This window comes from Kogia breviceps, chromosome 1 (assembly GCF_026419965.1).
Source record: "Kogia breviceps isolate mKogBre1 chromosome 1, mKogBre1 haplotype 1, whole genome shotgun sequence".
Taxonomy (NCBI): Eukaryota; Metazoa; Chordata; class Mammalia; order Artiodactyla; family Physeteridae; genus Kogia; species Kogia breviceps.
In genome coordinates, this window is record NC_081310.1 from 57,695,576 (window position 1) to 57,766,412 (window position 70,837).

Sequence of the window (70,837 nt, forward strand, 5' to 3'; positions counted from 1 at the left end):
GGTCCACCTTATGAAAAGCTTCACGTGGGGCCCTTGGCGTTGGAGAGGAGAGGCCATAAAGAGAACTGGTAAATACAGCCCTGGTTTTTGAGGAACTGACAGTCTGAGGCAGGAGGAGAAGCAAAGAAAGATCCTGAGAAATCATGAAGGAACTTCTGTGCAAATGGGTTTAGGAAGCACAAGGGCACGGGGCGGTGACCGTGGAGAGAGCAGAGGTGCTGCAGCCCTAGGGGGCGGGGGGAAGCAGAGGGGAATTCGCTGTGTCCTCTAGGGAGTTACTTAACCTCTCTAGGCTTTAATTCCCACCCCCATCCCCACATCCCACAGCGAAATCCCACAGCAACTGCCAGCTCAGTTGCTTGGAGGATTAAATGAGAGAATGCATATAAGATGTCTGGAGCAGCACCTGCTGTCAGTGGCATCTGTCACAATTATTATTGTCAATAGGATGGAACCGCGGACCAACCATGATGCTGTCTTTCACATTTAGCCTTCCACTGTGAGGAAGGCCTGCCCTGAGCTCCCTCACTCCCTCAAACCTTGGGTTTTCCTTGGAATCGACAGCACCAGTGAATGGCTGGACAGAGGGCAAAGTGCCATCTGTGGCCACCAAACAGGATAGAAGAGAATGAGGCTGAGAGGTCCACTTGAGGGTAAACGTCAGAAGTGCAACCTCAGGGACAGAGAGCATCACTCACTTTCTACCCCCAGCCAGCTGGCTGGAACGGGTTGGCGGACTGAGAGGTTGCATGATGAGTAGTTACGAGCATAGGGCCAAACCGGGTTCAAATCTCAGCACTGTCACCATTCATATACCCTTGGGAAAGTGACCTTAACCTCGCTGCATCTCTGTTCCTTGATCTGTCAGATGGAAATAATCATAGTGTTGTTGTGAGAATCAGAGAAGTTAACACATTCAAAGGGGTCAGAACAGTGTCTGGCATGGAGTCAACACACTATTCTTTTAAAAAAAATAAAAAATTATTTATTTATTTTGGCTGTACCGCGTCGGTATCTTTGTTGTGGCACGCGGGATCTTTAGTTGCGGCACGTGGACTTTTAGCTGCAGCACGCATGTGGGATCCAGTTCCCCGACCGGGGATCGAACCACGGCCCCCTGCATTGGGAGCGCGGAATCTTACCCACTGGATCACCGGGGAAGTCCCTGCTATTCTTATTTAGCAGAGATCCTTGGGTATGACGTTCTGGGTTTTGTCCCTCTGCGATAATTTTTGGGGAGGTGGCTGGCCTGTGTATGGTAGTGTGAGCGGGGGCTGTGGCGGCAGAGGACTGAAGACACCCAGGTGGGCAGGCAGAGCCCTGCCTTTGCCCTGGTCTGTGGGTTGTCAGGGAAGGGGAGGATAAGGCTGCTTGCCAGGAGGGAGGAGGATGTGCTTGTCCAGGGTCTTAAAGTTCCTTTAAAGGACTCTAACGAATTTTCTAGGAACATCCATGAGGAGCTCGGGGCCCTGCCCAAGGTGTCATCTCCTCTTGCAGGTGGAGAATGGCTGTGTCTACATGACCCTTCTGGGGCACCATGCCCACCAGCTGCAGCCTCTGCTTCCCAACCCGCCAGCAGCCCCTCAGCCCAGGCACTGGTGCCTAAACCTTACCCTGGCAACATCTGACTTTTCCCACCACTACTTTCCCCTCTTTCGTGTTCCTTCTTTACTGAAACAAAACAAACAAACAAACAAGCAAAAAACCCTTGTTGTGTCATATCTAGTCTTGTAAGTCACTTTAGGTTGCTCTTGGAATAGGCAGAGTATAAATAAATAAACTTGTTCCTGGAGTTCTCGTTTACCTTTCTTCAAGTTTTTACAGCAGTGATTTTCAAACATTTTTTTCAGAGAAATCCCCCCTCCTCCGCTTTTTTTTTTTTTTTTTTTTTGATGTGGAACTTTTTCTTAAAGAAGATGTTGGGTGTAGGAGTTTATTAATTTATTTTATTTATTTTTGCTGTGTTGGGTCTTCGTTTCTGTGCGAGGGCTTTCTCTAGTTTGGCAAGCGGGGGCCACTCTTCATCGCGGTGCGCGGTCCTCTCACTATCGCGGCCTCTCCTTTTGCGGAGCACAGGCTCCAGACGCGCAGGCTCAGTAATTGTGGCTCACGGGCCCAGCCGCTCCGCGGCATGCGGGATCCTCCCAGACCGGGGCTCGAACCCGTGTCCCCTGCATTAGCAGGCGATTCTCAACCACTGCGCCATCAGGGAAACCCGATGTGGGCCGTTTTTAAAGTCTTTATTGAATCTGTGACAATATTGCTTCTGCTTTATGTTTTGGTTTTTTGGCCATGACGCACGTGGGATCTTAGCTCCCCCACCAGGGATCAAACCCACACCCCCTGCACTGGAAGGCAAAGTCTTAACCACTGCACTGCCAGGGAAGTTCCGAGAAATCCTTTAGAAAATTTTTTTTTTTTAATTTTTGGCTGCATTGAGTCTTCACTGCTGCTCACAGACTGTCTCTAGTTGCGGCGATCGGGGGCTCCTCTTTGTTGTGGTGCGCAGGCTTCTCATTGTGATGGCTTCTCTTGTTGCGGAGCATGGGTTCTAGGCGTTTGGGCTTCAGAAGTTGTGGCGCACGGGCTTAGCTGCTCCACGGCATGTGGGGTCTTCCTGAACCAGGGCTCGGACCCGTATCCCCTGCATCGGCAGGCGGATTGTTAACCACTGAGCCACCACGGAAACCCCGAGAAATCCTTTTTCAAAAATGAAATATTTCGGGCTTCCCTGGTAGCGCAGTGGTTGAGAGTCCGCCTGCCAATGCAGGGGACACGGGTTCGTGTCCTGGTCCGGGAAGATCCCACATGCCGCGGAGCGGCTGGGCCCGTGAGCCATGGCCGCTGAGCCAGCACGTCCGGAGCCTGTGCTCCGCAACGGGAGAGGCCACGGCAGTGAGAGGCCCGCGTACCGCACACACACACAAAAATAAATAAATTAAAAAAGAAAGAAATATTTCATAGAAGCTCTACATATATTATATATACCTCGGGTATTGTGGGCTCGGTTCCAGATCACCACAATAAGGTGAATATTGCAATAAATCGAGTCTCACAATTTTGGGCGTTCCCCAGTGTATATAAAAGTTATGTTTACACTGTACTGCAGTCTATTAAGCCAAAGTAGTATGTCTAAAAAAATGTATTAAAAATATATAAGGGGCTTCCCTGGTGGTGCAATAGTTAAGAATCTGCCTGCAAATGCAGGGAACACGGGTTCGAGCCCTGGTCCAGGAAGATCCCACATGCCGCTGAGCAACTGAGCCCGTGTGCCACAACAACTGAGCCTGTGCTCTAGAGCCCGCGAGCCACAACTACTGAGTCCACGTGCCACAAGTACTGAAACCCACGCGCCTAGAGTCCGTGCTCTGCAACAAGAGAAGCCACTGCAATGAGAAGCCTGCCCGCCGCAATGAAGAGTAGCCCCTGCTCGCCGCAACTAGAGAAAGCCCGCAAGCAGCAAAGAAGACCCAATGCAGCCATAAGTAAATAAAGAAATTTATTTAAAAATAGAGAGAGAGAGAAAATAAAAATTTATTAAAAATATTTTATCACTAAAAAGTGCCAAAATAATTACAATACTAACATCAAAGATCACTGATCACAGATCACCATAGTGTAATAATAACAAAAAAGTTTGAAATATTACAAGAATTACCAAAATGTGACACAGAGACACGAAGCGAGCAAATGCTACTGGAAAAATGGCACCAATAGACTTGCTTGATGCCAGGTTGCCACAAACCTTCAGTTTGTAAAAACCACAATATCTGTGAAGCGCAATAAAGTGAAGTGCAATAAAAAATAAAATGATATATATATATACGTGTATATATATATATACATATGTATGTATATATACATATATATATCCATATATATGTGTATATATATATCTTGCTCAGTTAAAGCAGGAGAAGGACCCCGAGCACCCAGGCCCTGGCCGTTCCCTTTTTTTGAGGCATCCTTACCAAGCCTTAGCTCTGGGGATCCCTGTTTGTAAACCACCAGTCTGCTCCATGGAAAACATGCTGCAATACTTAGTATGTCATTTTGATGCAAAAAATAAGGAAGTGAGATGGTTTCTTATGACCTTTTGGACAATTTGCTAACTAGTGGTGGAATGCTAAAGAATGAAATGCTAAAGAATTCACTAGTATCTAACAGAAAAGAACTGTGAACGAAAACAAGTCTTGGGGTTTGCCTGGTGGCGCAGTGCTTGAGAATCCCCCTGCCGATGCAGGGGACACGGGTTTGTGCCCCGGTCCCGGAAGAGTCCACATGACGCGGAGCGGCTGGGCTTGTGAGCCATGGCCACTGAACCTGCGCGTCCAGAGCCTGTGCTCCGTGACGGGAGAGGCCACAACAGTGAGAGGCCCGTGTACCAAAAAAAAAGTCTTATTGACTCTTCTATTATAAAAGATAATCATTGTGAGTTTAAGTAACAATTTGGTCTTAAATATTACTGATGGAATGTCACAGTTAAATGTGGGTCCTTCATGTGAAATGTAGAAGAAAAAACTTCAGAAGTCATGATGGAACAGCGTTTTAACTGATAACTGACACAACATCTCTATCAGCTGCCTCTGTCTCCCCCATACCAGTGAATTCCCCATTCCTCAAAATGCCTCCACTTTCCAGTCTCCCTCCTTAAAGAGGGTTTAAGCCTCTTTCTTCTCAACTCCCAACTCCATGAAGCCTCTTGTAACCTACCTAGTCCAAACCTTGTAGCACTATGTCAAGCACAGGCTGCTCTGAGTTAGGATGCGGGCCTGGCTCCCCCAGGGAGGGGATAACGTGGTGTCTGAATCACTTTGCACTTAATGGTCAGCCTACACTAGGGCAGTGGCACCAAATAACTGCCACCGTTATGCTCTAATTCTGCCTGGTACCTAACACAGTGCCAGCTTCTAAAATAATTCAAACTTTTACGGCCGTGTTGGTATAAGTCAAATATATTAATATCATATGTCAAAACATCTTCTTCAGACCTAAAATTAATTTTTTTCTTCTGATTAAAAAAAAATTGCAGCATTTTTTTAAGTCTCCCAAAATTCTGTAGTACTTGGTACTCGGCAGGTATATAAGACTGCTGCTTGCTAGCTATGTGGACTGGGCAATTTACTTAACTTCTCTGGGTTTAGTTTTCTCATTTGTAAAATGAGGATAATAATAGGACCCAATTTGCAAAATTAAACGTTATCTATCACTTGTTTTGCACAGTTAAAAACTGGGAAGCACAAAGGAGAAAATCTTAATTTCTTCTTGTGCTCTGATCCAACCTCAAATCTAGTGTTTCACTGTACTCTTGGCAAAAACAGACTTCCTATTTCAAAGGAAAAGCACCACAAAAAACAAATGAAACCAAACCAAAAGCCCTTTCTGAGACATCCAAGGACTCTTGCCAAGCACCAGCTTGATGAGTTCATAGTAAATGAATCAGAGACACACGCTTTAGATTTCCCTCTCAAAGTCCCAAGAGAGAAACAGGAAGGTGAGGATTTGAGAGAGCTCCTGGCTGTGCCAGCCCCACTCCACCAGCTGAGCGAGAGATCAGAGTGTCCAAGAGCCCCTCAGACATCCTTCCCCTGGGCTCAACTCACATTTCTCATTTGAATGTGTCCTGTCCCAGAGAGTAGATGCCATCGAGGGGCCCTGACAAGAAACCAGATAGTAAACACGGCACCCCAAACCCACTATTTGGTTATTGCTTAATCCTCCACCTCTATTCCGTCCATTTCTAGCTGCAGACAGGTAGGATTTCTAAGAAAGATCTGGGGGGTGGAGGTGGTGGACTGGCTCTCTGTGGGTGATGTTCTCCAGGAAACTCAGCTAGCTTCCTGAAAGATGTCATACACTGGAATGTTCTCAGGGGCTGGCAGGGGAACCCTGGAATGACTCAAGTGAGGACCTGACCCAGGAAAGGGTGGGTTATGGCCTAAAACCACACTCTCCTCTCACTTTGTCAAACTGCGTCCATTTTACTCACAGCTTTATCTCCTACCCCAATAACCAGGAAGACTTCCTAGATGAACTAGAAGCCATTTCCACCCCAGGTCCCGCTCACACCTCCAACACCCTCATTTGCATATGCCGTTAGATTTTATTGACAGCTGAGTGATCTGTGAATAGCTTCAGCAGGGTCCACGAATGGAATGCAATGAGTTGGATCGCAGCTTTTAAAAAGATCTGCTCCACACCCAGTTTGGTTGAGCCCCCCCCCCCAACAGAGCCAATTTGTCAGAAAGTCAGTCAATACACGTGGAGTGATCGTGCACTGCTAGCAAGTCCTTTTGCCAAGCACTGGTTAGTGCAGGACCTAGACAGATGTTAAAGAAAGACCTGACCCTGACTCCTAGAGATGGAGAAGTCAGGAAAAATATAAACGGAAGCCACCAAGAACTCCAGACGCAAACATCTACAACCTGACTTGTTAACCTGTGTGGTCATGCCCAGCAGAGGTAAGTGTTCCCCACTGTCTTAATCTGGCTAAGGGTCTAGAGGCGGCTTCTTCCTCTCTGCCCAAGCAGGCCTTTATATGGAGCACACAGTATCTCCAATCCTAAGTGGAAACAAAACAAGTTTGGCACTACCGCTCACCCGCTCTAGGCATCCCCCGAGCCCCAGGAAGCAGGAGGGGCTTCCTGCCTAGAGGAGAGTAAAAGGCTCTCATCACTCAAAACTGGGCACCACGCATCCCACAGCAGAGAAGGGGAGCACTCAGCAGTTGCATCAGCAGATCTGTGTAAGAACCCACCACCTGGAGAAGACAACATGAATGCAGAATTGTAGCTGGAGGCTGTGGTTTGCGGTGACCACTGTGACCCACTGTAATTATCATGCACCAGGAGAGGGCCTGTGCTGGGCGTTTTGGAGCACAGAGATATATAAGACAGCTCTCTGGCCTTGGGACATCCTATATGAAGAGTCAACCAAAAGCACAAGGCTGTCTGCATTCAATGCCAAATGGCTGATGTGCACAGTGTATCAGAGGAAAAGAAATAATAATGGTAACATTTATTGAGCGCTTCCCATGTGTCAGAGCGCTATTCTAAATGGTTTATATATACTTAATTTTTCCAACAACCCGTAAGGTGGGTACTAGTAGTATTCTCATTTTATTGATGAGAAAAGTGAGGCTCAAGGAGGTTAAAGAATTCACTTGGTGTCACATGATTTTTAATGGTAGATCCAGGATTTGAACTCAAAATTCCACTTCCACAAGCGTGTTTTTCTTAAGAGATGGGAAAGGACTCTGGGAATGAGAGGTAACAGAAGGCACAGGACTCTGACTCTTTTTTTTTTCTTTTTCTTTTTTTCTTTTTTTTTTTCTGTGTGTGTGTCTCTGTGTGTGTGTGTGTGTGTGGTACGCAGGCCTCTCACTGCCGTGGCCTCTCCCGTTGCGGAGCACAGGCTCCGGACGCTCAGGCCCAGCGGCCATGGCTCACGAGCCCAGCCGCTCCGCGGCATGTGGGATCTTCCCGGACCGGGGCACGAACCCGTGTCCCCTGCATCGGCAGGCGGACTCTCAACCACTGCGCCACCAGGGAAGCCCTGACTCCTATTTCTGTTACTTATTTTTGATATAGACAGGGAAATTCAATGGCTGAGTTTTAAAGTAGGAGCATGCCTTAACAGTCGAGAGATCGTTTCTGATGTTTAGTTTTGCAATATTTAAAATCCTCAACTTGTGAGCATGGTTTTAAATTATATATTCAGTATCTTGTAATAATTCTCTCTATATATATGAATCACTTTGCCGTACACCTGAAACAAACACGATATTTAAAATCAACTATATTTCAATTATAAAAAAATTATAAAGTGCGAGAGCAGTGGGCTGGGACTGGCTGGCTGGCTGGGAAGGGGAGGAGCTGAGGGGCAAAGAGGAAGGGAGGGCCGGGAGGGAGAAGCAGCTCTCCTGGGGGCTGCCTGCGTGTCGCTGCGGAGTCCCAGGCTTGCCTCTGCATCCTGCGCTCCCTGATGCGGCCTCCGTGTCACAGGCGGGAAGGAGGACGGAGGGGAGGGGCATCCCGGTCGGGTGGGCGTGGGAGAGCGTCCTCAACAACCTCTTTCTTCCTCCTTGGGGTCGAGTCGTTCGCGAGGCAGCTCTCTTATCCTGGTGGGTCCCGTCCCGCAAGGGTCCCGGGTCCTGACCCTCGGTCCTCGGAGACCGTGTCAGGCAGGACCCAGAGTCTCCTGAACCACAGCGCCATCGTGTGGCCGCTGACAGGTGCCTCTGGGGCTCCTCTGGCTCCGCTCTCCCGCGCTCTACCCACCTGTGCTGGTGGGTTTCAGTTGGCTGTCTTCTGGGGCAGGGAGCCGAGAGGGAAAGTGGGCCTGCCTGCCGAGGCCGGGACCAGATTTGCTTGACTCTGAGAACTGGCTTCTCAGAGCGTAGCATATTGGAAGGAATGATCATTAGAGCTGGGCGGGCCAGAGCCCTGCCCCCTTGCTTAGGAGCTTTTGTCCCCGAGCCTCTTGGGGCCTCAGTTTTCCCATCTGTTAAAGGGGCATAATCATACCTGGTGGAAGATAAATCGCGAAGCCTCTAGAAGCCTCCACCTCCTGCAAGCGGTGGGAGCTCAACGTGTCATTGATGGTGCCATAATCCTCAGTCACCCCAACAGGTCTCAATGCTGCTGAGACTCAGGCTTGGCAGACGGCAGGTGTTCGGGGTGCAAACCACTAGGAATGCCTTCTTAGTGCCAGCTTAATAGTGGGATAGCCCCAGGGCTAAATATTTGCCTATTCTCATAAAAGATAACGGTCCAGTTGGTCTTGCAAACCACATAGGAACAGCTGGCTAATCTGTTCACCAGCCCAGGGGAATGCTCCGTCTTCACCATTTACTTCTGCCTCCCACGTCTGCCCGAGGGAAGCCCTCTGGGAGCAAACACATCCCACTTCTGAGAGGCACTGCAGTTGCAGTGGTGAGGGGGAGGCAATAATGCAGGGGATCCCGCAGACCCAGAGTTCACTTGCCGGGTGAGGACCTGGGGCAAGTCACTAACTTCTCCAAACCCCTGTCTCTCACCTGTGAGTCAGACATCTTAGCTCCCAATTCCTTAGGCTTTGTGGAATTAAATGAGGTATTCATGTGAAACGCTTAGTACACTGGATTTAGTATGTATTAACAACACCAGAGAACTTATTAAAATACTAGTAACCGGGCTCCACCCTGAGTTTCTGAATCAGTATATCTGGGGTGAGGCTCAAGAGTGTGCATTTCTAATTTGCATTTCACGAGATGCTGCTACAGTCTGTCCCAGGACCAAACTTTGAGAAGGACTAATCTCCCATATACTAGACCTGCATTTCATGTTCACGGGGACTCCCCAGCCATCCAAGTACAAATCAAAAGGGAGAATGACAAGATATGGGGGAATGTGAACCCAAACCCTATCAAGCAAAAGCTGCAAGCCCAACATCCAGCTAGTAGTAAGAACAGTTCCATTTAACAAACGTAAATTAAATGTCTTCTCTCCATTGCTTCCATATGCTCCGTTGGACAGTGCTTTGCTCACATGCACCGTCTCATTTGATACTCATCCTAGCCTTCTGAAGTGTGTGACGATCAGGAGGAAGGGGCTCTCGGAGAGGTCCAGTGATTGCTGAGGGCACAGAGCTCTGGAAGGCAGAGCACAGGCAGCTGGAGCCGGCTGACTATGATGGGGGCCCTTTCAAGCTGCCTCTCAGACACCTGAGCATGCTTGGCCGAGGCTGGGTGGGCCCCTGTGAACCTGCCTCGGGCCCTGCCCTCTGACGGCTTCTGTCCCGTCTGAATTCCCATCGCGAGCACACTCTCTTAGCCAGCTGAGTCTGCTCTGGGGTCAAGGGCCGAATCATCTCGCCCTTGCCAGGCTCATTGGCTCTGCCTCTCTTCTCACCCACAGGACACTTTGTCCTTCTAAGAATGTGGCATGTGTCCTCACCTCTGGCTGTTTGCTCTGGGCTCCAAGGCTCCCAGCAAAAGGAGGAGGTCCTCAGGGTTTGGGGTAGAACCAGTAGGCCGTCCCTTGGCAAGCAGCACATACCAGGCCCTGCAGGTCTCAGAGGGAGTCCTCCCTTCCCTATCTTGGGCATCTGAGAGGCTGCAGAGACCCAGCCATAGCAACACCCCAGGAGCGAGCCACCTCGAGAGGCTCAGATGGAGGTGCTGCTCTCCCCCACTCAGCCTGGGTCGGGGAGGGAAGGGGCACTAACTGCACGGACTTCAGGATGCCAGGGTTCCCTCCTCCAGGCCCAAGATCCATTTGTTTTTATGGTTGCTGGAGGGAACAGGGGCTTGAGAGCAAAAGGCCGTCATCTGAACCAACGCTGGGTCTCTGCTACCGAAATAGCTGTGTGGTCTAAGGAAGTCGCAACGTCTTCGCCTGCATTTGTTTCCTCCTTTGCAAAGAGCTGAGGAGGACCCGCCTCCTAGGGCCGCTGGGCGGGCTGAATGACATCGGTGTGTTCCAGCTGCTGGCACCTAATGAGCAGTGAATAACCCCATCTTCCTTCCTTTGGTGAGCCTGTTCCTGAAGGTACACAGGCCGTGAGACAAAGACCCCACCTGCTAGGAGCTTCTACCCCACAGTCTTGCCCAAACAGGGCAATGGCAGGAGGTCTGTGACTGGACCTGGCTGTGGGCATTGGGTTCAGGAGGTTGAGGCTGCTGGTCCAAGGGATGGGCACCCAGTGTGTGAGCTCTGCAGCTGGGTGACTGAAGCCTGCTCCGTGCCAGCTGGGCTTGAATCAGAGCTAATGGCCTGCTAATGGTTTTCAGAGCTTTGCCTTGGAGGTGTGGAGAGCCGTGTGACTCACTGAGAGCCCCGTGTGGCTCACTGCCGTGGCAGCCGGTGCGACTGGAGGCTCTTCCATCCAGCAGCCTCTGCTCTCAGCACCTTTCGTTTCATGTTCCTTCATTTATATTTATTCATTCTGCAAACACTAGTCAGGAACCCAGAATGTGCTTGGCCCTGGGAGCACAGGCCCGGCTGAGGAAGACAGACTTGAAGGGGGGAAGGACTGAAGGTGGGTGACCTCCCACCCATCACCCCCTCTCCTCATCAGGCTCTGAGTGGCGGGGGGTGGATGAGTCAGAGCTTTCCTCCAGGCTCCCGAGGCTCACCCCCTTTCTCATGGGGTCACAGGAAAGGCCTGATGAAGGAGAAGTGTTTGAGGTTAATTGTGCTGAACTTGGCTCCTGAAGGGATGTGGGATGGGGAAGGAGGAAGCATGGAAGATAGTGCCCGGGGGACCAAGAGAAGGTACCACTGACAGCTGCGGCCATAGAACTGCCTTGGAAGGGGAGAAGATCAACTTGGTTTCAGTTTGTTTTCTTGAGTTTCTTTTCTTTTAGAAGATGAAAAGGGAGTCAAGAAGCCCAGTGTGAGGATCCTGGGGGATAAAAGTGAGGACGGAGAAAGGGTAAATGAAATGCTTCCTTGGCCCCAGCTCCCTCAAGCCTTCCTTCCCGGTTTCTCTGTCTCTAGCATCTCCCCTCTTCCTCTGGCCATCCTCTCTACCCTCTTGTCTCTTCAGTGCCTCTCCATCCCAGACTACCTCTGAAGCTCCCGAGGAATAACTGAAAAGTACAGCGACCGCCAAAATTGCTTCCCCGGCCCTGGCTCCACCTCTGCATCTCCTGTCCAGATGTTGCTTCAAAGTTCTGCCCGCCACTCACAACCAGAAAAGAAGTATTGATTAGAAAAGAAAAAGAAGTTGGGAATTTGAGTTGGAAAGTGGAAGGAGCAAGGGATCTCTTTCACATTCAGCTAATGGCACTGTGGCTAGTGAGCTGTAGTGGGACATCAATACCAACTCCAAACCCCACTCACATCCTGCTGAACTGAGGTCTGAGTAAAGGCTAACTGATGGATGGTGACAGTGAAGTGACTTGTCTAAGGGTATTCGATAAAGACTAGTTCTTCTCTCCCTCTCCTCCTCCAAATTTCCTGGAGGTCCCAGGACATTCCTAAGACCCCCCCCCATCATCTCTGTGGCCGTAAACTAGCTTCTAACCTCTTGTCCAATTGCCGGAGCCTAGAGGCGGTTGGGAGCTTTGGAGTAACGAGCCTGGCCTCTTACTAGCTGTGGGAACTTGGGAAGTACTTAACTTCTCAGAGTCTCAGTTTCCTCATCTTAAAAAGGGGGGTAATAATATCTACCCAATGGGATGCTGTGAGGATTCAATGAGATCATGAGTTTGAAGGGCTTAACATGGTACCCAGAAGGGAGTATGTTCTCAATATGTGTCAGTCAATAATAATTCCAATAAAATCTCTACTTGGACGACTTACGAGTACCTTACACTCAGTATTGCTTGCCCACAAACCAGCTCCCTGGCCTCACTTTCTAGTTCCCTTACTGGAGTTAGCATTCCTCCTACATGTCCTCGGTGGTCTGGTCACCTGGATTCTATTCTGTTTTTTCCTCGTGTGAACTTTCTACCATCTCCTCATGCCCAAGTTCAGCCTTTCGTTATGTTTTCCCTGGGCCCCCTGACATCAGCGCTCCTGTTCAATCCCTCTCCACAGAGCCACCAGATTTAGCTTTTGGATTATGTCACTCTCTTCCTCAGGAACCTCCGGTGACTCCCCAGTGACCACTACTAATGTAACTACACACTCCTCACCCTGACGGTTCAGGTCCTCCACACTATGGCCTGATGCACCCCACCCCCCTCCTCCCTGTCCTTTCCCTCTCCCAACTCTTCCCCTCGGATGGGACATCACTGTCCCCACCACCCTCTTGCTCCCCAGGGTATGCTCTGTCAACAGAACAGATTGTAGAGACTATCCTAGGCAAAAAATAAAATAAAATAAAGGAATCTTTTGATGCTACCCTCAACCCACCAATACACTGGTCTACTCAGTCAAGGTTCTCCAGAGGAACAGATTTATATATAGAATGTATGTATATATGCATGAATTGGCTCATGCAATTATGGAAGCTGGCAACTCAGAAATCTGCTGAGCTGGCAGGCTGAAGACCCAGGAGCACCAATGCTGGATCCATTCTGAAGGCCATCTGCTGTAGAATCAGGATAAGCCAATGCTGCAGATGAATTCCAAAGGCCGTCAGTTGGAGAATTCTCTCTTACTTGAGAGAGGCTGGTCTTTTGCTCTATTCAGGCCTTCAACTGATTGGATGAGGCCCACCCACATTATGAAGGGCAATCTGCTTTGCTCAAAGTCTACCAATTAATATGTTCAACTCAGTAAAACAACACCCTCACAGAAACACCGAGAATAATGTTTGATCAGATATCTGGGCATCGTGTGGCTGAGCCAAGTTGACTCATAAAATTAACCATCACCCCACTCATACTCCTCTCAATGTCTGCCCTCTTGAAAGGATCATAAAAAAGTCATCCACCTTGAAGACTTCAATGGGGCATTTTGCGTCCCAGAAATATTTACACTGTATCTCTAATTGTGGAATTTCAGCACTGATTTCCTATGCAAAGGAAATATGATTTTGAGTGGGGTGTAGGGGTCCAGATTCCTGAAGCCTGTGAAGAAATCACAGCACACTGGCATTTCAGCCAGCTGGCTGCTGTCCCTGCCTGACATTCCTGCTAGGCTTGGTTCACTCTTTTGCAGCTTTGCAGACAGTATGTACAAAAGTTAATTTCTAGCCTTTCTTCAAGCTCTCTTTGGTCCCAGCACAGCCGTAAGAAAAATTGTGAAGTAGAGCAAAATACAGGGCATGAAACCAACCAGAAACCACCAAGAGTACTCATCCGTGAGAGGAAGAGGACCTCATTGCCAGGCCAGTGGGGAAACAAGAGACCCCTGGGCTCCAGGAGCTGAGAAGTGGAGCCCAGGGTGAAGGGGTGTGTGTGTGTGTGGTGTGTATGTGAGTGTGTATGTGTGGGTGCCTGTGAGTGTGTGTGTATGGGTGCCTGTGAAAGTTTGTGTGTATGTGTATGCATGGGTGCCTCTGTGTGTGTGTATGCATGGGTGCCTGTGAGTGTATGTCTGTGTGTGTGTGTGTGTGTGTGTATGTGTGTGTATGTATGGGTGCCTGTGAGTGTGTGTGTGCATGGGTGCCTGTGAGTGTGTGTGTGTGAGTGTGTGTGTGTGTATGTGTGTGTGTGTGTGTGTGTGTATGAACCCTGACAGAAAGTGCTGGACACACATCTTGCCCTTCCTCAGGCTCTGGTGTTTCAGGTGTCTCTGGCCACAGCCCTGCTCAAGCTTAGTCCACTCTGCCCTTCTTTTGCGCCCCTTTGCCCATGACTCTCACATGCCAGGATCCAGGCTCTGAGCCCTGGTTCCTCACCATTGCCCTGCCAAGGATGCTCAGTCTCCTCAGGGTGTTGGGGAATCTGCTATGGGGCAAGACCCAGGAGGCCAGGCTTCTCCTTTTGGTTTGTCTCTACATCTGCCTCAGGTTCTTCTATCACAAAGTGACTCAAAGCTAGTTGATCTGCCAGCTTCTCTTCTAGCTCCAACAATGTGTGAGTAATTATTTTGGAAAACAGTGAAATTTAATGAATCAGTATATCAGGATGTTTCAGCTGCAAATAACAAAACACTTGGAATAAAGAACTAAATGACCGGGCTGATTAATCACAGCAAACCTGCAGGTCAGAGACTGGTGATGCCAGGATTGGTGTGGAATCTCTGAGAGATCATCAAGGACTCAGGCCCTTCCACCTTCTCTCTCTGCCTTCTTCACGGCTGCCGCGGTCTTCCCTCATGGCGGCAAGATGGCTGCAGTGGCTCCAAGCTTCCATTCTCATGTAACAGCTTCTCAAGTAGGAAGAAAAGGGGTAAGGGTGAAATCAGTGAGGAAAAGCTTTCTCAGAGCTCTAGTAGCTTCTTTCTGGGTCTCTGGTCAGAACTGGGTCACAGGTCTAATCTTAAACCAATCACTGGACAAAGGGATGGGACGGACCAATCATGATACATCTACCTGGGCCTGATGGATGTACGAACAATTGAAAACTTGGGATTCTGTTAGCAAGAAAGGTTTGGAGCAGCTGTTTGGTGGGTTACACTGTTTCTTTCAGGAGAAAGAAACAGTGTCTGGCTGTTGTAGCCAAAAAGGGAATTTATTGGGAAGAAAATATAGGGTGGGGCCTGGAGGAAATAGGCAGAAAACAGCAGGAGCTTTTGAAATAAAAGCTTTTCAGCCAGAATGGCCTGGTACAGACCCCTCATCACTGGGAAAGAATTCTAGTGCCTCTGTGCCTTGCATCACTTGTTCAAGACAAGTCTTGGCAGAAGTAGCGTATTGAATCAGGCTGGGGTTCAGGTGTATGACTTGGACAGCTGGGTGCAGAGAGGAGCACCTGGCCTGTTTAGTGTCCCAAGTAGCCACCTACCAAGACCTTATCCAATGGGAGATTCTCATCCAATAGGAAAGAGGAGTTGGAAGCTGCACAGACAACACAAAGCCAGACAGCACAGCTAATATCCAGGAATTAGAAAAGCCTCTATGAAGCCTGTGTCTTGGGAGATGCAGTCCTTGGGAAGCAGTGGTTGGCCTTATTTATTTCCACCATAATTAATTACCAGGAAACAAAGTAATGACTATATGCTCCATATCATTTTGCAAATCTTATTAACTGTTGGGTAAGTTCAATTTATTTACAACACTAATATCTGTTTATGTCAGCCAAGTTGGCAGTGTGGTTAGCCGTTGGCAACTTCAAGGAATTAGAATATGGTTAAAACAAACAACAAACATTAGAAGGAACATCGTCTCTGAGGAGGCTGGGCTGGGGAGGAGTTTGATCTCAGGGCCTTAACTGCAGCTGCTTCTCCCTTGGGTCTTTTCTGCAGCTCCGTGCCCCCACCCCCGCCACTGCCCTCCCCCACCCCGCCCAGGTAAGACATTGATAGGAGCAGAGGCTCCGGAGGGGCCCAGGTTACATCTCCAGTGACTTGGCGATGGGTTGAGTTGGTTAGGAGGAGAGAAGCAGGTGGTCTTGCATTTTACAAGTTCTATTGAATTGAGGCAAAATTTCTGGTCATCTGTAGGACCTTCAATTAAAATGAGGTGAATACAAGTTAACACAGCCCTGTTTCATCAGCCCTGAATGCAGGGACCTGGGTCTGGGATGGAGGAAAGGATGGGGCAAGAGTGCGGACAGGGCCTTCCCTGGTGGCACAGTGGTTGAGAGTCCGCCTGCCGATGCAGGGGACACGGGTTCGTGCCCTGGTCCGGGAAGATACCGCACGCCGCGGAGCGGCTGGGCCCGTGAGCCATGGCCTCTGAGCCTGCGCATCCGGAGCCAGGCTCAGGAGAGAGGCTCAGGGAGAGGCCACAACAGTGAGAGGCCCGCGTACCGCAAAAAGAAAAAAAGAAAAAAGAGGGCGGACAACCAGTGATGCGCGTGTGCACAGTCACCGCTGCCCAGAACGGCGGAAACCGTGTGCGTGGGCGGTTGGTCCAGTCGGCGCCGGCCTCCTGCGATGTTCGTTGAAGTGAAATTGGGTCCTGGTGCCAGTCTAGTCAGCCTTGAGACTCCTTTGCCGGCTGTTCCTTCTTCTGGAGAGGATGAAGCCACGGAGTCTGCTGAGGTAATGGCCTGGAGTTTTGTGGTTTTTTTTTTGGTGGTACGCGGGCCTTCCACCATTGTGGCGTCTCCCGTTGCGGAGCACAGCACAGCCTTGCCCAGGTGGAGCCATGGCTGTGTGTGACAGCTCAGTTTCCATCTACCCACCAAACCCAACCTTCTCAATGACCCCGTGAAGTCCTGCTTTCTTCGAATACTCCTTTCCAGACTGTCCTGCCCCTCCTAGACCTCGCACCCCAAACTCACTCTCTCCCCCACCATCGTTAAGGCAAAGGCGTTTATTTCCCCACAACACTGAGAGGCCCGCGTACCGCAAAAAAATAAAATAACATAAAATAACAAAGGAAACTTTCTATCGCTACCAAACTCAGAAAAATCTAGAATCCCTTGCCATGTAGAACACCAGAAATAATTTTAGTGAAAACCAAGTACTGTGAATAATTTCTGGATCCAAACTGTTGCTTGCCTGAGTTTGCTCTGCATTAGAAAAGGGAACTGGAAAGTCTCAAAGAGGAGCTCAAGACCAGCTCCAAACAAGACCTTCTCCTTGGTGTCAGGAGAAGAAAGAGACCTAAAAAGATAAGAACACTCCTGCTGTGGAAGTCTGCAGTCGTTAATTTCTTGTGCGTGCGTGTTGGTTTGAAAACTGGCCCCAATAGACGGTAGGCTTGGAGAGACGGAAGAAAGAGGCAGCCACTCCAGACTGGTAGGAGGCAGGGTTAACGCGCAAGAGAACTTACATATGAGGCTTGTCTTGAGTGCCGCAATATGAGTAGATCTCTGCACTTGCCCACCAGAATCTCAACAGTTTACAGAGAGGCCTTAACAGGGTTCAGACACATATACGCCGTCCAGATGGTATAACACTTAACTGCTGCATCCTTGAAGTAGCTCCTAGTGTGAGAACAGTGGGTGGAATGTACATTGCAAGGACAGGGGAGGGAGGAGCCTCAGATTGCCTGGGTCCAGGTCACAGGTCCACAAGTGGTCACATCCTCTCGGTGACCTCTTCCAACAATGCACCCACTACAGTCATCTCATATACCAGTCCCAAGCACTGGGAAACACTATTATTTTAAGGTGAGAAAATTGAGGTCCATTGCTGGGCAGTGAGTGACTTGCCCAAGGTCACAGGGCTGAAAAGTAGTGACTTTTATTTGACAAATCCTGTGCCCCGAGCCAGGATGTGAGGATCCAGAAGAGGGAGAATCAAGGCAAGTACTTTCTTTGCCCCTCTGGAGCTTACTGTCCAGTGGAGGAGAAAGTCTAAATAAATAATCAGACTGAAAAATTAAATAATGATAATTGCAGCAAGCATTATAAAGAAAAAGCTCAGGAAACTAGAGGATCTTGCAATGGGAGAATCTACCTGGACTTGGGTGGGGGGGGGTCATCAAGTGGGCTCTTAAGGAAATCACATGTAGGCTAGAGGTGAAGGACAAGTAAGAAGTGGCAGGGAAAATGTTTTAAGCAGAGTGACGTGCATGTGCAAAGGTCCCGAGGCCAGGTGGCTGGCGCAGTGACTGAGGAGGAGAATGGGTACATTTAAAGCTGAGGGAGGAAGGAGTTCAGGTTTCCTCCACAGCAATAGTTTTCTTCAACTCTGGACTTCTGACTCCTAGGGAGGTTTATTTCCCCTGTCACACGTCACCCTTTGGTTAAGTCACTTAATCTCTCTGAGCCTCTGTTTTCTTTCTTTTCTGTAAAATGGATCAATAGTAATCTACTGTATAGGCTCACATGAGAATTAAATGAGATGTTCTTTGTAGACCAAGAAGTGCCCTCCAGTGTTAGCGCAGTTAGGTAAATTGCTTTCCTTGTGCCGAGGGGCCAGCAGAGGTGCAGAGAGGTGAAGTGACTTACTAGGGTCACACAGCTACCAAGCCAAGACCCTTCAGGGATGGACACAGGAGAGGAGCTTGCTCTGGTGATCCTCTTTTACAGGTTAGTTTGGAGGGGCCAGTGGATGGAAGCCGCTGGGACCAAAAGACCTCTGGTCGCTTGGGAGAGAAAACTCCTCAGAAGAACTTGTTTCCCAGCTTGAAAAGGAATGGACAAGGAACCGCAGCGCAGCCCAGCGGTGAGTGTGTGGAAGATGGGCGCTCAGCCCAAAGCTGGGTCAGCAAAGCACTCGACCCCAAATACAACCACGCCCCTACTCCAGGCTCCACCGCCACAGTCCCATCCCTGTCAGCTGACCTCACTAAGCATTAGCAGGTCGGGCTCAAGATGCTTTTCCTCCCAGATGCTTTGCAGGTTCCAAAAGGATATTGACAGAGGGGGAACCTCTCCAGGCTCCCAGAAGGAAGCTCGGATGGTGGGATGGAGGCAGGGAACAGAAGGACTATTTTAAGACTGGGGGTGGAGAGGTAGGTATAGTCCATAACATGCAGGCAACTACTCACTTACTACTTAACCTGAGTGATTAGTTTCCTGGCTTTTAGTTTTCTTATCTGTTCAAGGGGTGGGGGTGGGGGGATGCCATTAGCCCTAGCTCCTCATAGCTTGTGTGAGATGAGAAAAAAAAAAAAGATTTATAGAAAAGAACTTAGCGAATTTCTTAAAAATGGTAAAATTTCCAGCAATATCAGTTACCCAGAGGATTTCAGTCTCTTTCTAGTCCTGCCCACTTGCCTCACTCTTGCCCTCTCTGGCATCTCTGGAAACTTCTGTGAAGTGCTCAGAGCCTGAGGAACCTGGTTTGTGAAACTTTGGTCTAGAGAAATAAGCTCTCTAATAGGATTAATTAAACCCGGGTTAAACATAGCCCTGCCATAGAGTAGTTGATGACCTTGGACAAGTCACTTGACCTCCCCGGGGCCAGGTGTTTCAGGGCACAAACAAAAGTAGCTCTGTGGAAAGTTACAGGGTTCCCCTGCATACTCTATTATTTTGTGGTGATTGTTATAGGTGGCTAAATCCCACAAATTAGAAGGAGCCAGAGAGAGACCGAGTCTGCTGGCTCCCATAGCTGAGAAGGTAGGTGTGGCCTCAGGTGTGGCTGGATCCAGGACTTGAATGACGTCCAAATTCTTTCCCTCCATCTCTCAGCTCAGCTGTTGTCTGGGCACTGGTCTCTCTATAAATGCCTGTCCTGTATCATGCCAACTCAGCAACCCCTACTACCATCCACATAGACAATCTCAAGGAAGGCCTTTTATTAGCTGGCTTGAATCCTGTGCCTCTCAGGGGCCATTCCCATGGCTGGAGAGCAGGCCCCATAATTGGTCGTCCCTTCAGAGCCACACAGGGATGGGAAGAGCTGCTCCCCAAAGGAAGGGAGTATGTTTTGCAAAAGGGGTAAGTAATATGAGCAAATCAAAAGAGCAGCTCTCGCTCTCACCCCGGGCATATCTTGCTGTACGGTGAGTTTAAGTACAGCTGAAGTGACTTTTGAGTGGCAGAATTAATTCAAAAGGACCCTGGAGGTCTTGTCCACCCTCTCCCAGCTCTGGCCTCCCCTGCCAGCCTGGGAATGATAGGCACCCAGTGTTAGAGCTAGCACATAGAAACACTCTCCAGAACAGTTTGAGAATCCGTGAACAACTGACAGAAAGAGAGGAGGATGGCAGGGTTGTAGAGAGATCTGGTTCAGGCATTTTCTAAGCTGACTCATTACACACCAAGAGAACTTTGGTTTTATTTCTAAACTATTTTGCAGCCTTTGGGGGAAGGGAGAGGATGTCGTCTTAAGAGGTCACAGACCAATCTGTCTGCTGGCCAAGTCAGGGTCACAGGTGTGTTTGGCCAGCACGGTGTCTTGTTGTTTAAGGTTTTTTTTCTTTGTTTTGTTTTTGGAGAAGTCACCAACATTTAAAATGTTGGAGATGTCACAGGAAAATGTGGAATTTGGGCCTCTCTTAAAGTAGAATGGCAGTACTGGGCCACATCCCTGCATGGCAACAGGAGGGTGGATCTGGGTAGCAGCTTCCCCATTGAACAGGGCATGTGAGCTGCAGTCGCCACCACTCCCTTTGATATCCCCCAGCTTACACCTGGCCACTCACTCACGCCCCCTGCCTTGGCCTGTGGTCATTTTTGGGTCCTGCACTAAATGGCTTTGGGGCCACAGACCAAAGACCAGCCACCAGTCTAGAGACCTTCCCTGATGGAAAGTGAGACCAGCTAGAAAGGAAGAAGTTTGTTCCCAAGCCTGCAGGCTGAACACAGTGACTCAGAATTTTGGTGTGAGCAGCTAGAACAGAACAGAGCAAAACATCCAGCGGGAAAGAGGCTTTCACAGTGGCCTCTTCACCCACCCCATTTTATGGATGGGAACACCGAGGCTCAGAGGGAAGGGCATTTGGACCTCGGTTTTCCTGCTCAAAGGCCAGGTTCTATCAACCAAACCAAATCATTTCCTTCCTTCCTTTGCTTCCTTCCACAAATCTTTATTAATAGCAAGCAGTAGGCCCTTTGCACACATCACTCCCTCTGTTTTTTCCCATTCACTGGACAAGTATTTATTGCGCCACTTATGCATTCAGGTGCTGAACTCGGTGCTGGGGGAAATACGAGTAAAAAGAAAATACAAGCAGGAAGCCTACCCACCTGGGTCCCACTTTAGGCGGGGCCGGAGGCGGCGGGGGCGGGGCGGGGCGGGGCGGCGGGGTTGGCCCTGGTTGGCACTTGCCCAGCCCAGTGGGTGTGCAGCAGCAGCTGAGTCAGGACCAGCACCCAACATCGGGCATCGAGGCACGGTGCGGACGCCGCGCTGGCCTTGCCTCCGACCCGGACCGACCCCAGGCAAATTGTGGGTGCCAAGGAGAGGCCACATCTCAGGGCTACGGAGGTGACAAGGGAGAGAGGTGAGCGCAGGGTTAGAAAAATGGCTGAATTGCAAATCCCGGAAGGGGAGGCTGGGGGGTGGGGGTAGGCTTCAAGACAGGGGTAGAAAGTTAACATTTGCCTATTTCTTAGCAAGCGGGGTGGTAAAGACTGGTTCCTTATAGCCTCTTGTGCTAAAAATACCACTTTTCCTTTGGACTGCCTGCTGAGATTTGTCCCTCCCCTCCATCCTGAGGAGATGCTGAGAGGATTCTTGAGGGGAAGGGAGGGAGGGACTGGACGTCTGGCTTGTGGTGGAGGGGTATTCACACTGCTGGCTGGGCCTTGGGGGTAAAAAGGCTGACTTCCGGGGTCTCAACCCACCTCTCTGAAAAAGGAGGCCCAGGCACACCACCGATCCTTCAGCTAGTTCAGGTGGAGTGGGACTAGGCGGTTTGCTTTGCTGGACAACAGGAAACTTGTATCTGTTTAAACTGGGCCAAGAGACTAGTTGCACCTGGTCCTAGTGAAAGCAACCAACAGGTTAAGTCCAGTGTCACGAGGAGATCTTGAAAAGTTCAGTCTATTCCCAGGTAGTGAGTGCTTGATTCAGTGCCTGATCTGTGCCAGGCCCTGTTCTGATGCTGGGGATACAGCAGTAAACAAGACAGCCGTGGCCTCTTGTTCCAGAAAGCTGATTTTTGGTGGAGAAGACAGATAATTGCAAGTTCAAGTAAATGCTGGGACAAAAAACAAGGGACTGGGATAGAGGACCAGAGCTCCTTTAGTTGTAGCCTGCAGGGAAAGTGTCTTTGAGGAGGTGATGTTGAAATTGAAGTCAAGCCTTGGGAAGAGCGGGGCAGAGACATTCCAGACCATGGAGAGTCTGTGCTGAAGTCCTGAGAAAGGTAAGTTGTGGATGTGTCAAGGAGCTGAAAGAAAACCAGAGAGGGACTTCCCTGGTGGTGCAGTGGTTAAGAATCCGCCCGCCAATGCAGGGGACACGGGTTCGAGCCCTGGTCTGGGAAGATCCCTCGTGCCGCAGAGCAACTAAGCCTGCGTGCCACAACTGCCGAGCCCGAGTGCCACAATTTCTGAAGCCCGTGCACCTAGAGCCCGTGCTCCGCAACAAGAGAAGCCACCGCCATGAGAAGCCTGCGCACCGCAATGAAGACAACGCAGCCAAAAATAAATAAATAAATAGATAAATTTAAAAACAGACAAAGAAAAAAGAAAACCAGAGAGGACCAGGATGAAGTGGGGCGGTGGGCAGGGTCCAGGCCGTGCAAGACTGTGTCTAGGAATGGAGAGTTTTTATAAAACCATTGAAGGGTTTTATGGGAGAAGAAAAAAAAAAAAGTCCATCCACCTGGAGGTCTAACAGAACAGATAAGAAAAGGAGAGAGTTGGAGACAGTGAACATGGCTATGAAGGCAATGAATTAAATGGTGTGATACGATGGGGAGGGGTGGTCAGGGGTAGCCTTTATAAGAAGGTAGCATCCTTTTGGCATTCAAGACCCAAATAGCAAGACGTGAGCGGCAGGCATGCCCAGCTCACGATGGAGGCCAAGTCACAACTCTCCAGAGATGCCAAACTAAACAACAAGCTGGGTCAAGGGGTGAGGGGCAAGACCTTGACGTTGTTAATGAGGGTCTGGGTACCTGCACTCATCAAGGGTTTTTTTTTCCTTTTTCCTTTCTTTTTAATTTTTGGGTGGGGGGCGTGGGGCTCACAAAGAGGCTCTCTGTGACTCGTGAGTCAAGATGTGGGCTTAAATCCCTGCTCCGTCCTCTATGTGTGACCTCGGGCACCTGTCACACCTCTCAGAGCCTCAGTCTCCTCCAAGGTAAAATGGGGACCCCATGACACCCATGGGGCAGGGAGGTTGAGAGGAGTTGATGAGCTTGTGTGTGTAAAGGGCTGATCCCAGTGCCTGGCCCTGGGTCCCAGCTCTGAAAACAGCACTGAAATTCTGATAACCCTGTAAGTTGTCAGAGCTGGAAGGGACTCAGAGAGTGGGGCCAGCCCCATCCTTTTGCATATGAAGACAGAGAGGGGAGCAGCCTGCCCAAGGCCACACAGCAACTGCACTGTCAGTAGCTGCATCACTGCCAGCCTCTCCCTATGGCCTAGAACCAGCCTGCTTCCAGAAAGGCCCTCTGGCTTCCTCCCCTCCCTCCTTCCCCCTTCCTCTCCCTGTGGCCTCTGATGATGATCATGGGCCAGGGAGGGATCTTAGGCATCATGGCTGCCTGAGCTTCCATCTGTGGTTTCACTCAGACCAGGTGTGCCAGGCCCACAGACCTCATCTGTGATTCTAAACCCATTCTGAACCAGTTCTAAACTACCTCAGGGCTGGCTGGTTGTGGAAGAAGGGGAGGGCTGCGTAAGGGATCAAAAAGTTCTGGGCTCTGAAGGTTGGGATCAAATCCCAGTTCTTACACTTCTCAGCTGTGTGCCCTTGGACAAGTTGACCTTCTGAACCTCAGTTTCCTCATGTATGAAATGGGGTTACACCTGAGGGCACTTCTCCAGGGTTTTTCTGATAGGAGCACTAATCCCACTCCTGAGGGCTGCACCTGCATGACATAATCACCTCCCAAAGGTCTCACCTCCTAATACCATCACACTGGCGATTAGTTTCAACATGAATTTGGGTGGTGGTGGGGGTGGGGTGGGGGGGGGGAGACCCAAACATTCAATCTTTTACAAGAACCCAGAGCTGATTTCTCCTCTCCCCTAAGGCACACCAAGGCGACAACATTTAAAAGGAAAGGAAACCACGGTGCGGAGACCCCAGAGACGGAGACCCTCCTGCAGCAACAAGGGGGCAAGAGGGGCCCACTGCTGAGGGCCATCTGGCAGGTGGGCCGCTCCACCTTCCTCCTGGGGACCCTCAGCCTCATCATCAGTGACGTCTTCAGGTTCACGGTGCCCAAGCTCCTCAGGTGGGTCCAGGCCTTGGGTGCCTCGCTGAGGCTGGTGGTCCCATTAACGGCGTCCTTCCAGGACCAGGGGACCTTCAGCCCTCCTCCTGCCTCTGCCTAGACCTCTGGTGCTCAGGGCACTGAGGGTGGGTGAAAAGGATACTCAGGAAGGACCACTTAAACAAGAAAGTGAGTGACCTTGGGGAGGGAAAACGAGTGAATTCTAGCCTGACTCTATCCGTTTGCTTTTGCTATACAACAAAGCCCCTCAAAAGTGAGGGGCTTAGGGCTTCCCTGGTGGCGCAGTGGTTGAGAGTCCGCCTGCCGATGCAGGGGACACGGGTTCGTGCCCCGGTCCGGGAAGATCCCACATGCCGCGGAGCGGCTGGGCCCGTGAGCCGTGGCCACTGAGCCTGCGCGTCCGGAGCCTGTGCTCTGCAACGGGAGAGGCCACAGCAGTGAGAGGCCTGCATATCTCAAAAAAAAAAAAAAAAAGTGAGGGACTTAAAGCCACTTCTTTAGCTCATGATCCTGTGGGTCAGCAATTCAAGCTGGCTCCAGCTGGGTGATTCTTCTTTTCTTGGCTGGGTTCACTCATCTGTCTGCAGTCACCTGTGGGGCTGGCTGGGGACTGGCTGGTCCAAGACAGTCCCAGCTGGGATATCTTGTCTCTGCTCCGGTGGTCTCTCATCCTCAAAAGGCTAAATCCGGCTTGTTCACAGGGCCATTTGGCAGGATTCCAAGACAAAGCAAAAGTTGCATTTTCTCGTGAGGCCAAAGCTGGTTGCACAGCCAGCCCAGATTCAAGAGGTGGCATGTTAGTGTGTTAGGGCTACCATAACAAAGCACTACAAACTGGGTGACTTTAAACAACAGAAATTTTTTTCTGGTGCTTATCTTTTCTACTGTTCTTTCTTTTCTTTTTTAATTGAAGTACAGTTGATTTACAATGTTGTGTCAGTTTCAGGTATACAGCAAAGCGATTCAGTTATATTGTACATACATATGTCAATATATTCTTTTCAGGTTCTTTTCCCTTATAGCTTATTACAAAATATTGAGTAAAGTTCCCTGTGCTATACAGTAGGTCCTTGTTGGTTATCTATTTTATAATAGTAGTGTATATATGTTAATCCCAAACTCCTAATTTATCCCCACCCCTTTTCTCTTTGGTAACCATGAGTTTCTCTTCTATGTCTATGGGTCTATTTCTGTTTTGTATATAAGTTCATTTGTATCATTTTTTTTAGATTTCACATATAAGTGACATCATATGATATTTGTCTTTCTCTGACTTACTTCATTTAGTATGATAATATCTAGGTCCATCCATGTTGCTGCAAATGGCACTATTTCATTCTTTTTTATGGCTGAGTAATATTCCATTGCATACCTATACCACATCTTCTTTATCCATTCAGTGGACCTGGAGGTTGCTTCCATGTCTTGGCTATTATTGTAAATAGAGCTGCAGTAAACACTGGGATGCACGTTTCTTTTCAAACTAGAGTTTTCTCCAGATATATGCCCAGGAGTGGGATTGCTGGATCATAGGTCAACTCCATTTTTAGTTGTTTAAGGAACCTCCGTATACTGTTCTCCATAGTGGCTGCCCCAATTTACATTTCCACCAACAGTGTAGGAGGGTTCCCTTTTCTCCACACCCTCTCCAGCATTTATTATTTGTAGACTTTCTGATGATGGCTATTCTGACCGGTGTGAGGTGATACCTCATTACAGTTTTGATTTGCATTCCTCTAATAATTAGCGATATTGAGCATCTTTTCATGTGCGTTTTGGCCATCTGTATGTCTTCTTTGAAGAAATGTCTATTTAGGTCTCTGCCCATTTTTCAATTGGGTTGATTTTTGATATTGAGCTGTATGAGCTGTTTGTATGTTTTCGAGATTAATCCCTTCTCGGTCACATCATTTGCAAATATTTTCTCCCATTTTGTAGGTTGTCTTTTCGTTGTGTTTATGGTCTCCTTTGCTGTGCAAAAGATTTTAAGTTTAATTAGGTCCCATTTAAACAACAGAAGTTTTTGTCCTCACGTTACTGGAGGCTAGATGTCCAAGATCAGTGTTGTTTCTTCTGAGGCCTCTCTCCTTGCCCAGACAGCTGCCTTGTCGCTGTGTCCTCACGTGGTTTTTCCTCTGAGCACATGCACCCCTGGTGTCTCCTTATGTGTCCAAATTTCCTCTTCTTACAGGGACACCAGTTGTATTGGATTAAGGCCCATCCTAACGGCCTCATTTTAACTGAATCACCTCTTTAAAGGTCCTATTTTCAAATACACAGTCGTATTCTGAGGTACTGGGGGTTTGGACTTTAACATATAAATTTTGTGAGGACACAGTTCAGCCCCTAACAGGTGGCGGTAAAAACTTCACCTGTTGATTGGTGGAGACGCAAGTCACGCTGAAAATGAGTGTGGACAGTGGGGGAAATGATTGCAACCATTTGTGTAGAAAACAAAAAAGAACCCCATACTGTCTGGTCCTCCAGACCTGGCCAGGCTTAGGCAGAGGCAATAGCCATGGGTGCCCTTTCTCACCAGCCTCTTCCTGGAGTTTATTGGTGACCCCAAGACCCCGGCCTGGAAGGGCTGTCTTCTCGCCATGCTGATGTTCCTCTCTGCCTGCCTGCAAACACTGTTCGAGCAGCAGCACATGTACAGACTCAAGGTGCTACAGATGAGGCTGCGAATGGCCATCATGGGCCTGGTGTACAGAAAGGTGAGCCGCAGGGGAGAGGCGTGGCCTTTCCTCTCTCTCCATCCTGTCCCAATTCACAGACAAATGTTCCAGCCAAGAAGTGGAATGTTCCTGAACCGTTACTGTCATCAGTGCCTAAAACCACACTCATTCATCACTTTACTCATGTTTGCCCACACCACACCCTCACCTTCTTGGCTATTTCTGTAAGGCTTGCGTGATCTGACCCTGGCACCTCTTCTAGCTGATTACGTCACACACTTCCTTCACACTTCTTTCACTTTCCTCTGGCCCCACAGGTCTTCTTTCAGTTCCTCAAGCACGCCAAACAATCTCCCACCTCAGGGCCTTTGCACTTGCTGTTCCCACTGCCTGGGCACCTTTCCACAACTCTTCATGTAGTGAACATTCACCCCCCTGAGGATAAAGGGCTAACCTACGGGCTCTGTGGAAACTGGATAAAGGTGGACTGTCAGCTATTTTACCCGGTAACACTGCTTACAATTAAAATGACCCCTGACCCCTTGGTAAATTGCATCTGGGCTGAAAGTTCTGCCAATGAACTATGATACCCGGAGGTAAGCCATAGCATTGGGCTTGGGCTTCTCTCTGCAGTGATTCTTGTCCCCTTGGGGGACCTTGGAACCGAAACCTGTGAGGCTGCTGCTCTAAGAGATGTTGGCCCCTCTGGGGTCTGGAGCATCTGAGCAAGGCAGTCCTGTGTAAGCCCCTTTCTCTCACACCTGAGCTGTCACTTGGGAAAGAAGGGGGCAAAGGGATCAGCTCCTGGGTGGCCGTGTAGCTCCTGAATTTCAGGCCACATCCCCCTGAGCACACTGGAGCTGGTGTGGCCTGTCCGGTCTCGGGAGTCCACACATGGAGCTGAGGCTGCAGGAAGATGACCCGAAGGCTTTGCTCTTCCCATCCCCACCCTTGGGGCAGCCGCCTTCATCACCTGATGAGGTCATACCCCTCCACTCTGCCCTCTGGGCTGCTTCTGTTTTAACTGTGTCTTCTTACTTTCTGTATCTGGTGCTTTGACATCTGGGGTCTTGCTGACCCTGGAGGGACTGCCCCTCTGTCCCTCCCAGGATCAGCCAGTTCCCAGAGATGCTAAGAGACTCATCTGAAAGCATCTCTTTCACATGCAAGCCAACCAATCCAGAGCTCACACCCCAACTGCCTCCTTTTTGGGCCCTAACACTCTAGGCCACTATCCCCTGCCTTAATCGCCCCGGGGCAGGGTACCAGACAATGAGGCCCAGCTCCTATGCCAAGAGCCCGGTGGAATTATTCAAACTAGCCAATCCTAAACCTGCTTACCCTGCCTGACCTTCCCATGAAAACCACAACAAGCTCTTGCCTGTGGTCCCCCCAACCCTGCAGCATCCTGGTGCTTCCCCAGTGGCCCCCTCATAGCGTGGGGTGCCCCCTCCTCTTGAGATCTGTGAGTATAATAAACCCTCTTGTCAAGGGCAGTCTTCTCTGATCTGTGGGCTTGCCATGCCTGAATAATGATAAAAACCTATATTTGAAAACACTTCTTCATGGCACTCATCATAATTACTATTAAAGGATGAACTATGTAAATCTTTATTTAATTTTGTCCCCCAGCTCAAACTCCACTCCGAAGAGAGCAAGTGCCCTGCCTCTGTTGATCACAGTACTCACCTCAGAGTGAGGCCCAGAGCAGGTGCTCGGTAAAGATTTGAAGATTTTTTTTTCAGATTTCTACACTCAATCATTGCCAGCTCACCACTTCACCCCCTCACTTCTTCCCTGACACACTCAGCAGAGAGAGAGAGAGGACTGCAAGTAGAACGTAGCATTCAACAGGTTGGAAGGGGTCCACTGTGACCCCAGAGTTAGGGCAAATTTGGGGCTGCCAGAAAACCAGCTTGGTGTCTGAGAGGCACACCGAATGCCTGCAGGGGTCAGTCTAACACCCTGTCTAGCCCATGTCGTGCCTCTGTCATCCTGGATTCCAATCCTGGCCCAGTCACTTAGGAGCCCTCTGGCTTTGGGCAAATTGGTCAATTTCTCTGTGCCTCAGTTTCCTTAGCTGTGAAATGGGGTTAATAATTCTGCATCTCACTGATTCTAGTCTCACGTTTTTTTTCTCTTTTTAACTTCTGAAATCAAGATGTTTTAATTTAGTTGGCATTGATGTTTTTTCCCATAGTGATACAAAAGTAGAGAGTACTTTATCCACAGTGTTTTAGATTGAATGAAATATGGCAGTACCCGCTCCATACAGTTGTCTGATGTGCCCCATCACGGAAAATGGTGAAACTGTTAGTTTATTGAGCACAGTGCCTAGGCTGTAGCGCTCAGCAGATGACCACCATTATCAGCATTATCACCATTATCAACTATTGCTTTCACCACTCGCTAGTAGTATGTTATTAATTGTTATTAGTCTAGTGCTTTAGGGGTTTCAGGGTATTTTCATTTTTGTCTTCTCCCTGGAGTCTCACAATGGGAGGTTAGCTGAGGAGATTTTATTAGCCCACTTTGCAGATGAGTGAACTGAGGCTCAGATGGTAAAGAAATCTGCCTCAGCCAGCAGGGGCAGCACAGCTTAGACCCCGGCCTGCTGGGTGGCTGTTCTCTTGCTCAGTCCAAGCCGTGGGCCTCCCTCCCTCCTGGGCCCTTCCTCCCTCGTGGTCCTCCCTAACTGCCCCTCACCCCCTCCTTCCCTCCCTCCTGACTCAGGTCTCCATCTTCTGCCCCTCCCAGGTCCTGGCTCTGTCCAGCAGCTCCAGAAAGGCCAGCGCAGTGGGGGACGTGGTCAACCTGGTGTCTGTGGATGTGCAGCGGCTGACTGAGAGCATCACCTACCTCAACGGGCTGTAGCTGCCGCTCATCTGGATCATCATCTGCTTTCTCTACCTCTGGCAGGTGTTCTGGGGCAGAGAGAGCTGGGATTTGAGTTGAATCCTCCTCACCCCCCATCCCCCTCCTCCTCCCCCTCCCCTTCCTCCTCCCCTCCCCCTCCCCCTCCTCCTCCTCCCCCTCCTCCTCCCCCTCCTCTTCCTCCCCCTCCTCCTCCTCCTCCTCCTTCCTCTCCTCCTCCCACTCCTCCTCCTCAATCCTATCTCCATCTGCACACTGCGGGCTGATGTAATGGGCAAAGTCTTAGACGAGGATGACCTTCACTTCACCTTGGGCTGGATGCTCACCTCTCAGGGCCTCAGTTTCCTCATCTGTATGATGATGATGGTGATGACATTGGCACTTTTTGGGTGTGATATCGGGGTAACAAGTGAGCAGATTAGGCATGTTTTGAAGTTACCAGTAATGGTAGGGCACCATCACCACCACCACTACCAACAACAAAAAAAAGGGAAAGAAAATTTAGGGGAAAGAATTTACTACTTGGTTTTCAAAAAGCATTAAGTAGCCAACCAGGCCAAAAAAAAAAAAAAAAATTAGAACTTTTTCTAACTTTCTTATATCTGTTTTGTGGTGCAGGATTTTCTTTTTTCTTTTTAATTAAAATCACAGACTTTGTAGTGGGACTGCCTGGGTTCGAAACCTGCTTTCAGCACTTGCTAGTTGTAAAACCTTCCAGTAAGTAACTTAGCCTCTCCGTGCGTCATTTCCTCATTGGCAAAGTGAGGACTGTAATTAACCGAAGTGCCCCAGCCCTTGAGTTGCTGAGGAATTAAATGAGCTAATACCTGTGAAGCACTTAGATAGCATCTGGGACACAGCTATACCCTATAGGTGTTTAATTGTCTTGTTGGTTATGCATGGGGGTGGGGCAGTTCATTTGAAGATCTTCTTCAGCTCTGCTCCATGAGGGCTGGTTCCAGGCTCACAGACTTTTCTGTAAAGGAGCAGATTGTAGATATTTTAGACGTTAGGGGCCATAGGGTCTCTCTCAAAACTATTTAACTCTTCCTTTCTAGTGCACAAGCAGCCACAGGCAATACTAATCAAACAGGCCTGGTGGTGTTCCAATAAAATTGCTTATGGACGCTGAAGTTTGAATTTCATGTAATTTACACATATCATGAAATCATCTTCGTTTGATTTTCTTCAATCATTTTAAAATGTAAGAACGATAAACAATCTTTGTATGGCTTGAGGTCGGCATGTAAACAGGTGGAGAGATCTGGCCCATGTGCTGTGTTTCACAGGCCCCTGGGTGAGTGTATCAACGGCATATTGATTGTGAGTGAGTGTGGAATGCTCCAGAATACCAGCTGTGTGTTATCATCATTATTGTACCTCTGCTACTGCTCCAGTGTCCCCACAATAAGGGCTTGGGGCCTGGACACTTTTGGACTTGCTACCTTGCAGTCTAGGACCTAGCATACAGAGGGTGCTCAGCAAGTGCATAACTGTTGGCTGTTATTATTAGAGAGAAAGGGAGGAAGGACACTGGGGAAAATGCAGGGCAGTTAAACAGGCCGACCCGTGACTCAAGTGAAACTGCAGACAACACACCCATCACTTTCCCTGACTCTTGGCAGGTGGTCCTAACATCAGAAAGTCACCATGAGACCCTGGTAAAGGGGGAGCGGTAGGAATTGGGGTTGCTACCGTTAACATTTGTAGCATTTTTGCCAGAGAGAGTGTATTTAACCTTCTGTTCACATTCCTTTGACTATTCTCCCAGCCCCGGCTGTAGGCAGGTGTTTGCCTTCTGGGCACCTGTCCATTTGGGCACTGGGAGACGCAGTTGCTGCATAAATGAAACACTGGCTTGCTAGGGTGTCAAGATTAGAAACTAAACATTCTTAGGGGCTGAGAGCTGAAAATGAGGCCCACAGACTGAAGAGGGGGGTGGGGCTCGTCTAGAGAATGGACCCAAATGACCTCAGGAGGAATCTCACATTACAGCCACTTAAAAATCATTTACCCTACTCTCCAGCTCCACATTTTCCAGATAGAGAAATGAAAGAGGGAGGGAAGATAACTGTCCCAAGTCACAGAGCTGGGGGGTAGGGCTGCCAGACAAAATACAGGATGTCCAGTTAAAGATGAATTACAGATAAACAGAAGAATTTTTATTATAAGTATATCCCAAACATGACATGGGATATACTTATACTAAAAACTTATTTGCTGTTTATCTGAAATGAAAATGTCACTGGGCAGGCAGTTTAATATATTTATTTGCTAAATCTGGCAACCCTTGTCAGGGGATAATCATTGATTGTATGACACCAGCACTCACTACAGGCAGAGTGGGAATAGCTCCATTTCCATTTAATGTGAGCAACTGCAGCTTAGGGAGGGTCAGTAACTTGCCCAAGGCCACACCAGTGTGTGTAAAGTCAGCATTTGAACCCAGATCCCGATTCCAGAGTCTGTCTTCACCGTTCTAGCCAGGCGCGGCCCATCTACGTGCATGACCCGTCTTGACTGTGACCCTGCCCCCATTCCATTTTGTGAGGTGCATCACTCCCCCTCTCTCCCATCCCTAACGAAGATGGACTCCATCTTCCACAGGTATTTCCATCTAAGGAGCCCATGAGTCCTGGTCTCTATAACCTGGTAGCTGCCCTCATTGGACTCTCTGACACCTCCCTGCCTTAGGGCCCAAGTCTGAGCCTCCCCCCACCCCCGTAATGACAGCTGGGCTTCTGGAATTGTCTCGTGACATCCTGCTCTTTGTCTCCAGCTTCTAGGACCCTCGGCCCTCACCGCCATCGCTATCGTCCTGAGCCTTCTCCCTCTGAATTTCTTAATCACCAAGAAGAGGAACCACCATCAGATTTGGTATGGAGAAACCCTTCTGAGTAGGGCATTCCAAAGTTTAATTAGTGGCTGCAGGAGGACTGGACGCTGGGTGTTCCAGGAGTGAAGGCTGGAATTCCAGGTGGGAGCCTGTTTATGGCTGCAGCGCGGGTCATGCCAGAGGCTAGAGGTAGAAGCCAGGGAGCCAGACACAGCTCAGGGGTGGTCTGGATGCTCTCGAGAGAAGGCCAGCTAAGAGCTGTGAGCTCACTGAAGTCCGATAACCGGCTCCCAGCCCCCACCCCTCCCTCCGCTCAGTCTAGTAAAATTGATGCTCATCTCTGTAGTTTTGGAACATGATGGTAAGAATGCTGGTGCCTCGGGTTCTTGTGCTGGTCCTATCTCAGGCTTGTTTGCTTGCCTCCTTCCCGTGCCCCGGACAGGGCTTTGCGTAAAGAAGTGGGCTGGTGGATGACTGTTCTGCAAAGATCCCATGTGCGACTGGAGCAGGTTACCTTCTCTGAGCCTCAGTGTTCTTATCTGGAAAGTAGGCATATCGTTCCTTCTTTTCCTAATAACCAAACCAGCGTTCTTGTACTTTACCTTAAATAAATGTAATTTAAAGATGCCAAACCTTTCTGACATCACCTTTGTGCATAAAGAAAAGTGAAAAATAGAGAAAGGCATTGGCAATAACTTCATCACAAGTGCCGCGATGCTGATTTCAGAGTTAGTAAAATGTGAAAAATACACCACCTGTGTACCTACCATCTTGCCTAAGAGACGGAGCGATTCCCAGCAGCACTGACAGCCTTGTGTCAACCTCCTTGACCTAGCCTTTCCACCCTAGAGAAAACTGTCCCGAATTTTGTGTTTACTCTTCCCTCACGTTTAGCTACAGTTGTTTTTAAAACATGTACCCTATGCAATACATTGTTTGGGCTTGTTTCAGAAAGGGCTTGTTTCAGTATGGTTCCGTGAGTGGAATTGTATCCCATTCTTTTGATGTTTTTAAAAATCAGGAGAAGTTGATCTATGCTAATGTGTGTAGCTCATTTATTTTTCACTATTGAATATTGCACTCACTTCATATTCTGCTGTATTAATTCTGTTGATGGAAATTTGGGCTGTTTCCTGTGTTTTGCTGTTAAGTTATTTTTGCTATACACATTCTCACAGTTGTTCCTTAGAACATGTGTGTTTCTCCAGGGTATATACCTGGGAAGGGAACAGCTAAGTCTAGGTGAGAGTGCTTGCTGTTCTGATTGCTAGCCACTACTGCTGCCCTTATTTCTGTCCACTGAATAGCCCGAGGGGACATGCGTCCCTGTTCTTGCTTTGTTTACAGGCCTTCAGAGGGAATAAGCGTTTATAAAAAACAATACGGGCATAGTGAAGGAGAGCTTCCCAGGCCATAGTCTGACTTTCCACCATGGCTGTGGGGGGGCGGGGGGCAAAGCCAGAAAGGAGTGGAGGCCAGATGGAGCACCGCTGTTGGCGCTGAACATGTGTGTGAGGTGGGGCTGCGCTTGACTGGACACTGGGTCTCACACTGTGGCGCAGCTGACCTCCCAGAATCCACTGTGAGGCTCCGTCTGGGCTTCGGGACCTAGAAAGTCAGACAGAACACGGCATGCATTCTCAGATTTTTATTTCAATTTCCGTAGGAAGCTGCAATGGGCTCTCCAGGGGTATTTCCCTGAGCCCTGGTTCCCTTTGCAGCTCCCAGCTCTAGGTCCTTCAACGGTCGCTGGCTCCGTGGTCTCAGATGTCACACCACCAGTGATTTCCAGGCCCTGGCCACTCTCTGCTGTCTCTGCGATGGCCTCCGTTCGGGTCCCTTCCACTGCCTTCGGCGGGATGCTCACATATTCCTCGCGTGAGGAGGCCACACTGTCTTTGTCGTAAGCTTGGCTCTGACATTCCTGAAGAAAGAGCCGATCCTGCTGAGTCTCTTGGTGATGGAACCTGAACTTGCTGTAGGTAAGCTCCTGCCCGATTTGTGCGAGGTCCTGGACTCGTTGGTGATGGGAGCACGGCTGATGGCTTTGTGAGCAGTGCCCTGCTTGTTGTACCCCGGGCTGCCGTGGCCTTTCTCCTTTTGGTCGTCTCTAGTGGCTCTCCGGCTGCCTGAGCCCGGGCCGGCTGCTTTTTGGATGGTCTTGTTCCCCGCAGTGCCCCCAGTGGCTGTGTTGGTTTTACTTGCTCCTGGACCCTTGCTGGCTGTGGCTGCTATGGCCGTGCTCTGCTCTTCGGGGGCAGGAGACTGGATCTCTGCCACGCTCAAAGCACCCGCTGCGGTGCCGCCTGCCACCCCTGCTGTCTCCACCTTTGTCGTTGCCCGCGATGCTGACTCTTTGTCAAGCACTGTAGGTTTTGCTTTGGCAGTGGCCACATCGGACATGGTATCGGGCTTGTGGGAGTCCAGTTGGATCCCCTCCCCGCCAGCAAAAGCTGCAGACCCGACCGCGGCCACCTCAGAGGGCGTGTGGAGGCTCCTGATGCTCACCTGGTCCTCATCCCACTCTCCTTGGAAATCCTCCACTGCCGGGCTCCTCCCGTCCTCCTCCTCCTCCTCGAACAGAGTCCTGCAGATCATGTCCCCGGCTGGAACAGCGTAGGTGCGGCTGTGACCGTCCACTGGTGGTCGCAGGAGGTAAATCAGCTCTTCCCAGTAGGCGAAGAGGTCTTCCTGCGCGTCCAGAGGTGCACACAGCTGCAGGTAGAAGGAGCGGCCAGTGGCAAACTTCACGCGCAGCTGTCGTTTGTCACGATCGTGTGTGGAGATCCTTACAAACTTCAAGGGAAGGAGCCTGGTGAGCTCTAAGGTTTTGGCAACCTTGTGGCTCTTCCCCTTGGTGGGCTGGCTGTGCTCAGCGTGCTGTTCACAGCCGGTGGCCCGTCGGGCCAGCAGCATGATGTCTGGGAGTGGGAGGACGGGGCTGGTGGATGCGATGCCCACGGTCACCGTGCAGTCACAGTTGTGCACGTCAATCACGTGTCCCCTCTTCGTGATCTGGATAAAGTCGCTCTCGAATATCGGCGCGTACTTGAATATGTCGTATTCGCCGTTGTGCAGTTGCTGCTGCAGCTCCCCCATGGTGCTTTTGAACAGGCCCAGCCCGGTGCTGCTCTGGGCCGTGTGATACGGGAGCAGAGAGTCCCCACTCATGGCTGTCTTCGATCACTGCCAGGCAGCGTGGTTAAGGCGGGCCCCTGGCTCTTCCCTCCCTCGGCCTAATGGGCCGAAGAGCAGAGCGAGCTGCGGTGCTCCTGCGTCCCGCAGGCGGCCTTATGGCAGGTCTTCCAAGCCCAGCCCACAGGCCCCCACCTTTGCCTCAGGGTCTCCCAGAGGCAGGGGTGTGGGTAGGGGCACCGATGGTCACAGCGGGGACTCTGTAGGGCGGCTGGACCCCAGGCTGAATCTCTTCAAGTGTGTAGAGAGGTATGGTAGGCTCCCCCTCGGCCTCAGCTCACTTCCGCTTCTGGGTTTTTATCTCCCCAAGCGGCTGTGAACGTCAGTCCTAGTGAGAGAAGTAACCACTTTCTCGGCCTAAGGCCCTGGCACAGCCTATTTATCCTCTGATGCCCTTTGTGACCTATCACTGTCACATAGCCCTTTGCCTCATCCCCCAGCTGCCCCGCCCCGCCCGCCCAGTGCAGGGCCCCCATCCTCTCCCAAACGTGCCATTGCCCCCGCGGAGGACAGGCCCATGCTGCCAGTGACTGAGGTGGCTACTAGAATAAAAATGTCTTCAACTGGGAAAATTTTGTGTGGGTCCTTTTTCTTTTCCTCCCCCAGATTTAGCTACTGGATGAAATCTATAGGAATGTATGATGATGGGCTAAATTTGAACCATTTAAGCCCATGGTTTAATTGTATCGAATAACGTAGAGCTGGCGGTGGCGATCCTTAGTCTGTCCTTTCATAAAATCTCAGTAAACATCGGTGGTGATTTTTAATAATAACATTAAAAATTGGTAGGAGGAGGCAAGAAAAGATAGAGACAGACAGAAGACTACATTAACTATTTAGGGGTTCTGGCTGCTAAGATCAGGAAAGGAACCTCAGATCCAGAACTGCCCTCCAAGCCCAGAAACCGTGAGGTCTCACCAAAGATTTCTCTTCTTGTTTTTTTTTTTTTTTCCACTGCGTTGGGTCTTTGTTGGTGCACGAAGGCTTTTTCTAGTTGAGGCAAGCGGGGGCTACCCTTCGTTGTGGTGTGCAGGCTTCTCATTGTGGTGGCTTCTCTTGTGGCAGAGCACGGGCTCTAGGTGTGCATGCTTCAGTAGTTGCAGCACGCGGGTTCTCGGGTAGTTGGGCTTCAGTCATTGTGGCGCGTGGGCTCAGTAGTTGTGGCTCCTGGGCTCTAGAGCGCAGGCTCAGTAGGTGTGGTGCACGGGCTGAGTTGCTCCACGGCGTGTGGGATCTTCCCCGACCAGGGATCGAACCCCATGTCCCCTGCATTGGCAGGTGGGTTCTTAATCACTGTGCCACCAGGGAAGTCCTCACCAGAGATTTCTATGAGACTTCTCTCCTGGACAGTTGCACGTGCAAGCCCCTTACCTGACTGAGTGAGATGGGTTGTAGTTTTTTATGATCAGCAAAGCCTAAGTAAATCAATGCCCACGTGGGAAGTCCTCAGTCATCTTTCAACTGCCCGTTCAAATGGTACCTCCTTTGAGGAGCCTCCCCTGAGTTACCTAATCGAACCTATTCTTCCTTCCTCTGTGCTATTGTAGAATCTCTTATGTGTCTCTTTTACAGCATTAATCTTATTTTATTCAATTTTAGATTTACTGTATTATTTTTAAAATTTCATATTAATTTAGAATTATCTTGTCATTGTCTAGAAACCACAGTTGTCTTCAAATATGGTTGCATTAAATTTATAGGTCAATTTGGGGAGAATTGACATTTGATCATCTTAAACCTTCTAATCCATGCGGGTGATACTATCTAGTCTTTTATTTAAACATTTTAAATATCTCTCGGCTTATACAATGTATTATAAAAATTCACTGTAGATGTGTTGCACATCTTCCAGTAAATTTATCCCTAAATATTTGATGCTTTCTGATATTATTGTCAATGGGATTTGTAAGATTGTAATTTTCCAGTTGTTCGTGCTGGTTTATTGGTTTTTGTGTGTTGATCATGTGTCCTTTCACCTTGCTAAATTCACTTACTAATTCTAGTTTTGGTGTTTTTTTTTTTGTTTTTTTTTAAGGATTTCTTGGAATTTTCTCTGTAGACAATGATGCTGCCTGTAAAGAAAGTTTTACTTTTTCCTTTCCAAACTGTGTGACTTTTATTTCATGTTCTTGCTTTATGCATTAGCTAAAGGCTCCAGCCTAGAATTGAATAGATGGGTTAAGAGCAGTTATCTTTTCATTGTTCCCTCTCTCAGGGGAAATCTTCAATCTTTCACCATAAAGTATGTTGTTAGCTGTAGTTTTATTTCAGAATTGCCTTTTGTCAAGTTTAAGAAATTCACTTCTAGTTTTAGTTTTCTGGGCATTTTTATCGTGCAGGATTATTGGTGTTTTTCAAATGCTTTTTCTGCATCTATTGAGCTGAATACTTGATTTTTTTTCTTTTTTTTTTTTCGGTACGCGGGCCTCTCACCGCTGTGGCCTCTCCTATTGCGGAGCACAGGCTCCGGACGCGCAGGCTCAGCGGCCATGGCCCACGGGCCCAGCCGCTTCGCGGCATGTGGGATCTTCCCGGACCGGGACACGAACCCGCGTCCCCTGCATCGGCAGGCGTACTCTCAACCACTGCGCCACCAGGGACGCCCTGATTACTTGATTTTTAATCCTTCATTCTGTTAATGTGGTCAAGTACACTGATTGTTGTTTAGATGCTGAGTTGGCCATTCACTCCTGGGAAACCCCATGTGGTCGTGGTGCATTATTTGAACATATTGCTGGATTCAACTGGCCAGAAGTTTGTCAAGAATTTTTGTATCTGTATTTATGAACGATGTCGGTCTGTGATGTTTTTCTTGAACTGTTTTTGCCAGAATTGATATAAAAGCTTGTTTTTAATTAAAATTTATTTTTTAATCAAACATATACATAATTTAAAATCATCAGATAGTGCTAGAAGGCTGATGGAGTAAGTAGCATTAGTTTCAACTACAGATAATTTGGAACGCCAAAGATTTGCACTTAAACAAGATATATATGTATTCTCATTTAAAAGCAGTCTGAAAGGAAGGGAGTCAAGCTGGTATGGCAGCTCCACTGTGTCATCAGAGACCTAGGCTCATTGTCTTTTCCTGGTTATCCTTAGGGTCACTTCATATTCCAAGATGGCTGCTGGAGCCCCATTCATCAAGTCCATATTCCAGGCCATCAGCAAGAGAAAGGGGAAGGAAAGAGAAAGGTGGTCTGCCTCTCACTTTTACAGAGCCTTCCAGAAGTCCCACATGACCCTTCTAGTTATGTTTCTTTGGCCATCATTGTATCATATGACCACATCTAGTTGCAAGGAATGCAGGGAAGTGTAATCTTTTAGCTAGGTACATTGCCCAGGATTTACTGAGGAAGAAGAGGAGGATGGATACAAACATTATGCTGAGGCAAAAAGGCCAAGACACAAAAAGGGTACACACTGTATGATTCCATTTATCGGAAACTCTGGAAAAGCCAAATCTAATTTCTAGTGACATTACTGATTGCAGGTCAGGACTGAATGGGATGGGGCAAAAAGAAACTTTGGGGAATGATGGAAATGTTCTGTAACTTGATTACATGGGTGTATGAATTTGTCAAAATTCATCCAAATGTATACTTAAAATGGGTGCGTTTTTGTGTATATACTTCAATAAAGTTAATTTTTATAAGTTTGGAAAATCTCAGCAACCATAACAAAACTACTCTTAAATTTTGTTCATGTCCGTCATGTCTTCATTCGTTTGCTTACCTTTGCATGACTGAAATCAGAACGTACCTAATGACTTTGAATCTTGCTTTTTTCATTTAACATTACATCATAAAATTTTCCATATTGCTTCATTAATTTTCATAATCACCATTTTAAATGACTCTATAATCTTTTGGGAACTGAAAATGTAATCTATACTTACAGTAAAAAAAAAAAAAAAAAAACACAAACAAACTTCGGAGACCCCCTACACAGTAAGAGCTAACTCTTCCCCTGAACTCTGACCTTTAAGGCCCCTTACTTAGAAGTAGTGGACAATCCAGTTTCTAGTATGTACATTCAGAAATAGTCTATGCATATAAAGACAAGATGTGAACGTCTTTCCCTCTCCTTTTAGACATAACTAAGACAATACAAGATGCTTGCTTTTGCCCATAATACAGCTTGGTTACCATCTCATGTTCATACATCAAAAGGGGCCTTGTTCTTTTTAACCACTGCATGTATTCTACAGTGTACTGAACCAATATTGATAAGCACTTAGGGTTTTCCCAGGTTTTTTTTTTTCTGTTTCCCATACCACAAGATATAATGTTAAAGTTTTGACTCAGCTATCAATTTACAGTAGATGCCACATTCCAAAGGCAGTGCTAGCCTGTATGCAAAATGTACCACAAACGTAGCTGAGAGCTTGTCACATGATCATTGAAACCTCTCAGCTAAGCTGAGGATATAAAAGGGTGGAGAGGGAAGAGATTGTGAAGGGATTTGTGAGGGCTTCCTCCACCCATTAAGGTCAAGAAAGACTTTCTTCAACAGGTAACTCAAAGGGCTCAGTATACGTCCCTACAGTCAGGGGTCTGACTTCTGTCTAGGAAACACCGAGGAGGAACGAAATACTAGAATGATCTCTTAAGGGTATAAAGTGGTGTGGCTCCTGCTGTGCTCATCCTGTGGGCTCAGGACTTTTCCAGAGAAAATTACACAAGCTTTCCCGTGCAGCGGTTGGCTCTAAGTCGGTGCCATCTACACCCCCCTCCCCCTCCCACTGGCTTCCTCTGGTCTGTCAGCTGGAGGCAAGGCCAGCTTTGACCTCTTTGCCCATGAATCACAACCTGTTTCTCTCATATGCTCAGCACAAGTCAGGGGCGGACAGGCCAGGACATCTGGATAAGGTCTGGGTCCAGTTCTCAGGCTGGCTCCTTGCCTTTGACCATTCTTCGGCCCCTAGCCCACCTACCCTGTGGGCTGGGCTGAAATAGAGACCCCGTGGGTCACTGTGCTGAGCCTGAAGGGCTTCTCTCTTCCTTCCTACCACCTGCATCAAGACAGGTGCTTCTTCTCACCCCGCTGCTGCCCTCCCGGGAGAGCCTGCTTTCTGGGCTTCTTTCCCCTCATTTGCTCCTCTTGATCTAGAGGCCAGTTGCCAAGGTCATGACATGCACACACTCCCTACGTGATCTGTCCTTGCAGTCCTTGGGTTGTTCTCTCTCTGCTCCTCCCGCCCTCAACTCTGCCCAGGGCTGGCTCTCCCCAGGACAAGGCATACGCTCAGAGAAGACGAGCCCCTGTTAGCATCCTTGGGAGCAAAGCAAAATTCTGCAAGGAAAGTCACTGCCCATGAAGATAATATCCAACAAGGTGCTTCTCAAACTTTAATTTGCATTGGAAGCATCAGAGGATCTTGCTGAACCGCAGACCCTGACCCAGGATATCTGGATGATGAAAGTGTGCATCTCTAACAAGCTCCCACATGATGCCAGTGCTGCTAGTCTGTGGACCAAACTTTGAGTGGCAAAGACTTAGGACATTCCAAAGCCAAAGTGATTTTTAAAAAGTCATTCTTTGGGGTCATCTCATAGGTAGAGAGAGCAAACAGAATTAAAAATAAATTACTGGGACTGCCCTGGTGGTCCAGTGGTTGAGAATCCGCCTTCCAATGCAGGGGACGCAGGTTTGATCCCTGATTTGGGAACTAAAGATCCCTCATGCCGCGGGGCGACTAAGCCCGCACGCCACAACTAGTGAGACCGCGTGTTGCAACTACAGGGCCCATGTGCTCTGGAGCCCGCACACCATAACTAGAGAGAAGTCCACACGCCGTAAGCAAAGATCCCGTGTGCTGCAACTAAGACCCGATGCAGCCAAAAATACATAAATAAGTAAATAAATATTTTTAAAAGATACATCCTCAAAAATAAATAAAATTAAAAATAAATTATTTAAATATTGTAAAGCACAAGGGCTTTTATTTCTTTCAAGAATACGTATTATCATGGAGTGGAGTGACAGAGGGCTAAACAAGAGGGTCCTGTGAATCTGCCGCAACAAAGAGGGAAGCACTAAGATTCACAGGTCTGTTTTCCTGCTACATGTGAGGGCTTCGAAACAGCTTGAAAATGCCTGATTCTCACCCATAGACCAGGGTGCTATGACGGATTCTCTTATCCATTTTTTTTTTCTTGGCCATTTTTAGGGCGTTTTCTAACCCTCCTTGAGTGTGTTCTTATCTATGCATTGAACAAATGAACAAAGAATTGGATTAGTTTGCTAAGAAATTAGTTTCCTCACTGTACAAAAGTAAACTCTGGTCCCATCACTACGTTGTCACAAAGTCTGTGCACTGTTCAAGTTAATGATGCTTTCCCCAAACCTAAGCCAGGCTCACACCTGTTTCCTTCTATCGCCGCTGCTTGCCCATGGCTTGCTCGGGGTTACATGAATGTGTATTCCTGAGCAAGGCTGGGCAGTCACTGTTGCTGTCCTGCAAGGACAGCCAGAAACAGCTCTTCTGTGATCACCTCTCCCCGCCTGTGCCGGGTCGGGGTGGGGATGCAGGAGGATTGGCAGGGAAGCTAAGAGGCTGCTTTGAGAGGCTGCCAAGTAAAGTGCTGCACGGTTATCTCTGAGTCATCAGGGCAGGGATGAGCTTGGAGGAGTGGGGTTTTCCTGCCAGTATTGTGGTGTCTCTGGGTATGAGCAGATGCAATTGGCTGTGTGGACTGGCAACCAGCCCCGTGGCTACTGCCTCATTTGCATCATGATTTACATGGTTGGGTCTTAGACACTCATGGGTAGGCGTTTTTCTGAAAGGTTTAGACAGACACATGCTTTATGCCTATCTAGGCAAGTGAAGAGTTCTTTGGAGTGATGAGCAGATTTTTGGCTGTTTCTTAATTTGTGCATTTCTACCAGTGGTGCCAGCTGCTAATGCATTGATAGCTGCATTAGAAGCTGGAGCACCTCACTAGGGTCCACCTTATGAAAAGCTTCACGTGGGGCCCTTGGCGTTGGAGAGGAGAGGCCATAAAGAGAACTGGTAAATACAGCCCTGGTTTTTGAGGAACTGACAGTCTGAGGCAGGAGGAGAAGCAAAGAAAGATCCTGAGAAATCATGAAGGAACTTCTGTGCAAATGGGTTTAGGAAGCACAAGGGCACGGGGCGGTGACCGTGGAGAGAGCAGAGGTGCTGCAGCCCTAGGGGGCGGGGGGAAGCAGAGGGGAATTCGCTGTGTCCTCTAGGGAGTTACTTAACCTCTCTAGGCTTTAATTCCCACCCCCATCCCCACATCCCACAGCGAAATCCCACAGCAACTGCCAGCTCAGTTGCTTGGAGGATTAAATGAGAGAATGCATATAAGATGTCTGGAGCAGCACCTGCTGTCAGTGGCATCTGTCACAATTATTATTGTCAATAGGATGGAACCGCGGACCAACCATGATGCTGTCTTTCACATTTAGCCTTCCACTGTGAGGAAGGCCTGCCCTGAGCTCCCTCACTCCCTCAAACCTTGGGTTTTCCTTGGAATCGACAGCACCAGTGAATGGCTGGACAGAGGGCAAAGTGCCATCTGTGGCCACCAAACAGGATAGAAGAGAATGAGGCTGAGAGGTCCACTTGAGGGTAAACCTCAGAAGTGCAACCTCAGGGACAGAGAGCATCACTCACTTTCTACCCCCAGCCAGCTGGCTGGAACGGGTTGGCGGACTGAGAGGTTGCATGATGAGTAGTTACGAGCATAGGGCCAAACCGGGTTCAAATCTCAGCACTGTCACCATTCATATCCCCTTGGGAAAGTGACCTTAACCTCGCTGCATCTCTGTTCCTTGATCTGTCAGATGGAAATAATCATAGTGTTGTTGTGAGAATCAGAGAAGTTAACACATACAAAGGGGTCAGAACAGTGTCTGGCATGGAGTCAACACACTATTCTTTAAAAAAAAATAAAAAATTATTTATTTATTTTGGCTGCACCGCGTCGGTATCTTTGTTGTGGCACGCGGGATCTTTAGTTGCGGCACGTGGACTTTTAGCTGCAGCACGCATGTGGGATCCAGTTCCCCGACCGGGGATCGAACCACGGCCCCCTGCATTGGGAGCGCGGAATCTTACCCACTGGATCACCGGGGAAGTCCCTGCTATTCTTATTTAGCAGAGATCCTTGGGTATGACGTTCTGGGTTTTGTCCCTCTGCGATAATTTTTGGGGAGGTGGCTGGCCTGTGTATGGTAGTGTGAGGGGGGGCTGTGGCGGCAGAGGACTGAAGACACCCAGGTGGGCAGGCAGAGCCCTGCCTTTGCCCTGGTCTGTGGGTTGTCAGGGAAGGGGAGGATAAGGCTGCTTGCCAGGAGGGAGGAGGATGTGCTTGTCCAGGGTCTTAAAGTTCCTTTAAAGGACTCTAACGAATTTTCTAGGAACATCCATGAGGAGCTCGGGGCCCTGCCCAAGGTGTCATCTCCTCTTGCAGGTGGAGAATGGCTGTGTCTACATGACCCTTCTGGGGCACCATGCCCACCAGCTGCAGCCTCTGCTTCCCAACCCGCCAGCAGCCCCTCAGCCCAGGCACTGGTGCCTAAACCTTACCCTGGCAACATCTGACTTTTCCCACCACTACTTTCCCCTCTTTCCTGTTCCTTCTTTACTGAAACAAAACAAACAAACAAACAAACAAGCAAAAAACCCTTGTTGTGTCACATCTATTCTTGTAAGTCACTTTAGGTTGCTCTTGGAATAGGCAGAGTATAAATAAATAAACTTGTTCCTGGAGTTCTCGTTTACCTTTCTTCAAGTTTTTACAGCAGTGATTTTCAAACATTTTTTTCAGAGAAATCCCCCACCTCCGCTTTTTTTTTTTTTTTTTTTTGGGGTGGAACTTTTTCTTAAAGAAGGTGTTGGGTGTAGGAGTTTATTAATTTATTTTATTTATTTTTGCTGTGTTGGGTCTTCGTTTCTGTGCGAGGGCTTTCTCTAGTTTGGCAAGCGGGGGCCACTCTTCATCGCGGTGCGCGGGCCTCTCACTATCGCGGCCTCTCCTGTTGCGGAGCACAGGCTCCAGACGCGCAGGCTCAGTAATTGTGGCTCACGGGCCCAGCCGCTCCGCGGCATGCGGGATCCTCCCAGACCGGGGCTCGAACCCATGTCCCCTGCATTAGCAGGCGATTCTCAACCACTGCGCCATCAGGGAAACCCGATGTGGGCCGTTTTTAAAGTCTTTATTGAATCTGTGACAATATTGCTTCTGCTTTATGTTTTGGATTTTTGGCCATGAGGCATGTGGGATCTTAGCTCCCCGACCAGGGATCAAACCCACACTCCCTGCACTGGAAGGCAAAGTCTTAACCACTGCACTGCCAGGGAAGTTCCGAGAAATCCTTTAAAAAAATTTTTGTTTAAATTTTTGGCTGCATTGAGTCTTCACTGCTGCTCACAGGCTTTCTCTAGTTGCGGCGAGCGGGGGCTACTCTTTGTTGTGGTGCGCAGGCTTCTCATTGTGGTGGCTTCTCTTGTTGCGGAGCATGGGTTCTAGGCGTTTGGGCTTCAGAAGTTGTGGCGCACGGGCTTAGCTGCTCCACGGCATGTGGGGTCTTCCTGAACCAGGGCTCGGACCCGTGTCCCCTGCATCGGCAGGCGGATTGTTAACCACTGAGCCACCACGGAAGCCCCCGAGAAATCCTTCTTCAAAAATGAAATATTTCGGGCTTCCCTGGTGGCTCAGTGGTTGAGAGTCCGCCTGCCGATGCAGGCGACACGGGTTCGTGCCCCGGTCTGGGAAGATCCCACATGCCGCGGAGCGGCTGGGCCCGTGAGCCATGGCCGCTGAGCCAGCACGTCCGGAGCCTGTGATCCGCAACGGGAGAGGCCACGGCAGTGAGAGGCCCGCGTACCCCCCCCCCCAAAATAAATAAATTAAAAAAGAAAGAAATATTTCATACAAGCTCTACATATATTATATATACCTCGGGTATTGTGGGCTCGGTTCCATATCACCACAATAAGGTGAATATTGCAATAAATCGAGTCTCACAATTTTGGGGGTTCCCCAGTGTATAGAAAAGTTATGTTTACACTGTACTGCAGTCTATTAAGCCAAAGTAGTATGTCTAAAAAAATGTATTAAAAATATATAAGGGGCTTCCCTGGTGGTGCAATAGTTAAGAATCCGCCTGCAAATGCAGGCAACACGGGTTCGAGCCCTGGTCCAGGAAGATCCCACATGCCGCTGAGCAACTGAGCCCGTGTGCCACAACAACTGAGCCTGTGCTCTAGAGCCCGCGAGCCACAACTACTGAGTCCACGTGCCACAAGTACTGAAACCCACGCGCCTAGAGTCCGTGCTCCGCAACAAGAGGAGCCACCGCAATGAGAAGCCTGCCCGCCGCAATGAAGAGTATCCCCTGCTCGCCGCAACTAGAGAAAGCCCGCAAGCAGCAAAGAAGACCCAATGCAGCCATAAGTAAATAAACAAATTTATTTAAAAATAGAGAGAGAGAGAAAATAAAAATTTATTAAAAATATTTTATCACTAAAAAGTGCCAAAATAATTACAATAGTAACATCAAAGATCACTGATCACAGATCACCATAGTGTAATAATAACAAAAAAGTTTGAAATATTACAAGAATTACCAAAATGTGACACAGAGACATGAAGCGAGCAAATGCTATTGGAAAAATGGCACCAATAGACTTGCTTGATGCCAGGTTGCCACAAACCTTCAGTTTGTAAAAACCACAATATCTGTGAAGCGCAATAAAGTGAAGTGCAATAAAAAATAAAATGATATATATATATATACGTGTATATATATATATACATATGTATGTATATATACATATATATATCCATATATATGTGTATATATATATATCTTGCTCAGTTAAAGCAGGAGAAGGACCCCGAGCACCCAGGCCCTGGCCGTTCCCTTTTTTTGAGGCATCCTTACCAAGCCTTAGCTCTGGGGATCCCTGTTTGTAAACCACCAGTCTGCTCCATGGAAAACATGCTGCAATACTTAGTATGTCATTTTGATGCAAAAAATAAGGAAGTGAGATGGTTTCTTATGACCTTTTGGACAATTTGCTAACTAGTGGTGGAATGCTAAAGAATGAAATGCTAAAGAATTCACTAGTATCTAACAGAAAAGAACTGTGAACGAAAACAAGTCTTGGGGTTTGCCTGGTGGCGCAGTGGTTGAGAATCTGCCTGCCGATGCAGGGGACACGGGTTCGTGCCCCGGTCCCGGAAGAGTCCACATGACGCGGAGCGGCTGGTCTTGTGAGCCATGGCCGCTGAACCTGGGCGTCCAGAGCCTGTGCTCTGTGACGGGAGAGGCCACAACAGTGAGAGGCCCGTGTACCAAAAAAAAAAAAAAAAAAAAAGTCTTATTGACTCTTCTGTTATAAAAGATAATCATTGTGAGTTTAAGTAACAATTTGGTCTTAAATATTACTGATGGAATGTCACAGTTAAATGTGGCTCCTTCATGTGAAATGTAGAAGAAAAACTTCAGAAGTCATGATGGAACAGAGTTTTAACTGATAACTGACACAACATCTCTATCAGCTGCCTCTGTCTCCCCCATACCAGTGAATTCCCCATTCCTCAAAATGCCTCCACTTTCCAGTCTCCCTCCTTAAAGAGGGTTTAACCCTCTTTCTTCTCAACTCCCAACTCCATGAAGCCTCTTGTAAGCTACCTAGTCCAAACCTTGTAGCACTATGTCAAGCACAGGCTGCTCTGAGTTAGGATGCGGGCCTGGCTCCCCCAGGGAGGGGATAACGTGGTGTCTGAATCACTTTGCACTTAATGGTCAGCCTACACTAGGGCAGTGGCACCAAATAACTGCCACCGTTATGCTCTAATTCTGCCTGGTACCTAGCACAGTGCCAGCTTCTAAAATAATTGAGACTTTTACGGCCGTGTTGGTATAAGTCAAATATATTAATATCATATGTCAAAACATCTTCTTCAGACCTAAAATTAATTTTTTTCTTCTGATTAAAAAAAAATTGCAGCATTTTTTTAAGTCCTCCCAAATTCTGTAGTACTTGGTACTCGGCAGGTATATAAGACTGCTGCTTGCTAGCTATGTGGACTGGGCAATTTACTTAACTTCTCTGGGTTTAGTTTTCTCATTTGTAAAATGAGGATAATAATAGGACCCAATTTGCCAAATTAAATGTTATCTATCACTTGTTTTGCACAGTTAAAAACTGGGAAGCACAAAGGAGAAAATCTTAATTTCTTCTTGTGCTCTGATCCAACCTCAAATCTAGTGTTTCACTGTACTCTTGGCAAAAACAGACTTCCTATTTCAAAGGAAAAGCACCACAAAAAACAAATGAAACCAAACCAAAAGCCCTTTCTGAGACATCCAAGGACTCTTGCCAAGCACCAGCTTGATGAGTTCATAGTAAATGAATCAGAGACACACGCTTTAGAATTCCCTTTCAAAGTCCCAAGAGAGAAACAGGAAGGTGAGGATTTGAGAGAGCTCCTGGCTGTGCCAGCCCCACTCCACCAGCTGAGCGAGAGATCAGAGTGTCCAAGAGCCCCTCAGACATCCTTCCCCTGGGCTCAACTCACATTTCTCATTTGAATGTGTCCTGTCCCAGAGAGTAGATGCCATCGAGGGGCCCTGACAAGAAACCAGATAGTAAACACGGCACCCCAAACCAACTATTTGGTTATTGCTTAATCCTCCACCTCTATTCCATTCATTTCTAGCTGCAGACAGGTAGGATTTCTAAGAAAGATCTGGGGGGTGGAGGTGGTGGACTGGCTCTCTGTGGGTGATGTTCTCCAGGAAACTCAGCTAGCTTCCTGAAAGATGTCATACACTGGAATGTTCTCAGGGGCTGGCAGGGGAACCCTGGAATGACTCAAGTGAGGACCTGACCCAGGAAAGGGTGGGTTATGGCCTAAAACCACACTCTCCTCTCACTTTGTCAAACTGCGTCCATTTTACTCACAGCTTTATCTCCTACCCCAATAACCAGGAAGACTTCCTAGATGAACTAGAAGCCATTTCCACCCCAGGTCCTGCTCACACCTCCAACACCCTCATTTGCATATGCCATTAGATTTTATTGACAGCTGAGTGATCTGTGAATAGCTTCAGCAGGGTCCACTAATGGAATGCAATGAGTTGGATCGCAGCTTTTAAAAAGATCTGCTCGACATCCAGTTTGGTTGAGCCCCCCCCCCCCCCCACCAGAGCCAATTTGTCAGAAAGTCAGTCAATACACTTGGAGTGATCGTGCACTGCTAGCAAGTCCTTTTGCCAAGCACTGGTTAGTGCAAGACCGAGACAGATGTTAAAGAAAGACCTGACCCTGACTCCTAGAGATGGAGAAGTCAGGAAAAATATAAACGGAAGCCACCAAGAACTCCAGACGCAAACATCTACAACCTGACTTGTTAACCTGTGTGGTCATGCCCAGCAGAGGTAAGTGTTCCCCACTGTCTTAATCTGGCTAAGGGTCTAGAGGCGGCTTCTTCCTCTCTGCCCAAGCAGGCCTTTATATGGAGCACACAGTATCTCCAATCCTAAGTGGAAACAAAACAAGTTGGGCACTACCGCTCACCCGCTCTAGGCATCCCCCCAGCCCCAGGAAGCAGGAGGGGCTTCCTGCCTAGAGGAGAGTAAAAGGCTCTCATCACTCAAAACTGGGCACCACGCATCCCACAGCAGAGAAGGGGAGCACTCAGCAGTTGCATCAGCAGATCTGTGTAAGAACCCACCACCTGGAGAAGACAACATGAATGCAGAATTGTAGCTGGAGGCTGTGGTTTGCGGTGACCACTGTGACCCACTGTAATTATCATGCACCAGGAGAGGGCCTGTGCTGGGCGTTTTGGAGCACAGAGATATATAAGACAGCTCTCTGGCCTTGGGACATCCTATATGAAGAGTCAACCAAAAGCACAAGGCTGTCTGCATTCAATGCCAAATGGCTGATGTGCACAGTGTATCAGAGGAAAAGAAATAATAATGGTAACATTTATTGAGCGCTTCCCATGTGTCAGAGCGCTATTCTAAATGGTTTATATATACTTAATTTTTCCAACAACCCGTAAGGTGGGTACTAGTAGTATTCTCATTTTATTGATGAGAAAAGTGAGGCTCAAGGAGATTAAAGAATTCACTTGGTGTCACATGATTTTTAATGGTAGATCCAGGATTTGAACTCAAAATTCCACTTCCACAAGCGTGTTTTTCTTAAGAGATGGGGAAGGACTCTGGGAATGAGAGGTAACAAAAGGCACAGGACTCTGACTCTTTTTTTTTTCTTTTTCTTTTTTCTTTTTTTTTTTTTTTCTGTGTGTGTGTCTGTGTGTGTGTGTGTGTGTGTGGTACGCAGGCCTCTCACTGCCGTGGCCTCTCCCGTTGCGGAGCACAGGCTCCGGACGCTCAGGCCCAGCGGCCATCGCTCACGAGCCCAGCCGCTCCGCGGCATGTGGGATCTTCCCGGACCGGGGCACGAACCCGTGTCCCCTGCATCGGCAGGCGGACTCTCAACCACTGCGCCACCAGGGAAGCCCTGACTCCCATTTCTGTTACTTATTTTTGATATAGACAGGGAAATTCAATGGCTGAGTTTTAAAGTAGGAGCATGCCTTAACAGTCGAGAGATCGTTTCTGATGTTTAGTTTTGCAATATTTAAAATCCTCAACTTGTGAGCATGGTTTTAAATTATATATTCAGTATCTTGTAATAATTCTCTCTATATATATGAATCACTTTGCCGTACACCTGAAACAAACACGATATTTAAAATCAACTATATTTCAATTATAAAAAAATTATAAAGTGCGAGAGCAGTGGGCTGGGACTGGCTGGCTGGCTGGGAAGGGGAGGAGCTGAGGGGCAAAGAGGAAGGGAGGGCCGGGAGGGAGAAGCAACTCTCCTGGGGGCTGCCTGCGTGTCTCTGCGGAGTCCCAGGCTTGCCTCTGCATCCTGCGCTCCCTGATGCGGCCTCCGTGTCACAGGCGGGAAGGAGGACGGAGGGGAGGGGCATCCCGGTCGGGTGGGCGTGGGAGAGCGTCCTCAACAACCTCTTTCTTCCTCCTTGGGGTCGAGTCGTTCGCGAGGCAGCTCTCTTATCCTGGTGGGTCCCGTCCCGCAAGGGTCCCAGGTCCTGACCCTCGGTCCTCTGAGACCATGTCAGGCAGGACCCAGAGTCTCCTGAACCACAGCGCCATCGTGTGGCCGCTGACAGGTGCCTCTGGGGCTCCTCTGGCTCCGCTCTCCCGCGCTCTACCCACCTGTGCTGGTGGGTTTCAGTTGGCTGTCTTCTGGGGCAGGGAGCCGAGAGGGAAAGTGGGCCTGCCTGCCGAGGCCGGGAGCAGATTTGCCTGGCTCTGAGAACTGGCTTCTCAGAGCGTAGCATATTGGAAGGAATGATCATTAGAGCTGGGCGGGCCAGAGACCTGCCCCCTTGCTTAGGAGCTTTTGTCCCTGAGCTTCTTGGGGCCTCAGTTTTCCCATCTGTTAAAGGGGCATAATCATACCTGGTGGAAGATAAATCGCGAAGCCTCTAGAAGCCTCCACCTCCTGCAAGCGGTGGGAGCTCAACATGTCATTGATGGTGCCATAATCCTCAGTCACCCCAACAGGTCTCAATGCTGCTGAGACTCAGGCTTGGCAGACGGCAGGTGTTCGGGGTGCAAACCACTAGGAATGCCTTCTTAGTGCCAGCTTAATAGTGGGATAGCCCCAGGGCTAAATATTTGCCTATTCTCATAAAAGATAACGGTCCAGTTGGTCTTGCAAACCACATAGGAACAGCTGGCTAATCTGTTCACCAGCCCAGGGGAATGCTCCGTCTTCACCATTTACTTCTGCCTCCCACGTCTGCCCGAGGGAAGCCCTCTGGGAACAAACACATCCCACTTCTGAGAGGCACTGCAGTTGCAGTGGTGAGGGGGAGGCAATAATGCAGGGGATCCCGCAGACCCAGAGTTCACTTGCCGGGTGAGGACCTGGGGCAAGTCACTAACTTCTCCAAACCCCTGTCTCTCACCTGTGAGTCAGACATCTTAGCTCCCAATTCCTTAGGCTTTGTGGAATTAAATGAGGTATTCATGTGAAACGCTTAGTACACTGGATTTAGTATGTATTAACAACACCAGAGAACTTATTAAAATACTAGTAACCGGGCTCCACCCTGAGTTTCTGAATCAGTATATCTGGGGTGAGGCTCAAGAGTGTGCATTTCTAATTTGCATTTCACGAGATGCTGCTACAGTCTGTCCCAGGACCAAACTTTGAGAAGGACTAATCTCGCATATACTAGACCTGCAATTCATGTTCACGGGGACTCCCCAGCCATCCAAGTACAAATCAAAAGGGAGAATGACAAGATATGGGGGAATGTGAACCCAAACCCTATCAAGCAAAAGCTGCAAGCCCAACATCCAGCTAGTAGTAAGAAGAGTTCCATTTAACAAACGTAAATTGAATGTCTTCTCTCCATTGCTTCCATATGCTCCGTTGGACAGTGCTTTGCTCACATGCACCGTCTCATTTGATACTCATCCTAGCCTTCTGAAGTGTGTGACGATCAGGAGGAAGGGGCTCTCGGAGAGGTCCAGTGATTGCTGAGGGCACAGAGCTCTGGAAGGCAGAGCACAGGCAGCTGGAGCCAGCTGACTATGATGGGGGCCCTTTCAAGCTGCCTCTCCGACACCTGACTGAGCATGCTTGGCCGAGGCTGGGTGGGCCCCTGTGAACCTGCCTCGGGCCCTGCCCTCTGACGGCTTCTGTCCCATCTGAATTCCCATCGCGAGCACACTCTCTTAGCCAGCTGAGTCTGCTCTGGGGTCAAGGGCCAAATCATCTCGCCCTTTCCAGGCTCATTGGCTCTGCCTCTCTTCTCACCCACAGGACACTTTGTCCTTCTAAGAGTGTGGCATGTATCCTCACCTCTGGCTATTTGCTCTGGGCTCCAAGGCTCCCAGCAAAAGGAGGAGGTCCTCAGGGTTTGGGGTAGAACCAGTAGGCCGTCCCTTGGCAAGCAGCACATACCAGGCCCTGCAGGTCTCAGAGGGAGTCCTCCCTTCCCTATCTTGGGCATCTGAGAGGCTGCAGAGACCCAGCCATAGCAACACCCCAGGAGCGAGCCACCTCGAGAGGCTCAGATGGAGGTGCTGCTCTCCCCCACTCAGCCTGGGTCGGGGAGGGAAGGGGCACTAACTGCACGGACTTCAGGATGCCAGGGTTCCCTCCTCCAGGCCCAAGATCCATTTGTTTTTATGGTTGCTGGAGGGAACAGGAGCTTGAGAGCAAAAGGCCGTCATCTGAACCAACGCTGGGTCTCTGCTACCGAAATAGCTGTGTGGTCTAAGGAAGTCGCAACGTCTTCGCCTGCATTTGTTTCCTCCTTTGCAAAGAGCTGAGGAGGACCCGCCTCCTAGGGCCGCTGGGCGGGCTGAATGACATGGGTGTGTTCGAGCTGCTGGCACCTAATGAGCAGTGAATAACCCCATCTTCCTTCCTTTGGTGAGCCTGTTCCTGAAGGTACACAGGCCGTGAGACAAAGACCCCACCTGCTAGGAGCTTCTACCCCACAGTCTTGCCCAAACAGGGCAATGGCAGGAGGTCTGAGACTGGACCCGGCTGGGGGCATTGGGTTCAGGAGGTTGAGGCTGCTGGTCCAAGGGATGGGCACCCAGTGTGTGAGCTCTGCAGCTGGGTGACTGAAGCCTGCTCCGTGCCAGCTGGGCTTGAATCAGAGCTAATGGCCTGCTAATGGTTTTCAGAGCTTTGCCTTGGAGGTGTGGAGAGCCGTGTGACTCACTGAGAGCCCCGTGTGGCTCACTGCCGTGGCAGCCGGTGCGACTGGAGGCTCTTCCATCCAGCAGCCTCTGCTCTCAGCACCTTTCGTTTCATGTTCCTTCATTTATATTTATTCATTCTGCAAACACTAGTCAGGAACCCAGAATGTGCTTGGCCCTGGGAGCACAGGCCCGGCTGAGGAAGACAGACTTGAAGGGGGGAAGGACTGAAGGTGGGTGACCTCCCACCCATCACCCCCTCTCCTCATCAGGCTCTGAGTGGCGGGGGGTGGATGAGTCAGAGCTTTCCTCCAGGCTCCCGAGGCTCACCCCCTTTCTCATGGGGTCACAGGAAAGGCCTGAGGAAGGAGAAGTGTTTGAGGTTAATTGTGCTGAACTTGGCTCCTGAAGGGATGTGGGATGGGGAAGGAGGAAGCATGAAAGATAGTGCCCGGGGGACCAAGAGAAGGTACCACTGACAGCTGCGGCCATAGAACTGCCTTGGAAGGGGAGAAGATCAACTTGGTTTCAGTTTGTTTTCTTGAGTTTCTTTTCTTTTAGAAGATGAAAAGGGAGTCAAGAAGCCCAGTGTGAGGATCCTGGGGGATAAAAGTGAGGACGGAGAAAGGGTAAATGAAATGCTTCCTTGGCCCCAGCTCCCTCGAGCCTTCCTTCCCGGTTTCTCTGTCTCCAGCATCTCCCCTCTTCCTCTGGCCATCCTCTCTACCCTCTTGTCTCTTCAGTGCCTCTCCATCCCAGACTACCTCTGAAGCTCCCGAGGAATAACTGAAAAGTACAGCGACCGCCAAAATTGCTTCCCCGGCCCTGGCTCCACCTCTGCATCTGCTGTCCAGATTTTGCTTCAAAGTTCTGCCCACCACTCACAACCAGAAAAGAAGTATTGATTAGAAAAGGAAAAGAAGTTGGGAATTTGAGTTGGAAAGTGGAAGGAGCAAGGGATCTCTTTCACATTCAGCTAATGGCACTGTGGCTAGTGAGCTGTAGTGGGACATCAATACCAACTCCAAACCCCACTCACATCCTGCTGAACTGAGGTCTGAGTAAAGGCTAACTGATGGATGGTGACAGTGAAGTGACTTGGGTATTCGATAAAGACTAGTTCTTCTCTCCCTCTCCTCCTCCAAATTTCCTGGAGGTCCCAGGACATTCCTAAGACCCCCCCCCCCATCATCTCTGTGGCCGTAAACTAGCTTCTAACCTCTTGTCCAATTGCCGGAGCCTAGAGGCGGTTGGGAGCTTTGGAGTAACGAGCCTGGCCTCTTACTAGCTGTGGGAACTTGGGAAGTACTTAACTTCTCAGAGTCTCAGTTTCCTCATCTTAAAAAGGGGGGTAATAATATCTACCCAATGGGATGCTGTGAGGATTCAATGAGATCATGAGTTTGAAGGGCTTAACATGGTACCCAGAAGGGAGTATGTTCTCAATATGTGTCAGTCAATAATAATTCCAATAAAATCTCTACTTGGACGACCTACGAGTACCTTACACTCAGTATTGCTTGCCCACAAACCAGCTCCCTGGCCTCACTTTCTAGTTCCCTTACTGGAGTTAGCATTCCTCCTACATGTCCTCGGTGGTCTGGTCACCTGGATTCTATTCTGTTCTTTCCTCGTGTGAACTTTCTACCATCTCCTCATGCCCAAGTTCAGCCTTTCGTTATGTTTTCCCTGGGCCCCCTGACATCAGCGCTCCTGTTCAATCCCTCTCCACAGAGCCACCAGATTTAGCTTTTGGATTATGTCACTCTCTTCCTCAGGAAACTCTGGTGACTCCCCAGTGACCACTACTAATGTAACTACACACTCCTCACCCTGACGGTTCAGGTCCTCCACACTATGGCCTGATGCACCCCACCCCCCTCCTCCCTGTCCTTTCCCTCTCCCAACTCTTCCCCTCGGATGGGACATCACTGTCCCCACCACCCTCTTGCTCCCCAGGGTATGCTCTGTCAACAGAACAGATTGTAGAGACTATCCTAGGCAAAAAAAAAAAAAAAAAAAAAAGCAAAAAAAGGAATCTTTTGATGCTACCCTCAACCCACCAATACACTGGTCTACTCAGTCAAGGTTCTCCAGAGGAACAGATTTATATATAGAATGTATGTATATATACATGAATTGGCTCATGCAATTATGGAAGCTGGCAACTCAGAAATCTGCTGAGCTGGCAGGCTGAAGACCCAGGAGCACCAATGCTGGATCCATTCTGAAGGCCATCTGCTGTAGAATCAGGATAAGCCAATGCTGCAGATGAATTCCAAAGGCCGTCAGTTGGAGAATTCTCTCTTACTTGAGAGAGGCTGGTCTTTTGCTCTATTCAGGCCTTCAACTGATTGGATGAGGCCCACCCACATTATGAAGGGCAATCTGCTTTGCTCAAAGTCTACCAATTAATATGTTCAACTCAGTAAAACAACACCCTCACAGAAACACCCAGAATAATGTTTGATCAGATATCTGGGCATCGTGTGGCTGAGCCAAGTTGACTCATAAAATTAACCATCACCCCACTCATACTCCTCTCAATGTCTGCCCTCTTGAAAGGATCATAAAAACGTCATCCACCTTGAAGACTTCAATGGGGCATTTTGCGTCCCAGAAATATTTACACTGTATCTCTAATTGTGGAATTTCAGCACTGATTTCCTATGCAAAGGAAATATGATTTTGAGTGGGGTGTAGGGGTCCAGATTCCTGAAGCCTGTGAAGAAATCACAGCACACTGGCATTTCAGCCAGCTGGCTGCTGGCCCTGCCTGACATTCCTGCTAGGCTTGGTTCACTCTTTTGCAGCTTTGCAGACAGTATGTACAAAAGTTAATTTCTAGCCTTTCTTCAAGCTCTCTTTGGTCCCAGCACAGCCGTAAGAAAAATTGTGAAGTAGAGCAAAATACAGGGCATGAAACCAACCAGAAACCACCAAGAGTACTCATCCGTGAGAGGAAGAGGACCTCATTGCCAGGCCAGTGGGGAAACAAGAGACCCCTGGGCTCCAGGAGCTGAGAAGTGGAGCCCAGGGTGAAGGGGTGTGTGTGTGTGTGGTGTGTATGTGTGTGTGTATGTGTGGGTGCCTGTGAGTGTGTGTGTATGGGTGCCTGTGAAAGTTTGTGTGTATTTTGTATGCATGGGTGCCTCTGTGTGGGTGTATGCATGGGTGCCTGGGAGTGTATGTGTGTATGTGTGTGTGTGTGTGTGTGTGTGTGTGTGTGTGTGTGTGTGTGTGTGTATGAACCCTGACAGAAACAGCTGGACACACATCTTGCCCTTCCTCAGGCTCTGGTGTTTCAGGTGTCTCTGGCCACAGCCTGCTCAAGCTTAGTCCACTCTGCCCTTCTTTTTTGCCCCTTGGCCCATGACTCTCAGATGCCAGGATCCAGGCTCTGAGCCCTGGTTCCTCACCATTGCCCTGCCCAGGATGCTCAGTCTCCTCAGCGTGTTGGGGAATCTGCTATGGGGCAAGACCCAGGAGGCCAGGCTTCTCCTTTTGGTTTGTCTCTACATCTGCCTCAGGTTCTTCTATCACAAAGTGACTCAAAGCTAGTTGATCTGCCAGCTTCTCTTCTAGCTCCAACAATGTGTGAGTAATTATTTTGGAAAACAGTGAAATTTAATGAATCAGTATATCAGGATGTTTCAGCTGCAAATAACAAAACACTTGGAATAAAGAACTAAATGACCGGGCTGATTAACCACAGCAAACCTGCAGGTCAGAGACAGGTGATGCCAGGATTGGTGTGGAATCTCTGAGAGATCATCAAGGACTCAGGCCCTTCCACCTTCTCTCTCTGCCTTCTTCACGGCTGCCGCGGTCTTCCCTCATGGCGGCAAGATGGCTGCAGTGGCTCCAAGCTTCCATTCTCATGTAGCAGCTTCTCAAGTAGGAAGAAAAGGGGTAAGGGTGAAATCAGTGAGGAAAAGCTTTCTCAGAGCTCTAGTAGCTTCTTTCTGGGTCTCTGGTCAGAACTGGGTCACAGGTCTAATCTTAAACCAATCACTGGACAAAGGGATGGGATGGACCAATCATGATACATCTACCTGGGCCTGATGGATGTACGAACAATTGAAAACTTGGGATTCTGTTAGCAAGAAAGGTTTGGAGCAGCTGTTTGGTGGGTTACACTGTTTCTTTCAGGAGAAAGAAACAGTGTCTGGCTGTTGTAGCCAAAAAGGGAATTTATTGGGAAGAAAATATAGGGTGGGGCCTGGAGGAAATAGGCAGAAAACAGCAGGAGCTTTTGAAATAAATGCTTTTCAGCCAGAATGGCCTGGTACAGACCCCTCATCACTGGGAAAGAATTCTAGTGCCTCTGTGCCTTGCATCACTTGTTCAAGACAAGTCTTGGCAGAAGTAGCGTATTGAATCAGGCTGGGGTTCAGGTGTATGACTTGGATAGCTGGGTGCAGAGAGGAGCACCTGGCCTGTTTAGTCTCCCAAGTAGGCACCTACCAAGACCTTATCCAATGGGAGATTCTCATCCAATAGGAAAGAGGAGTTGGAAGCTGCACAGACAACACAAAGCCAGACAGCACAGCTAATATCCAGGAATTAGAAAAGCCTCTGTGAAGCCTGTGGCTTGGGAGATGCAGTCCTTGGGAAGCAGTGGTTGGCCTTATTTATTTCCACCATGATTAATTACCAGGAAACAAAGTAATGACTATATGCTCCATATCATTTTGCAAATCTTATTAACTGTTGGGTAAGTTCAATTTATTTACAACACTAATATCTGTTTATGTCAGCCAAGTTGACAGTGTGGTTAGCTGTTCGCAACTTCAAGGAATTAGAATATGGTTAAAACAAACAACAAACATTAGAAGGAACATCGTCTCTGAGGAGGCTGGGCTGGGGAGGAGTTTGATCTCAGGGCCTTAACTGCAGCTGCTTCTCCCTTGGGTCTTTTCTGCAGCCCCATGCCCCCCACCCCCGCCACTGCCCTCCCCCACCCCACCCAGGTAAGACATTGATAGGAGCAGAGGCTCCGGACGGGCCCAGGTTACATCTCCAGTGACTTGTCGATGGGTTGAGTTGGTTAGGAGGAGAGAAGCAGGTGGTCTTGCATTTTACAAGTTCTATTGAATTGAGGCAAAATTTCTGGTCATCTGTAGGACCTTCAATTAAAATGAGATGAATACAAGTTTACACAGCCCTGTTTCATCAGCCCTGAATGCAGGGACCTGGGTCTGGGATGGAGGAAAGGATGGGGCAAGAGTGCGGACAGGGCCTTCCCTGGTGGCACAGTGGTTGAGAGTCCGCCTGCCGATGCAGGGGACACGGGTTCGTGCCCCGGTCCGGGAAGATCCCACATGCCGCGGAGCGGCTGGGCCCGTGAGCCATGGCCGCTGAGCATGCGCGTCCGGAGCCTGTGCTCCGCAAAGGAAGAGGCCACAACAGTGAGAGGCCCGCGTACCGCAAAAAGAAAAAAAGAAAAAAGAGGGCGGACAGCCAGTGATGCGCGTGCGCACAGAAACCGCTGCCCAGAAAGGCGGAAACCGTGTGCGGGGGCGGTTGGTCCAGTCGGCGCCAGCCTCCTGCGATGTTCGTTGAAGTGAAATTGGGTCCTGGTGCCAGTCTAGTCAGCCTTGAGACTCCTGTGCCGGCTGTTCCTTCTTCTGGAGAGGATGAAGCCACGGAGTCCGCTGAGGTAATGGCCTGGATTTTTTTTTTTTTAATTTTTGGTGGTACGCGGGCCTTCCACCATTGTGGCGTCTCCCGTTACGGAGCACAGGCTCCGGACGCACAGGCTCAGCGGCCATGGCTCACGGGCCCAGCTGCCCCGCAGCATGTGGGATCTTCCCGGACCGGGGCACGAACCCGTGTCCCCTGCATCAGCAGGCGGATTCTCAACCACTGCGCCACCAGGGAAGCCCTGGCCTGGATTTTAATTGGTGCTAAGTGACCTCTTTGCGGGAGGCTTCAGGGTTCGATTCATGCTTACACTTAGGGACAGACGAGGTCCCCTCTTCTTGGGGGCCCACGGGGGTGGGGACAGTCAGCTTAGGGCACGTCAGATGTCCTTTGCTACATCCACTACAATTTAGACGCTTCAGATATTTAGTATCTTTCCTCGCGGTGCACACTCAACCTTGGCGGAGAAACTCAACAGTGGTGGTGGTCACATCATCTAAAAAGAAACATTCTCTTATCAATAAACCTCCTGACTAGAATATTCAAATCGAATCACTATGCAACTTTAATCATCTTCTTTAAACCCCGCCCCCCGGCCCGCCGCTTATCAGGCCCACTCAGTAGCCTCCTGAGGGACCATCACAAAGTCTCTTACCAGGAGCTCCATGGGAGTAGGGATTGATCCCCGTGCTCACATCACCAGGCCTGAGGCGACCCTGCACAGCCAAAGAGGAGTGAGAGAGGGGAGAAGGGGAGCCCACCCTGCTTCTGCCACCTGGATTCCTCTGGGACTCAGGAACCCAGCTGAAGTTGTCTCTCTGCCCTCACATACCCCTCACACACTCAGATTTCCTCCTCAGAGCCTCTTCCTTGCCCAGGTGGAGCCATGGCTGTGTGTGACAGCTCACTTTCCATCTACCCACCAAACCCAACCTTCTCAATGACCCCGTGAAGGCCTGCTTTCTTCGAAGACTCCTTTCCTGACTGTCCTGCCCCTCCTAGACCTCGCACCCCAAACTCACTCTCTCCCCCACCATCGTTAAGGCAAAGGCGTTTATTTCCCCACAACACTGAGAGGCCCGCGTACCGCAAAAAAATAAAATAACATAAAATAACAAAGGAAACTTTCTATCGCTACCAAACTCAGAAAAATCTAGAACCCCTTGCCATGTAGAACACCAGAAATAATTTTAGTGAAAACCAAGTACTGTGAATAATTTCTGGATCCAAACTGTTGCTTGCCTGAGTTTGCTCTGCATTAGAAAAGGGAACTGGAAAGTCTCAAAGAGGAGCTCAAGACCAGCTCCAAACAAGACCTTCTCCTTGGTGTCAGGAGAAGAAAGAGACCTAAAAAGATAAGAACACTCCTGCTGTGGAAGTCTGCAGTCGTTAATTTCTTGTGCGTGCGTGTTGGTTTGAAAACTGGCCCCAATAGACGGTAGGCTTGGAGAGACGGAAGAAAGAGGCAGCCACTCCAGACTGGTAGGAGGCAGGGTTAACGCGCAAGAGAACTTACATATGAGGCTTGTCTTGAGTGCCGCAATATGAGTAGATCTCTGCACTTGCCCACCAGAATCTCAACAGTTTACAGAGAGGCCTTAACAGGGTTCAGACACATATACGCCGTCCAGATGGTATAACACTTAACTGCTGCATCCTTGAAGTAGCTCCTAGTGTGAGAACAGTGGGTGGAATGTACATTGCAAGGACAGGGGAGGGAGGAGCCTCAGATTGCCTGGGTCCAGGTCACAGGTCCACAAGTGGTCACATCCTCTCGGTGACCTCTTCCAACAATGCACCCACTACAGTCATCTCATATACCAGTCCCAAGCACTGGGAAACACTATTATTTTAAGGTGAGAAAATTGAGGTCCATTGCTGGGCAGTGAGTGACTTGCCCAAGGTCACAGGGCTGAAAAGTAGTGACTTTTATTTGACAAATCCTGTGCCCCGAGCCAGGATGTGAGGATCCAGAAGAGGGAGAATCAAGGCAAGTACTTTCTTTGCCCCTCTGGAGCTTACTGTCCAGTGGAGGAGAAAGTCTAAATAAATAATCAGACTGAAAAATTAAATAATGATAATTGCAGCAAGCATTATAAAGAAAAAGCTCAGGAAACTAGAGGATCTTGCAATGGGAGAATCTAACTGGACTTGTGTGTGTGGGGGGGGGTCATGAAGTGGGCTCTTAAGGAAATCACATGTAGGCTAGAGGTGAAGGACAAGTAAGAAGTGGCAGGGAAAAAGTTTTAAGCAGAGTGACGTGCATGTGCAAAGGTCCCGAGGCCAGGTGGCTGGCGCAGTGACTGAGGAGGAGAATGGGTACATTTAAAGCTGAGGGAGGAAGGAGTTCAGGTTTCCTCCACAGCAATAGTTTTCTTCAACTCTGGACTTCTGACTCCTAGGGAGGTTTATTTCCCCTGTCACATGTCACCCTTTGATTAAGTCACTTAATCTCTCTGAGCCTCTGTTTTCTTTCTTTTCTGTAAAATGGATCAATAGTAATCTACTGTATAGGCTCACATGAGAATTAAATGAGATGTTCTTTGTAGACCAAGAAGTGCCCTCCAGTGTTAGCGCAGTTAGGTAAATTGCTTTCCTTGTGCCGAGGGGCCAGCAGAGGTGCAGAGAGGTGAAGTGACTTACTAGGGTCACACAGCTACGAAGCCAAGACCCTTCAGGGATGGACACAGGAGAGGAGCTTGCTCTGGTGATCCTCTTTTACAGGTTAGTTTGGAGGGGCTACTGGATGGAAGCCGCTGGGACCAAAAGACCTCTGGTCGCTTGGGAGAGAAAACTCCTCAGAAGAACTTGTTTCCCAGCTTGAAAAGGAATGGACAAGGAACCGCAGCGCAGCCCAGCGGTGAGTGTGTGGAAGATGGGCGCTCAGCCCAAAGCTGGGTCAGCAAATCACTGGACCCCAAATACAACCACGCCCCTACTCCAGGCTCCACCGCCACAGTCCCCTCCCTGTCAGCTGACCTCACTAAGCATTAGCAGGTCGGGCTCAAGATGCTTTTCCTCCCAGATGCTTTGCAGGTTCCAAAAGGATATTGACAGAGGGGGAACCTCTCCAGGCTCCCAGAAGGAAGCTCGGATGGTGGGATGGAGGCAGGGAACAGAAGGACTATTTTAAGACTGGGGGTGGAGAGGTAGGTATGGTCCATAACATGCAGGCAACTACTCACTTACTACTTAACCTGAGTGATTAGTTTCCTGGCTTTTAGTTTTCTTATCTGTTCAAGGGGGGGGGGGTATGCCATTAGCCCTAGCTCCTCATAGCTCGTGTGAGATGAGAAAAAATAATAGATTTATAGAAAAGAACTTAGCGAATTTCTTAACAATGGTAAAATTTCCAGCAATATCAGTTATCCAGAGGATTTCAATCTCTTTCTAGTCCTGCCCACTTGCCTCACTCTTGCCCTCTCTGGCATCTCTGGAAACTTCTGTGAAGTGCTCAGAGCCTGAGGAATCTGGTTTGTGAAACTTTGGTCTAGAGAAATAAGCTCTCTAATAGGATTAATTAAACCCGGGTTAAACATAGCCCTGCCATCGAGTAGTTGATGACCTTGGACAAGTCGCTTGACCTCCCCGGGGCCAGGTGTTTCAGGGCACAGACAAAAGTAGCTCTGTGGAAAGTTACAGGGTTCCCCTGCATACTCTATTATTTTGTGGTGATTGTTATAGGTGGCTAAATCCCACAAATTAGAAGGAGCCAGAGAGAGACCGAGTCTGCTGGCTCCCATAGCTGAGAAGGTAGGTGTGGCCTCAGGTGTGGCTGGATCCAGGACTTGAATGACGTCCAAATTCTTTCCCTCCATCTCTCAGCTCAGCTGTTGTCTGGGCACTGGTCTCTCTATAAACGCCTGTCCTGTATCATGCCAACTCAGCAACCCCTACTACCATCCACATAGACAATCCCAAGGAAGGCCTTTTATTAGCTGGCTTGAATCCTGTGCCTCTCAGGGGCCAATCCCATGGCTGGAGAGCAGGCCCCATAATTGGTGGTCCCTTCAGAGCCACACAGGGAGGGGAAGAGCTGCTCCCCAAAGGAAGGGAGTATGTTTTGCAAAAGGGGTAAGTAATATGAGCAAATCAAAAGAGCAGCTCTGGCTCTCACTCCGGGCATATCTTGCTGTACGGTGAGTTTAAGTACAGCTGAAGTGACTTTTGAGTGGCAGAATTAATTCAAAAGGACCCTGGAGGTCTTGTCCACCCTCTCCCAGCTCTGGCCTCCCCTGCCAGCCTGGGAATGATAGTCACCCAGTGTTAGAGCTAGCACATAGAAACACTCTCCAGAACAGTTTGAGAATCCGTGAACAACTGACAGAAAGAGAGGAGGATGGCAGGGTTGTAGAGAGATCTGGTTCAGGCATTTTCTAAGCTGACTTATTACACACCAAGAGAACTTTGGTTTTATTTCTAAACTATTTTGCAGCCTTTGGGGGAAGGGAGAAGATGTCATCTTAAGAGGTCACAGACCAATCTGTCTGCTGGCCAAGTCAGGGTCACAGGTGTGTTTGGCCAGCATGGTGTCTTGTTGTTTAAGGTTTTTTTCTTTGTTTTGTTTTTGGAGAAGTCACCAACATTTAAAATGTTGGAGATGTCACAGGAAAATGTGGAATTTGGGCCTCTCTTAAAGTAGAATGGCAGTACTGGGCCACATCCCTGCATGGCAACAGGAGGGTGGATCTGGGTAGCAGCTTCCCCATTGAACAGGGCATGTGAGCTGCAGTCGCCACCACTCCCTTTGATATCCCCCAGCTTACACCTGGCCACTCACTCACGCCCCCTGCCTTGGCCTGTGGTCATTTTTGGGTCCTGCACTAAAAGGCTTTGGGGCCACAGACCAAAGACCAGCCACCAGTCTAGAGACCTTCCCTGATGGAAAGTGAGACCAGCTAGAAAGGAAGAAGTTTGTTCCCAAGCCTGCAGGCTGAACACAGTGACTCAGAATTTTGGTGTGAGCAGCTAGAACAGAACAGAGCAAAACATCCAGCGGGAAAGAGGCTTTCACAGTGGCCTCTTCACCCACCCCATTTTATGGATGGGAACACCGAGGCTCAGAGGGAAGGGCATTTGGACCTCGGTTTTCCTGCTCAAAGGCCAGGTTCTATCAACCAAACCAAATCATTTCCTTCCTTCCTTTGCTTCCTTCCACAAATCTTTATTAATAGCAAGCAGTAGGCCCTTTGCACACATCACTCCCTCTGTTTTTTCCCATTCACTGGACAAGTATTTATTGAGCCACTTATGCATTCAGGTGCTGAACTCGGTGCTGGGGGAAATACGAGTAAAAAGAAAATACAAGCAGGAAGCCTACCCACCTGGGTCCCACTTTAGGCGGGGCCGGAGGCGGCGGGGGCGGGGCGGGGCGGGGCGGCGGGGTTGGCCCTGGTTGGCACTTGCCCAGCCCAGTGGGTGTGCAGCAGCAGCTGAGTCAGGACCAGCACCCAACATCGGGCATCGAGGCACGGTGCGGACGCCGCGCTGGCCTTGCCTCCGACCCGGACCGACCCCAGGCAAATTGTGGGTGCCAAGGAGAGGCCACATCTCAGGGCTACGGAGGTGACAAGGGAGAGAGGTGAGCGCAGGGTTAGAAAAATGGCTGAATTGCAAATCCCGGAAGGGGAGGTTGGGGGGTGGGGGTAGGCTTCAAGACAGGGGTAGAAAGTTAACATTTACTTATTTCTTAGCAAACCGGGTGGTAAAGACTGGTTCCTTATAGCCTCTTGTGCTAAAAATACCACTTTTCCTTTGGACTGCCTGCTGAGATTTGTCCCTCCCCTCCATCCTGAGGAGATGCTGAGAGGATTCTTGAGGGGAAGGGAGGGAGGGACTGGACGTCTGGCTTGTGGTGGAGGGGTATTCACACTGCTGGCTGGGCCTTGGGGGTAAAAAGGCTGACTTCCGGGGTCTCAACCCACCTCTCTGAAAAAGGAGGCCCAGGCACACCACCGATCGATCCTTCAGCTAGTTCAGGTGGAGTGGGACTAGGCGGTTTGCTTTGCTGGACAACAGGAAACTTGTATCTGTTTAAACTGGGCCAAGAGACTAGTTGCACCTGGTCCTAGTGAAAGCAACCAACAGGTTAAGTCCAGTGTCACGAGGAGATCTTGAAAAGTTCAGTCTATTCCCAGGTAGTGAGTGCTTGATTCAGTGCCTGATCTGTGCCAGGCCCTGTTCTGATGCTGGGGATACAGCAGTAAACAAGACAGCCGTGGCCTCTTGTTCCAGAAAGCTGATTTTTGGTGGAGAAGACAGATAATTGCAAGTTGAAGTAAATGCTGGGACAAAAAACAAGGGACTGGGATAGAGGACCAGAGCTCCTTTAGTTGTAGCCTGCAGGGAAAGTGTCTTTGAGGAGGTGATGTTGAAATTGAAGTCAAGCCTTGGGAAGAGCGGGGCAGAGACATTCCAGACCATGGAGAGTCTGTGCTGAAGTCCTGAGAAAGGTAAGTTGTGGATGTGTCAAGGAGCTGAAAGAAAACCAGAGAGGGACTTCCCTGGTGGTGCAGTGGTTAAGAATCCGCCCGCCAATGCAGGGGATACGCGTTCGAGCCCTGGTCTGGGAAGATCCCACACGCCGCAGAGCAACTAAGCCTGTGTGCCACAACTACCGAGCCCGAGTGCCCCAACTTCTGAAGCCCGTGCTCCTAGAGCCCGTGCTCCGCAACAAGAGAAGCCACCGCAATGAGAAGCCTGCGCACCGCAACGAAGACAACGCAGCCAAAAATAAATAAATAAATAAATAAATTTAAAAACAGAGAAAGAAAAAAGAAAACCAGAGAGGACCAGGATGAAGTGGGGAGGTGGGCAGGGGCCAGGCCATGCAAGACTGTGTCTAGGAATGGAGAGTTTTTATTAAACCATTGAAGGGTTTTATGGGAGAAGGGAAAAAAAAAAAAAAAAGTCGCGCATGCGCACAGTCACCGCTGCCCACAAGGGCGCAAGCCGTGTGCGTGGGCGGTTGGTCCAGTCGGCGCCGGCCTCCTGCGATGTTCGTTGAAGTGAAATTGGGTCCTGGTGCCAGTCTAGTCAGCCTTGAGACTCCTGCGCCGGCTGTTCCTTCTTCTGGAGAGGATGAAGCCACGGAGTCCGCTGAGGTAATGGCCTGGATTTTTTTTTTTTTTAATTTTTGGTGGTACGCGGGCCTTCCACCATTGTGGCGTCTCCCGTTACGGAGCACAGGCTCCGGACGCACAGGCTCAGCGGCCATGGCTCACGGGCCCAGCTGCCCCGCAGCATGTGGGATCTTCCCGGACCGGGGCACGAACCCGTGTCCCCTGCATCGGCAGGCGGATTCTCAACCACTGCGCCACCAGGGAAGCCCTGGCCTGGATTTTAATTGGTGCTAAGTGACCTCTTTGCGGGAGGCTTCAGGGTTCGATTCATGCTTACACTTAGGGACAGACGAGGTCCCCTCTTCTTGGGGGCCCACGGGGGTGGGGACCGTCAGCTTAGGGCACGTCAGATGTCCTTTGCTACATCCACTACAATTTAGACGCTTCAGATATTTAGTATCTTTCCTCGCGGTGCACACTCAACCTTGGCGGAGAAACTCAACAGTGGTGGTGGTCACATCATCTAAAAAGAAACATTCTCTTATCAATAAACCTCCTGACTAGAATATTCAAATCGAATCACTATGCAACTTTAATCATCTTCTTTAAACCCCGCCCCCCGGCCCGCCGCTTATCAGGCCCACTCAGTAGCCTCCTGAGGGACCATCACAAAGTCTCTTACCAGGAGCTCCATGGGAGGAGGGATTGATCCCCGTGCTCACGACCCGGCACAGCCAAAGAGGAGTGAGAGAGGGGAGAAGGGGAGCCCACCCTCCTTCTGCCACCTGGATTCCTCTGGGACTCAGGAACCCAGCTGAAGTTGTCTCTCTGCCCTCACATACCCCTCACACACTCAGATTTCCTCCTCAGAGCCTCTTCCTTGCCCAGGTGGAGCCATGGCTGTGTGTGACAGCTCAGTTTCCATCTACCCACCAAACCCAACCTTCTCAATGACCCCGTGAAGGCCTGCTTTCTTCGAAGACTCCTTTCCTGACTGTCCTGCCCCTCCTAGACCTCGCACCCCAAACTCACTCTCTCCCCCACCATCGTTAAGGCAAAGGCGTTTATTTCCCCACAACACTGAGAGGCCCGCGTACCGCAAAAAAATAAAATAACATAAAATAACAAAGGAAACTTTCTATCGCTACCAAACTCAGAAAAATCTAGAACCCCTTGCCATGTAGAACACCAGAAATAATTTTAGTGAAAACCAAGTACTGTGAATAATTTCTGGATCCAAACTGTTGCTTGCCTGAGTTTGCTCTGCATTAGAAAAGGGAACTGGAAAGTCTCAAAGAGGAGCTCAAGACCAGCTCCAAACAAGACCTTCTCCTTGGTGTCAGGAGAAGAAAGAGACCTAAAAAGATAAGAACACTCCTGCTGTGGAAGTCTGCAGTCGTTAATTTCTTGTGCGTGCGTGTTGGTTTGAAAACTGGCCCCAATAGACGGTAGGCTTGGAGAGACGGAAGAAAGAGGCAGCCACTCCAGACTGGTAGGAGGCAGGGTTAACGCGCAAGAGAACTTACATATGAGGCTTGTCTTGAGTGCCGCAATATGAGTAGATCTCTGCACTTGCCCACCAGAATCTCAACAGTTTACAGAGAGGCCTTAACAGGGTTCAGACACATATACGCCGTCCAGATGGTATAACACTTAACTGCTGCATCCTTGAAGTAGCTCCTAGTGTGAGAACAGTGGGTGGAATGTACATTGCAAGGACAGGGGAGGGAGGAGCCTCAGATTGCCTGGGTCCAGGTCACAGGTCCACAAGTGGTCACATCCTCTCGGTGACCTCTTCCAACAATGCACCCACTACAGTCATCTCATATACCAGTCCCAAGCACTGGGAAACACTATTATTTTAAGGTGAGAAAATTGAGGTCCATTGCTGGGCAGTGAGTGACTTGCCCAAGGTCACAGGGCTGAAAAGTAGTGACTTTTATTTGACAAATCCTGTGCCCCGAGCCAGGATGTGAGGATCCAGAAGAGGGAGAATCAAGGCAAGTACTTTCTTTGCCCCTCTGGAGCTTACTGTCCAGTGGAGGAGAAAGTCTAAATAAATAATCAGACTGAAAAATTAAATAATGATAATTGCAGCAAGCATTATAAAGAAAAAGCTCAGGAAACTAGAGGATCTTGCAATGGGAGAATCTAACTGGACTTGTGTGTGTGTGGGGGGTCATCAAGTGGGCTCTTAAGGAAATCACATGTAGGCTAGAGGTGAAGGACAAGTAAGAAGTGGCAGGGAAAAAGTTTTAAGCAGAGTGACGTGCATGTGCAAAGGTCCCGAGGCCAGGTGGCTGGCGCAGTGACTGAGGAGGAGAATGGGTACATTTAAAGCTGAGGGAGGAAGGAGTTCAGGTTTCCTCCACAGCAATAGTTTTCTTCAACTCTGGACTTCTGACTCCTAGGGAGGTTTATTTCCCCTGTCACATGTCACCCTTTGATTAAGTCACTTAATCTCTCTGAGCCTCTGTTTTCTTTCTTTTCTGTAAAATGGATCAATAGTAATCTACTGTATAGGCTCACATGAGAATTAAATGAGATGTTCTTTGTAGACCAAGAAGTGCCCTCCAGTGTTAGCGCAGTTAGGTAAATTGCTTTCCTTGTGCCGAGGGGCCAGCAGAGGTGCAGAGAGGTGAAGTGACTTACTAGGGTCACACAGCTACCAAGCCAAGACCCTTCAGGGATGGACACAGGAGAGGAGCTTGCTCTGGTGATCCTCTTTTACAGGTTAGTTTGGAGGGGCTACTGGATGGAAGCCGCTGGGACCAAAAGACCTCTGGTCGCTTGGGAGAGAAAACTCCTCAGAAGAACTTGTTTCCCAGCTTGAAAAGGAATGGACAAGGAACCGCAGCGCAGCCCAGCGGTGAGTGTGTGGAAGATGGGCGCTCAGCCCAAAGCTGGGTCAGCAAATCACTCGACCCCAAATACAACCACGCCCCTACTCCAGGCTCCACCGCCACAGTCCCCTCCCTGTCAGCTGACCTCACTAAGCATTAGCAGGTCGGGCTCAAGATGCTTTTCCTCCCAGATGCTTTGCAGGTTCCAAAAGGATATTGACAGAGGGGGAACCTCTCCAGGCTCCCAGAAGGAAGCTCGGATGGTGGGATGGAGGCAGGGAACAGAAGGACTATTTTAAGACTGGGGGTGGAGAGGTAGGTATGGTCCATAACATGCAGGCAACTACTCACTTACTACTTAACCTGAGTGATTAGTTTCCTGGCTTTTAGTTTTCTTATCTGTTCAAGGGGGGGGGGGGTATGCCATTAGCCCTAGCTCCTCATAGCTCGTGTGAGATGAGAAAAAAAAATAGATTTATAGAAAAGAACTTAGCGAATTTCTTAACAATGGTAAAATTTCCAGCAATATCAGTTATCCAGAGGATTTCAATCTCTTTCTAGTCCTGCCCACTTGCCTCACTCTTGCCCTCTCTGGCATCTCTGGAAACTTCTGTGAAGTGCTCAGAGCCTGAGGAATCTGGTTTGTGAAACTTTGGTCTAGAGAAATAAGCTCTCTAATAGGATTAATTAAACCCGGGTTAAACATAGCCCTGCCATCGAGTAGTTGATGACCTTGGACAAGTCGCTTGACCTCCCCGGGGCCAGGTGTTTCAGGGCACAGACAAAAGTAGCTCTGTGGAAAGTTACAGGGTTCCCCTGCATACTCTATTATTTTGTGGTGATTGTTATAGGTGGCTAAATCCCACAAATTAGAAGGAGCCAGAGAGAGACCGAGTCTGCTGGCTCCCATAGCTGAGAAGGTAGGTGTGGCCTCAGGTGTGGCTGGATCCAGGACTTGAATGACGTCCAAATTCTTTCCCTCCATCTCTCAGCTCAGCTGTTGTCTGGGCACTGGTCTCTCTATAAACGCCTGTCCTGTATCATGCCAACTCAGCAACCCCTACTACCATCCACATAGACAATCCCAAGGAAGGCCTTTTATTAGCTGGCTTGAATCCTGTGCCTCTCAGGGGCCAATCCCATGGCTGGAGAGCAGGCCCCATAATTGGTGGTCCCTTCAGAGCCACACAGGGAGGGGAAGAGCTGCTCCCCAAAGGAAGGGAGTATGTTTTGCAAAAGGGGTAAGTAATATGAGCAAATCAAAAGAGCAGCTCTGGCTCTCACTCCGGGCATATCTTGCTGTACGGTGAGTTTAAGTACAGCTGAAGTGACTTTTGAGTGGCAGAATTAATTCAAAAGGACCCTGGAGGTCTTGTCCACCCTCTCCCAGCTCTGGCCTCCCCTGCCAGCCTGGGAATGATAGTCACCCAGTGTTAGAGCTAGCACATAGAAACACTCTCCAGAACAGTTTGAGAATCCGTGAACAACTGACAGAAAGAGAGGAGGATGGCAGGGTTGTAGAGAGATCTGGTTCAGGCATTTTCTAAGCTGACTTATTACACACCAAGAGAACTTTGGTTTTATTTCTAAACTATTTTGCAGCCTTTGGGGGAAGGGAGAAGATGTCATCTTAAGAGGTCACAGACCAATCTGTCTGCTGGCCAAGTCAGGGTCACAGGTGTGTTTGGCCAGCATGGTGTCTTGTTGTTT

The 70,837-nt window shown here is 49.2% G+C and overlaps 2 protein-coding genes across 2 annotated transcripts; one reads left to right on the forward strand and one right to left on the reverse strand.

Moving 5' to 3' along the window:
• The first annotated feature begins 16,330 nt into the window (after positions 1-16,330).
• On the forward strand, positions 16,331-29,789 carry LOC131754619 (ATP-binding cassette sub-family C member 6-like). Its single transcript, XM_059060493.1, has 5 exons — positions 16,331-16,417; positions 18,469-18,599; positions 24,034-24,237; positions 26,777-26,954; positions 29,673-29,789. Exons 1-5 carry the CDS (start codon positions 16,331-16,333, stop codon positions 29,787-29,789), a joined length of 717 nt encoding a protein of 238 aa, XP_058916476.1.
• A 5,032-nt stretch (positions 29,790-34,821) lies between these two features.
• On the reverse strand, positions 34,822-35,796 carry LOC131754557 (Golgi-associated RAB2 interactor protein 4-like; the record flags this gene model as incomplete). Its single annotated transcript, XM_059060337.1, has 1 exon — positions 34,822-35,796. A coding segment is annotated over exon 1 (975 nt), but the record flags the coding sequence as incomplete, so codon positions are not given.
• Positions 35,797-70,837: the final 35,041 nt, after the last annotated feature.

Coding starts and splice junctions, on each gene's coding strand:
- LOC131754619 (XM_059060493.1), top strand. CDS start 16,331: ATGCGCGTGTGCACAGTCACCGCTGCCCAGAACGGCGGAAACCGTGTG. Junction 16,418..18,468: donor CGGCGCCGGCCTCCTGCGAT/GTTCGTTGAAGT, acceptor TTTACAGGTTAG/TTTGGAGGGGCCAGTGGATG. Junction 24,238..26,776: donor ACGGTGCCCAAGCTCCTCAG/GTGGGTCCAGGC, acceptor CTTTCTCACCAG/CCTCTTCCTGGAGTTTATTG.